Source organism: Thrips palmi, unplaced genomic scaffold, assembly GCF_012932325.1.
Source record: "Thrips palmi isolate BJ-2018 unplaced genomic scaffold, TpBJ-2018v1 HiC_scaffold_3, whole genome shotgun sequence".
Taxonomy (NCBI): domain Eukaryota; kingdom Metazoa; phylum Arthropoda; class Insecta; order Thysanoptera; family Thripidae; genus Thrips; species Thrips palmi.
The window spans coordinates 9,080,278-9,142,624 of NW_023144630.1; the positions used below are offsets into that span (position 1 = coordinate 9,080,278).

General features: G+C 45.8%; 4 protein-coding genes and 2 long non-coding RNA genes across 6 annotated transcripts; 1 reads left to right on the forward strand and 5 right to left on the reverse strand.

The window, feature by feature from the left end:
- Positions 1–7,299: 7,299 nt before the first annotated feature.
- Positions 7,300–9,065, reverse strand: LOC117648133 (deoxynucleoside kinase-like). The gene has a single exon (XM_034390383.1). The coding sequence runs from the start codon at positions 8,257–8,259 to the stop codon at positions 7,561–7,563; it is 699 nt and encodes a 232-aa protein (XP_034246274.1). The 5' UTR covers positions 8,260–9,065; the 3' UTR covers positions 7,300–7,560.
- A 9,264-nt stretch (positions 9,066–18,329) lies between these two features.
- Positions 18,330–25,394, forward strand: LOC117648083. Its single transcript, XR_004587853.1, has 12 exons — positions 18,330–18,412; positions 18,849–19,005; positions 19,718–19,922; positions 20,012–20,156; positions 20,783–20,948; positions 21,316–21,485; positions 21,585–21,820; positions 21,948–22,106; positions 22,844–23,062; positions 23,645–24,722; positions 24,817–24,959; positions 25,154–25,394. It is a non-coding gene; the product is annotated as an uncharacterized LOC117648083 (long non-coding RNA).
- Positions 25,395–31,582: 6,188 nt separating this feature from the next.
- On the reverse strand, positions 31,583–36,583 carry LOC117647825. Its single transcript, XM_034389794.1, has 5 exons — positions 36,528–36,583; positions 36,203–36,403; positions 35,721–36,094; positions 32,742–33,433; positions 31,583–32,683 (listed from the first exon to the last, which is right to left on the reverse strand). The coding sequence occupies exons 3-5, from the start codon at positions 35,893–35,895 to the stop codon at positions 31,670–31,672; spliced, it is 1,881 nt and encodes a 626-aa protein (XP_034245685.1). The 5' UTR covers positions 35,896–36,094; positions 36,203–36,403; positions 36,528–36,583; the 3' UTR covers positions 31,583–31,669.
- Positions 36,584–38,287: 1,704 nt separating this feature from the next.
- On the reverse strand, positions 38,288–39,259 carry LOC117648442. The gene is made up of 4 exons (XR_004587904.1): positions 39,182–39,259; positions 39,047–39,115; positions 38,501–38,984; positions 38,288–38,396 (listed from the first exon to the last, which is right to left on the reverse strand). It is a non-coding gene; the product is annotated as an uncharacterized LOC117648442 (long non-coding RNA).
- Positions 39,260–39,397: 138 nt separating this feature from the next.
- LOC117647826 lies at positions 39,398–40,104 on the reverse strand. The gene is made up of 4 exons (XM_034389797.1): positions 40,000–40,104; positions 39,885–39,926; positions 39,617–39,757; positions 39,398–39,544 (listed from the first exon to the last, which is right to left on the reverse strand). Exons 1-4 carry the CDS (start codon positions 40,102–40,104, stop codon positions 39,440–39,442), a joined length of 393 nt encoding a protein of 130 aa, XP_034245688.1. The 3' UTR covers positions 39,398–39,439.
- Positions 40,105–41,944: 1,840 nt separating this feature from the next.
- LOC117647827 lies at positions 41,945–51,608 on the reverse strand. The gene is made up of 3 exons (XM_034389798.1): positions 51,432–51,608; positions 45,392–45,596; positions 41,945–42,104 (listed from the first exon to the last, which is right to left on the reverse strand). The coding sequence occupies exons 1-3, from the start codon at positions 51,606–51,608 to the stop codon at positions 42,088–42,090; spliced, it is 399 nt and encodes a 132-aa protein (XP_034245689.1). The 3' UTR covers positions 41,945–42,087.
- Between the last annotated feature and the right edge of the window lie 10,739 nt (positions 51,609–62,347).

The window sequence follows — 62,347 nt, forward strand, 5'->3', positions numbered from 1 at the left end:
CGGCCACGCCCAGGACGCTGCTGCAGCCCGCCTTCGCGCCGGACGACCCCGACCGGCACGCGACGGCGGCGTGGGTCGCGGGTCACCACGTCCACCAGGTGGTCACCGCGGCGAGGACGGACGCCGCCAGCTTCGCGCGCTCCCTCGTCAAGGCCAAGTCCAAGGCCCTGGCGCGCCCCGCCTGCCCGGCGGCGCTGCAGCGCGGGCTGGCTGCCTTCGTGGTGTGAGGTGACGAGCGACAAGCAACGGGCCACAGAGAAGGACTAGACGAGTTACGTGTTCTGCCTTTTCAAGTATTGTATCTTTTATTTACCCTTTTTATTTCGATGTGTTTTAATGAAATATATTGATGTTTTCAAAAAAAAAAAGTGGGTAGAGTGCGTGACTCAGAAGGGTAACAACAGTTCACGACGGGGTTCAAATCCCCACACCCCGGCTTCAGTTGACGGATTGTCGGACCCTCTCCGCCATTCAGTCCATCTGAAGTCAGAGCTTTCTGCCAATAATGGCTGAGGTGGGTGTTGGGATTGGTTTGGTGTGGTTCACCACTGTGCCAAGGATGTTTGGTTCCATGTTGGTCCTGGTGCAAATGAAAATTGTGGGCACCATGTCCTCCGACAGCCAAATACGGCAGTTGCATCTTCACTTCTGGAACATTTCCTCTGCATCCGGTGGTTGAGGTGCTACACTGAGATTCCAAACGCTATGAGTATAGCACGTATGGTGCAATGCAGCTGAGATATCGCACCATACTGCAATGCCTCAGCCATATTCACCTTACTGCAATGCATCCCGAAAAAGCCCTATGCTAATGCATGGGAAGGGAGGCATTGCACTTCATGTGCAATGCTTTTGCATTGCACCAATTGACGCTATACTCATAGCGTTTGGATTCTCAGTGTACTTGACGGTGCTAATGAGGCCTGATGGTAAGGGAGTATGGGGCGATTTGTAACAGGGGCGATTCGTAACAAATGCGTTTATTAATTTAAGTTGAGGGAGCAGAGGAAAATCTGAGTATAGCCCCTCTTTCGCTTCAAGTAGAGGGTCCTTGAACAATCGAAGCGGATGTGATCGGTGCTCAGGTATAATTTTGAAGGGCGTCTGAAATATAGAGTAAACCAAAATTTCGGCAAACAGGCAATTTTTTTTTATTTTGAGTTCTAGGAAGTTTCTGTCTGAGGCTCCCCAGGTATGAATCACCATCGAAGTAGGGGTAGGTTGGGTAAGAAAAGTACACTCGAAGGTCGGGCAAGAAAAGTACACCCGTTATATCTCCGAACTTAAACTACACTGAACCATCACGTTAGTGGTTTTAGAAAGGTTGGTCATCCCGCTCACAAAAAATAAATTTAGCCCAGTTCTACATATATTATTTAGAATCACGTTTGAAAAACACATTAAAAATAACTATGAAAATCTTTTTTTAAAATGTTTGTACTTTGAAGTAAGGGAAGGTGGGGTACAATGGGACGCTTTTTTTGTTTTTGGCCTAGATCCGAGACCGTTGGAGCTAGAATGCCGCCCGATAGCTCAAAATGTTCTTTATTTGTCTGTAACTTTTATGTGACCAAAAAATTGATTATACGGCATTTTTGGTCTGTGGAGACATTTTGCCGAAAAGTGTCACCTGTCCCATTGTGCCCCGGGCTGGGGCACAATGGGACAGCCTTGGGGCACATTGGGACACACCCTTTTATGAGCTAAAAATAAAGCGAAGGAGCATTCAAAAAATTGTGGGCAATAGGTTTTGATCTATTTTCCAAATACGGCAGTTGCATCTTCACTTCTGGAACATTTCCTCTGCATCCGGTGGTTGAGGTGCTACTTGACGGTGCTAATGAGGCCTGATGGTAAGGGAGTATGGGGCGATTTGTAACAGGGGCGATTCGTAACAAATGCGTTTATTAATTTAAGTTGAGGGAGCAGAGGAAAATCTGAGTATAGCCCCTCTTTCGCTTCAAGTAGAGGGTCCTTGAACAATCGAAGCGGATGTGATCGGTGCTCAGGTATAATTTTGAAGGGCGTCTGAAATATAGAGTAAACCAAAATTTCGGCAAACAGGCAATTTTTTTTTATTTTGAGTTCTAGGAAGTTTCTGTCTGAGGCTCCCCAGGTATGAATCACCATCGAAGTAGGGGTAGGTTGGGTAAGAAAAGTACACTCGAAGGTCGGGCAAGAAAAGTACACCCGTTATATCTCCGAACTTAAACTACACTGAACCATCACGTGAGTGGTTTTAGAAAGGTTGGTCATCCCGCTCACAAAAAATAAATTTAGCCCAGTTCTACATATATTATTTAGAATCACGTTTGAAAAACACATTAAAAATAACTATGAAAATCTTTTTTTAAAATGTTTGTACTTTGAAGTAAGGGAAGGTGGGGTACAATGGGACGCTTTTTTTGTTTTTGGCCTAGATCCGAGACCGTTGGAGCTAGAATGCCGCCCGATAGCTCAAAATGTTCTTTATTTGTCTGTAACTTTTATGTGACCAAAAAATTGATTATACGGCATTTTTGGTCTGTGGAGACATTTTGCCGAAAAGTGTCACCTGTCCCATTGTGCCCCGGGCTGGGGCACAATGGGACAGCCTTGGGGCACATTGGGACACACCCTTTTATGAGCTAAAAATAAAGCGAAGGAGCATTCAAAAAATTGTGGGCAATAGGTTTTGATCTATTTTCGTCACAAACTATTTTGAAAAAGAACTTACGTCCCTGGTTGCCTTAAAAAAAAATTCCGGAGTATGATGAGTAACAAATGAAGAAAATGCAGTGTTAAATACAGTAAAAAGCGGAAATGAAATGTTTGATGCCAAAATTCTTGTGAATAACATAATTAACGAATGGTTTGGCTTCATTTAGACATAAACTACAACTAAAACTTGAAAGCCCTTTGATTAACACGTCCCATTGTGCCCAAAACGAGGGTGTCCCATTGTGCCCCGAACGACACGCTGGACTGGACACGCTCTAGCTCTTCAACCCCAAAAGCCAGAGCGCCCAGACAAGTCTCACTGAACCTCAAAAGACCAACGAACACACTGGTGAACTCGCTACGAACGTGCGACAAATACTTTAAATGCTAGAGGAAAAACAAAATTCTCCGATCTTGCTAGTTTTACCTCGTTTTTCTTACATTCGCACTTTGCTTCGACCTGCCGAAAGAACGCTCAGTCGAATAAAGTTCCCGCTTTGTGAAACTAACATGGCAACTGCTGGCCTATAATCGAGCGTAACCCGCAGATCCTACGAACACCGCAAGGAGGCTAATTTGACAGTGTCCCATTGTGCCCCGTGTCCCATTGTACCCCACCCTCCCTTACAGCTTCCTGCAGAATCAGCCGACAGTCCAATGTAAGGTACCACCTTATAGCTTAGACCATCATCTTTGAAAAACAGTGCCGTTCGATGCTCTTAGGCTTCAACACAATTTTTTATAAGTGTAAAAATGAAATGGGGAAGAAAAGTACAGTCGGCTGGGGAAGAAATAACACCCTCTAAGAAACTAAAAGCGGGATGAAAATTGAATTGATCACGGAAATAGATTTGATTAGACGAGACAAGCAAAAAATGTCAACACAAGTTATAAAATTAGACCCGAAATAAACAAGTTATTGGCTGAGCGATAGCGAAGCCTGTTACTCCAGTGGGGTTGAAAAGTTTTTTTCTGTCTGTCTGTCCGTCTGTCTGTGTGTGTGTCCGCACTACTCCTCCTGAACGGCTCGGCCGATCTCGGTGAGATTTAGCACACTTTTTTGGTATGTCCTTGGCTCGGCACACGCGAATTTTCACTATCCTAGCTCAACTGGTTCAGATTTAATGGTCGAAAAACACATAAAAAACGGTGAAAAAAACGAGTTTTCTGCAGATAGATCACTCCTGTCTTAAAGAAAGGGGGTTCTGGGGGCGGAGCCTCCTAGCCTCGACAAGTTACAAGGTAGGATAACGCCAGACAGCGTCTTGTCGTAACAGGCTTCGCGATGTCTCGCTGCCTGTTCCTACAATCCGCGCCTGGCGTACCTACCTTGGCCTGCGGCGCTAGCCTGCCTTCGGCAGGCAATGGCTTGTCTGTCGTCGGTTACTTCTAACTTGTTTCTTTCTGGGGGGCTGGACCCCCCTTCATTCTAGATAGACTTGCTTCATCTTCAAATAACACGATCTTGACCCTTGGAACTTTTTAACTTGTTGGGGCTGGGGGGCTCCGCCCCCCAGGCCCCCCTTTTTTTAAGACACAAGAGATCTGCCTACGGAAAACTCGATTTTTCGCCGTTTTTTATGTGTTTTTTGGCTATAAAAACTGAACTAGTAGAGCTAGGATGGTGAAATTTCGCGTGTGCCGAGCCAAGGACATACCTAGAGACCACTAAATTATGCATTAGAATCATCATTTTATGCGCCACATTTTAACCCATTTATGCGGACTTTATGCGCCTAAAAATGTAGTTTTATGCGGGGTTTATGCGGGTAAAATTGTGGTTTTATGCAAAAATATGCGAAGGAGGAAAATAGGAGCGGAATGACAAATAGTAGAATTAGCTCATGAAAAAGTATTTAATGTTATTATCACGTGCCCCCAAAACACCACCACAATATGAACAACATTTGCGTCTGTCGGCAAACTCACTCACTACTCGAAGTCCATAACCTCGTCGAACATGCTGGAACGGGCGAGAACGCGAGACGGGTGGAGGGGGCGAGGCGGGGCGGTGGACTGCGCGACGTGACGAGTATAGAGAAGGCGCAGGAATCAAAGGGCGCGTATTTTTAAATCGGTGGCGCGTCAAAAGCTGTAAATCGGCGTATTTTACGGGATTTTGGAGGCCTAATAGGTAGTTTATGCGGGAATACGTGACTTTATGCGCATAATATGCAAGTATGCGTTATGTTGCGTTTGTGCTTAGATTATGCGTCATTATGCGGTCTTGTTTCCGGTGTAGACCTACTTAAAACATGTTAAACTGTCTTTCTTTTGTCTTTTTCTCATACTTAAACAAAATATGCGATTATGCACGCGCATAATTTAGTGGTCTCTAGACATACCCAAAAAGTGTGCAAAATCTCACCGAGATCGGCCGAGCCGTTCAGGAGGAGTAGTGCGGACACACACGCACGCACGCACACACGCAGACAGGAAAAACTTTTCAACCCCACCTGAGTAACGGGCTTCGCTATCGCTCAGCCAAAAAGTTACAAGGGTCAAGATCGTGTAATCTGTAGGTAAAGCCTACTTAGAATGTAGGGGGGTCTAGGGGGCTAGCCCCCCCAGCATGCAACAAGTTAAAAAAATAACCAACAATGGACGGACAAGCCATTGCCTGCCGAATTGGTCACACAGTCACGCTGCCCTTTTCACGCCGTGACCGACAGGCGCCACCGATAGGCGTCAACGACAGTGGTCATTAACAGTCGTCGCCAACAGGTGTCACCGATAAACAAACGTAAAATAAAAAATTTATAGGAAGAAACAGCATCTGTCAGAAACTACTGTCCATACTTTGGGTTGCTTGGCAACCATTTTTGAATCGCCGACCTTACAAGAAGATCACACAGAATTTTACAAAGGTTTAAGAAAAAGACAATCCAAGTAGTAAGAATTACGTCGGCAATTTTTTGCTGTATACCCACGGTGAGACCTATCATAAAGTCGATAATTATTTTTTTCATAGTATATTCATACATAGAACTTTCACCACTTTTGGAACTTCATTTCAATGTGACCATGTTTATTTCTATTATCCAAAGAAAACAAGTTAAATGTCACAATTTTCATCCTTTTTTTTCAAGGTCTTGAACAAAATGTACTGCCCTGAGTCCCTTCAAGATATCTGCCTGAAAATACTCAAACCTGATGATCAAAAAAAGCCTTATGCAAGGAAGCCGGAATCATACCATACTATCAAGTACTCAAAGAAACATACAGACACCTTGGGATAACGGTTTCACCTGACTGGAGCACAGCAGAACTTCAAATTAAGTCCATCCCTTACCTTCTTCAATGGGAGACAAGCGTAAGCAAAGTGTACCTTGAAGAATGGTGGTGGGAGCTCGAAACGAATGAAGACACGGTAAAAAATTTAATACAAAAACTCTTATCCAAATTGCAGCCCACCCTACTTGTATATCATGGTGACAATTTACCATTCGCTTTTCAAAATTACCTTAAAATTCAACTACTTTACCAAACTATAATCATTAAAATGTAAAAAAAAGTGTACAAGATACATACAATGGCACCATACATTGATGCTTTTTCAGTTCTCCAATAACGTAGGCTGAGCAGTTTTCTACAAAGTATTCAAGGCACTATGCTGTTAACTGAAAACTACTAATCTGCTAAGAAAGACAGCTCAGAACGGATTTCATGAAATGAATTGTACATCAACCATTTCAATTATGTTTTATTAGATTTCAATGATGTAATGAAAATATTCAGTTTTCCCAACATTCCTTTGACACTTTATTATGTATATATATATATATATTTTTATTATATATATATATATATATATATATATATATTATATATATATATATATATATATATATAATATATATATATATATATATATATATATACATATGTTGGGTTTGGCAGGTGAAGGGCGAAGACAACACGTTGGCTTGGGCAGAGTATTTATTGAGGTTCGGTGCTCACAGGGCAAGGCCAGACCGCAGACTGTTGGCGGAGCTCTGGCTCGGTTGTATTTATGGGCTGGGCAACAGTGGCACTTGCCAGTGGGGTGTTCGGGGCTTGGAGTGCGACCCTGGCCAGGGAGGGTGGTCTCATAGCCATGCAGAGAAGGGGAATAAAAGAAAGAACTTGACCATCTGTTGCTTTAATCGTTCCTCAACATCACTCCCTTCTTTAAAAAGTTACACCACTCCCTTCTTTAAAAGTTACACCACTCCCTTCTTTAAAAGTTTGGCTCGTGCCCTTGTTGCCAGCCGTACATTTGTAGTTTAAAGATTATTTAAAAGGATTCACTGTTCTAATGCCAATCAGGCCTCTCAGGGTAAGGGTGTCCAGTCCTTCCCTGACCCGCCTTTCATGGTAAAATAAATAAAAATAAAAGCAAAGCAAGTTGAACTTCCGTAGAGTAGGTTGTCAGTGACTCTCATGGCACTTCCTCGAGCTAGCATTAGGGAAGCTGTCCTGAGGTCCTCTGACGCGCCTGTTCAACATTTTAAAAGCATAGCTACTATTAGGGGAGAAAGTGATTAGTTAACAGCCGAAGGTCTCGAGGCTTGGCGTGCTGCCTCGGACAGGCTGGAGTGAAGAAAAGGTGTCTTCTGTAGGTCGTTCTTGTCGTTCTAGAAGTTCTCGGCTCCGAAGTAATTCCTGAACATACACAACAGGACTGCACAGAAAAACATTCTTTCTCGCCCCTCTGACTTCAGAGTGGGGGTTTTGCCTTGGTGTTTCCTGACTAGCTAGCTAAATCCTATCTACAAACACCATCGTTTTCTAAGTAATTTAATTACTTTTGAAAGAGTTGGAATACTTAACTTTGTTTGGGGATGCTCTCTGCCGTTGTTCCGTCCACATACACCGCTGTCACAAGGCCTGCAGGAACCGCTCCACCACTCGGAAGACTTCCTGGGGCCCTTGAGACGCGTTGACCACCAATTGCAGTTTTTCTTCCTTAGTCATCCAGCCAAGAAGAATCTCTTGAAGTTGTTGAAAATACTGCAGTGACAATCCGGTTTCTTCGGAACGGGCTCTGAGCTTCATTCTCTGATGTGCTTCCTTAGCTGTAGTGTGTAGGTAGATGAACACTTCTCTTCTTTTAAATCTTCCTGACAGCATCTGGGATAGCTTCTCCAGTAATAAGTACTGCGGTAGGCTGAGGAATCCATTCTTGAATTGATTGAGGGCAAACATTTTCACCACACTGTGGACCGATCTTTCCATAATTATTATAGGTTGGTTGCCACAGGCCTCAGCTTGCTCGTGCCAGATTGAAAACAAGGCTAACGTTTGGAAAGTGAAAGCCCATTTCGGTAGGTCCTTCGAGTACAGATCCAAGAAGTTCACTCCGTTGCAGTCGGTCCAAAGTTTCACAGGTTCTTGAACCACTGGGTACCCTTTTTCTGCCAGTTTTTGCAATAAAGTGGTCTTTCCTACTCCGATGTTGCCTTCTACGTACACCATGATTTTGTTGACTCTGGTCCGTCGTCTGCTTCGCCGGCAGATGTTTCGGATGATTAGCAGGGTGGCCAACGCCAACCCTCCGAGGGCGACTAAAATTTCCATGTCTGTTCTTGTGAGAGGCTTCTGGGCTACTGGAGCCGTCCCATTCTGCTCCTAGGCCACTGGCCTCTGTGCGTGCCTTGAACGCGTTTCCTGGTGCGCTATCGGTCTCGGGTTGAATGACTATTGTTCTGGCCGGCACCTACCGTGCCACAAATGTCAACTCTGGCCGTCCGCTCCTGTGTGGTCGCACGCTTGGTTCGGCTTTTCTCGGTTGGCACCATTTCACTCGGTCGGCTTCCAGCTTCTGGACCGCCTTGCCGCCTTTTCGCCGAGCCCTTTGATTTAACGATCCGCGATAACCGTTCGATTTGGAACGTGACGTTGGTGTCAACGTACGGCTTCTCGCCTCGTAATCTTTAGAGCCTTATTATTCCGTATCGCCGAGCTCTGGCTTTCCATAAATTATTGGCGCCATTCCGGTCATTCAGTCTGGAGTCTCGCTGGTGCGAACCACTCATCATGCGTTGGTCGGTACGGCTTTGCTTTTCGCGGAACTCGATGCAGTTGAAGTGGGGGAGCGCATGCGTAGCGACCCACTCGATGCGGAGCCTGGATGGGCGTCAGTCCCGCCCCTCAAGCTCTCGCCTTCACACTTGTTCTGGTACACTCATCTTTGATGGGTGTCCTTTTTACCGGGGTGCACCGTCAATCAGGAAGGCAGTGTTTAGTTGGCCAGTACCGTAAGGTTCGATCTCCGGGTCGTCTTCCCGTTAAGGTGAGTGAGTTTTTCTCCTTTGAATGGAGGATTTTCCTTGGATTCTAAATAAGATTCTTTTACAGGGCCACTTCGAGTGTTGTGCTTGGGCCGTTGCCACTGAGCCTAGAGCGTGGAGTTTTGTGACAAACAGTACTGTGGATGTCCATCTGATAGCTGAGCTTGCTGGGCAGTACCCTACTGGCTGGTTTTGTCACTTCCGAAGAGCGTGTCCTTTCTGTCCCGCTGCTCGACTTTTCAATTTCTGGGACTGCTCTTGTGGTCGTCGAGAGGAGGCTGAGGAGTCTTCTCTTTTCCTGGTTCACGAGTACTCTGTTCCGGTGTGAGGTAAGCCTCTTTTAATCGTGAGGGAAATTTCTCTTTTCAGGGTTGGTAATTTAGCAGGTGTCGGTTGCCTGGGGAAGGCCTGTGTTGTCGCCAAGTGTTTGGTTGAGTACTTCTGTGGTACTCGACTGATCCAGTGCCTCTGCCTTTGACCCGTTGCCCTTTCTGTGTCCTTGACCCTTTTTCCTGTGTCCTTGACCCTTTGCCTTTTCCTTGATCCTTTGCCTTTTTCCTTGATCCTTTGCCTTGGCCTGAATTTTTCCTTTTTTTTTTTTAAAAAAAAAAGCGTCTTCTTTTCTGTCTTCCTTTCCCTTCTCTTTTTTTTTTTGTATCTGGTCTTGGATATGGGTGTCCGCAATCGGGCCGTCGACCAGGAGTCGGGGCGGCAGTGTCTAGTAGGGAAGATTGGGCGCGTCCTGATGGTGACGATGGATGCTATGGGCGCTCCCGATGGGGAGCCCAAGTCCTGTTCGGTGAGATTTTCTTCACTCATTTGGGTTTTGAGGCTGATTTGCTCGTGGGTTTGACTGTGTAAATTTCCAGATGTGTCTGCCATGTGTCAAGTGGCAGGTGGAAAATCAAGAGTCATTCTGGGGGGGTCAAATTTGTGTGGAAGCCCAAGTCCCTGTTGTGTTCCACCGCTACGCTGAGGTGGCGCGGGGGTACGCCCGTCATGAGACCGGCTACACTAATTGGAAATCCCCTGGAAAGTGCCCTTTCTGGGGGCGTAACCCGGGTTGCGAGGGTCAATTCCTCCGCCTGGTCTCTTGCGACTGCGATGCTCGCAGCTTCGCTGAGGGGCACAGCGACTGGTCATTGGCTAGCCCTCTCGATGGCATTCGAGGAGCTCAGTCCCAACAACTTTTTCTCCAGTCGCCTCCAGAGTGGAAAAATATTTTATTGGATTGGGATTAGGAGGTTGGTATTTTAGGTTGCCCAGGTTGGTATGGGCGCAAGTGCGGTTGCCTGGGAGGCGGCTTGTTGACTGGGACTACTTGCTGTTTGCAGCTGTGCTTCAAGTCGTCCCCTTTGCCTCTTCAAGTCGTCCCCTTTGCCTCTTCACGTCCCTCGTCGGACTACGATGCAGGGATTCCGAAGACCGTGTCCTTGGGGTCCGTCCCACCGTTTCATGACCATGAATGAGGATTCATGCAGGGAAGGGCCGTTCCAGCTCCAACCCTTCGTCCATAGCTACCACCCTCCTCGCTGCTTGAAGGGGAAAATAGTGAAGGTGGGACCAGTTGGTTCTCCGGAATTTCGTTGGGTAAGAAGATAGTCGACCGATACAGTGTGTTCGTTGTTTTTTTTTTTTTTTTTTTTTTTTTTTTTTGTTATTAAAATTGGTTGGTTTTCTGGTTGCAGTTGTGCCACTCTTGCGCCTCTCATTACATTGGGTTGAGTTTGGGCACCCATGAGGTTCTGGAGCGGAAGGGCGTTGTGGAGTTCCACGAGCCCTCCGAAGCTGCAGAGACTCTATATCGCGGCATCATCGGGGAGGAGAAATACAGCAAGATGGGGTTCCATTGTGAGCTGGCACGCTGTTTCTGGGGCGACTGCATCGCCCATCCAGTGTCCGCCCGGATCTGCAATTGCGCAAAGCGAAAATGCTTTGGGAACCCTGCTCTGGAAGCGGAGCGGCTAGCACTGGAGGCTTCGTTGAAGAGTGCCAAGGTCGACCTTGCCCGTGCTCAGGCCCGGGTCAACCTTCTTCAGGGTGAACTGGATAACTTCAACCCTGAGGACCTCCTTGTTGAGTAGCCTTTGTGCCAAGTGGCAGTGCTTCTATAGAGGTTTTCCGTAAAATTGTAGTTTATTGATAGAGTTGGACTTAGACGGTTTTGTAGTTAAATTTTGGTAGTTTCCCATCTTTCTCGTAATTTCTTTATTGCACCTTTGGCTTTAGTTTTAGTAATAAACATTTGGCTCTGTATTTGTTGTTTTCTTGGCGCTTGAACACTTATTTTCACACCTTTAATGTTGGCAACTCAAATATTAGTCGTAGTGGTTGGGGGTTGGCACCAACTAGACTGGTTGTGGAGGTGGGGGAAAGAGGGTAGGTGGAGGGGGAACCTCGGTCGCCTGGCTGCGGGTTTGTTTAGCGCGCAGTGGTGGTTCAGAGCTTGACCAGTCCGGTTTCGTTCCACCACCGCTGCTCCGCTCAACCCCGTCGGACTTCCCTTGTCTTCCCAAACCTCCGTCGGACCTCCCTTGTCTTCCCGAACCTCCGTCGGACCTCCCTTGCCTTCCCGAACCTCCGTCGGACCTCCCTTCGTCGGCTCAGAGGCTCCTTGAAATGCCTCCCCCATTGCCTCCTCCTTTGCCGACTGCCTCCACGGAGGAAGAAAAACCTAAGTGCATGGTAGGCATGGTGGTGCAGTTTGGTCCTGGTGGGGCTGCCTCTTGGACGGTAAGTCCCCAAGTGTTCGTGGTGCTCCCTCGTGTGCCTTGGGTGGTTTCTGACATGGGGTCCTCCATCAGTCGTGCTTCCACTGCGCCGACTACGTGGCACGGCGGTTGGCGACGGTGGGGCGTCTCGTGGCAGTCCACTCCGTGACGGAGTTTCACGAGCCCGTTGAAGAGGCCGAGGACGGCCTCAGGCGCCTCGCTGGGGTTCATCATGTGTGGGAGCACCAATTTCGGTGCCCCTTCGCATCGGTGTCCCCCGGGTGTCCTGGGGTCGTCCTTGTAGAGCGTGCCTGTCGGTGCGCGAAGCGCCAGGCATGGGATGCCCGCGTCCTGGCGCTCTCGCGCCGGCAGGCCGCCGCCAGAGAAGAGAGGGCTGTTGCTCGGGCCGTCGCCGCGGCATTGGCTGCCAACATTATTTTATAATTTTTTGATTGTATATTGTTTTTATAAAACTTTGATTATGTATTGCTTTTGTAAAACTTTGATTATGTATTGCTTTTGTAAAACTTTGATTATGTATTGCTTTTGTAAAATTTAGAATGCAATTGTGTGTCTTCGCTCTTCTTTTTTTTTTTTTGGTTCTTTTCTTGTTTTGGTTAAATTTTCCTTTGACTTAAATTTTACTCATTCCTTGGTTATCGGTTTAAATTATTCTGCCTCTCTTATTTTTATTTTGTTTGAATTCCTCCAAGGCTGTCAAAAAGATTTCTTGAATTTTTGAATTCCTTTTTCTGACAAATTGTCTTTCGCTGATTAGTCTAGGAAATAAACCTGTTTCGATACTGTCTTCCTTGTTTGTTTGGAGACATGGACACATATTGGGTGTAGTGTACACACTGCTTGGAGTGTAAGTTATTTCTTGACGTACACTTGTAGGTTTAATTATTGTACTTTGCACTTGTAGTCCTTTCCTGTTTTAGAGACGGTTTACTTTGTTTATTAATTACCGTTCGACTGGTGTACGGTCGAGTTTATCTGAGTGTTACAGGACGTAAGGAAAACGTTTAAATCCTTCGTTTCCTTTAAATGTCGACATTTGTCGGTTCTCTTCGGGCTGGTTTGAGTGTCATCACTCTTGGTGAGTTTATTTTAAATTTTTCCGCGCGTTGGGGTATTCGGTTGTTGTTTTGACTCGCTCCTTCCGAGCCGTCTTGACTCGCGTAGTCCTGTTTTCGTCAGGCCACTGTCATGGCGTCTCCAGAGAGAGAGTTCTCGTGTGTGTCTAAAGATTTTCTTTTCTCTCTTGGCCTTTGCGGCTTCAACTGGGTTTGTTTTAAGTGAGAAGGGCTTTCGTGTCGCGAATGCTGTCGCTCTGCGAAGCTCCTTGTTCGTGAGAACTGAGCGTGTTTTGGCGTTGTTTGTTTGCCGTTTGGACACTGTCTCGGCTTGGCCTAGGCCGGTTTCGAAGTGTTTAAATGTGTCGATTTGTATCAGTTATTTTGAATAGGTTGGGTTGGCCATTGGCCCGTGAGGAATGAGGGCCTTTCAGGGTATTCAGTGGCAAAACAATTCTTTATTTCAAACTTTTCTTTCTCGTGAGCAGCTCCGGTATTTATTTTCCTTAACCTCAAAATTTAGCTTTATTTACAGTTTTTCAAAGTGCTTTCTGGGGCCTAGTCTTTCTCACTTGGGCCAAGATAGTAATTGGACAGTGATTGTTAGGGTTATGTTTTGCTCCGCTGGAAGGCATTCTATCTTTTCTATGTTGCAGGTCTGCGGAGAACTTTTGGTGCAGTTCCGTCATCTCGTCACTGCCTGGGATTTTGCTGGTCCACGGACTGGAAGGACGGGTCTTGGAGGGCTGGTGGCTGCGGAATCAGTTGAAGGAGTTGCTGCCATTCTGACTGTACCGTCGTCCTCATGAGGTTAGTGGAAGTCGTGTTGTATGTTGAGCCTCGTCGCTTGGTGGTTTTTCGTGGCGTATTAGTGCAATAGGCCTTTGCATGTCCTCTGCTTAGGCAGTTCCAGCAACGAAAGCGCTCTCTGCGTTTGGTCTTCATCACGGGTCTGGGAATATACTCTGGGTGATTTGTGTAGTCTATGGGTTGAGGGATGTATTCCTCCAGTGGAGAGGGTTCTCCTAGCGACTGTCCCTGCAGGGGAACTTGCAGCTCTTGTGGGGTCTCTGAGATTTGTTCTAAGAAGAGTTCTTCGAGCAGCTCTTCTAGTGTGGGTGGAATCGGTATTGGTAGAGGTTCCTCGACTTCCACTGAGGTTGACAGTGCTGCTTCTTTTGGAACAGTCGGTATTTGTAGAGATTCCTCGACTTCCACTGAGGTTGGCAGTACCGCTTCTGTTAGGACAGTCTCGATTGTGTCTTTGTTTGAGTTAATCGATGCCCGTTGGAGTTCCTCTAATGTCTTGGATATCTCGTCTATCTCGTGTTGCAGGTCTTCCTGTTGCAGAAGGATGGCCTCCTCGTCGGCCTCCAGGGTGTCCATGGGCTCGTCGCCTTGCAAGAGGGCGTCCTCATCGAGCTGCTCTCGCGTCATGGTTGAAGGCGGTATGGATGCTCGTCGTCGGGCGGCCTCCTCGTCCCGCTGTCGTCGGCGTTCCTCGGTTACGGCGCTGCCGTCGGCCGGGATTTCCGGGGACTGGTGTGTGCAGGCCTGCTGATGAAAAAGTCGACTTCGGTCAACTTGACTGCCCTAGGTAACTTTCCTTTTTCACACCCTCTTTTTGCTCCCTTTTATGGTTACCTTTTTCCAGATCGTAGATTTTCCTTTTCCTGTTCCCACTCCGAGGCGTCTGGGTTTGTGTACCGCTTTTCGTCGGAGGGGTGCGTCTGGAGCAGTTGGCTCGGCCAAAGGAGAGATAGCCAAGTTATTTAGGGCTTCTATTAAATTGGGCGCTCTTCGCGGTATTTTGTATCGCTCTTTGTACTCATTCATGGTGAGTTTCCTGATTTGTTTCATTTCTGAAGCAAAGCTAGAAGTTCTAGAGGAGTTCTAGAGGGGTTGCGTTGCCGCGGTTCCCTTTGGCCCGTTCGGTAGTCATTGTTGGGGGGGGCTCTGTTTCCGGTTTTGTTCCCCTTCGCCAATTCCCCCACCCTCCCGTTGCTAAAAGGGAAGATTGTGAAGGTGGGACCAGTTGGTTCTCCAGAGTTCCGTTGGGTAAGAAGGTATTTGGGCGATACTGGGTGTTCGTGTTTTTTTTTTTTTTTTTTTGTTTTTTTTTTGCTGGTTATTAAAATTGGTTGGTTTTCTGGTTGCAGTTGTGCCACTCTTGCGCCTCACATTACATTGGGTTGAGTTTGGGCACCCATGAGGTTCTGGAGCGGAAGGGCGTCGTGGAGTTCCACGAGCCCTCCGAAGCTGCTGAGACTCTATATCGCGGCATCATTGGGGAGGAGAAATATAGCAAGATGGGGTTCCACTGTGAGCTGGCGCGGTGCTTCTGGGGCGACTGCATTGCCCAGCCGGCGAGTGCCCGGATTTGCAACTGCGCCAAGCGAAAATGCTATGGGAACCCGGCCCTGGAAGCTGAGCGGCTGGCATTGGAGGCTTCGTTGAAGAGTGCTAAGGTCGACCTTGCCCGTGCCCAAGCCCGGGTGAACCTTCTTCAGGGTGAACTGGATAACTTCAACCCTGAGGACATTCTCGTTGAGTAACCCTTGAGCCCGGGCGGCAGTACTTTTGTAGAAATTTTCTGTAACATTGTAGCTTCAGTTGTTGTAATTGTAGTTTTCTTGATAGAGTTGGACTTAGACGGTTTTGTAGTTAAATTTAGCGGTTTCCTTATGACAATCTTCTCTGTATTTTTGCCAGTTTTTTTTTTGTATCTTTCCCGTAATTCCATTTTTGCACCTTTGGTTTTAGTTTTAGTAATAAACATTTGGCTCTGTATTTGTTGTTTTCTTGGCGCTTGAACACTTATTTCCACACTTTCAATGTTGGCAACTCAAATATTAGTCGTAGTGGTTGGGGGTTGGCACCAACTAGACTGGTTGTGGAGGTGGGGGGAAACTGGGCAGGTGGAGGGGGAACCTCGGTCGCCTGGCTGCGGGTTTGTTTAGCGCGCAGAGGTGGTTCAGAGCTCAACCTGGCTGGTTGGTTCTCCGCTACTGTCCCTCCTTCGAGCGCCCGAGTCTTTTGATCTTTCCTGGCTTGATGACTCCCCCTCCGCCACCTCTGCCTCCTCCAATTCCCTCCGGATCTCCCGAGGAACGAGATGAAAAACCGAAGTGCATGGTGGGGTTGGTCGTGCGTTTTGGGCCTGGAGGAGTTGGCTCCTGGACGGTAAGTCTCCAAGTGTTCGTGGCGTTCCTTCGTGTGCCTTGGGTCATTTGTGACACGGGTCCTTCATCAGTCATGCTCCCACTGCGCCGACTTTGTCGCGCGGCAATTGGCGGCTGTTCGTCGTCCTGTGGCGGTGGAGTCAATCACGGACTTCCACGAGCCTGTTGAAGAGGCCGAGGACGGCCTCAGGCGCCTCGCGGGAGTGCACCACGTGTGGGAGCACCAATTTCGGTGCCCCTTCGCGTCGGCCTCCCCGGGGTGTCCTGGGGTCATTCTTGTAGAGCGTGCCTGTCGGTGCGCGAAACGCCAGGCGTGGGATGCCCGCGTCCTGGCCCTCTCGCGCCGACAGGCCGCCGCCAGGGAGGAGAGAGCTGCAGCACGGGCCATCGCCGCGGCACTCGCCTCCAGCGTAGAACTATAGTTTTTTGATGTGTATTGCTTTTTTTTTTTAAGAAAATTCAATTATGTGTTTTCTTCTTTCTCCTCTTGGATTATCTTCCTTTTTTTTAAAAAAAAGAAATGTTCTTGACTTGAGTCTTATTCATTTGAGTTTGATTGTCAATTACTTGGCCTTGTTTTATCTTAGTTCGTTAAAACTCTGGTAAAGTTTCTCAAATTTTATTTCTTTGATCAAAAAAAAAGTGCTGGTTAGTCTGATAAATAAAACCAGTTTCAATACTGTCTTCCTTGTTTGTTTGGAGACGTGGACACATATTGGGTGTAGCGTACACACTGCTTGGAGCGTAAGTTGTTTCTTAACGTACACTTGTAGGACTTTTTATTGCACTTTGCACTTGTAGTCCTTTCCTGTTTTAGAGACGGTTTACTTTGTTTATTAATTACCGTTCGACTGGTGTACGGTCGAGTTTATCTGAGTGTTACAGGACATAAGGAAAACGTTTAAATCCTTCGTTTCCTTTAAATGTCGACATTTGTCGGTTCTCTTCGGGCTGGTTTGAGTGTCATCACTCTTGGTGAGTTTATTTTAAATTTTTCCGCGCGTTGGGGTATTCAGTTGTTGTTTTGACTCGCCCGCTTCTGAGCCGTCTTGACTCGCGTAGTCCTGCTTTCGTCAGGCCAGTGTCATGGCGTCTCCGGAGAGTTCTCGTGTGTGTCTGAAGGTTTTCTTCTGTTTCTTGACCTTTTTATGACTTCGACTGGGTTTATTGTGTGTGAGAAAGGCTTTCGTGTCGCGAATGCTGTCGCTCTGCGATGCTCCTTGTTCCCGAGTACTGAGCGTGTTCTGGCATTGTTTATTTTCTGTCTGGGGCTCTCTTGGCTTGGCCTAGGCCGGTTTCCAAATGTTTCAGCGTATCAGTTATTTTAAAGGAGGTTAAGTTGGCCGTTGGCCTGTGGGGAATAAAGGTTTTTCAGGGTATTCAGTGGCAAAACAATTCTTTATTTCAAACAATACTTTGTAGGCAGTTTCGGCGTCTGAAAACATAACCTCTAATTTGGTTCCTATTTACAGTTCCTCAAAGTATTTTTATTTTGTTTTCTGGGCCTAGTCATCGGCTTAAATAATAGATAGTCATCAGACAATGGCTGTAAGGGTTATGTTCTAGATTATTTGGAGGTATTCAATTAATTAATTTTTGTTACAGGTTTGCGGAGAACTTGAGTGCAGTTCGTCTTTTCTTCACTGCCTGGGATTTTGCTGATCCGTGGACTGGAAGGACGTGCCTTGGAGAGCCGGCGGCTGTGGAATCAGCTGGAGGAGTTGCTGCCATTCCAACTGTGCCGTTGTCAAAGGTAATCTTGCGTTGTATGCCAGGCCTAGTTGCTTAGTGATTTTCTGCGGCATTTTTGTGCAGTAGGCTTTTGAGTGTCCTCTGCTCAGACAATTCCAGCAACGGAAGCGGTTTCTGGGTTTGCGCTTCATCAAGGGTCGAGGAACATACTCTGGGAATTTTATACAGTCCATAGGTTGGGGGACGTATGCTTCCAGAGAAGGAGGTTCACTTTGTGACTGTTCGAGTAAGGGAACCTGCGCCTCTTGTGGAGTTTCCAGGGTTTGCTCTAAGAAGAGTTCTTCTAGTAGTTCTTCTAGTGAGGGTGGGGTCGGTATTCGTGGGGGCTCTTCGACTCCCACTGGGGTTATCGGAAGGGTTTCTGAGGATTTCTTCTGAGGTTGTTTCTGAGGGCGTTCAGTTTTCTCAAGGTTCTCCGTTGGAGGTTTCCTTCTGAGGCTCGTTGAAGTCTCATCTATTTCTTGTTGCAGATCTTCCTGTTGCAGCAGGATGGCCTCCTCGTCGGCCTCCAGGGTGTCCATGGGTTCGTCGCCTTGCAGCAGGATGTCCTCATCGAGCTGTTCTGGCGGCAAGGTGGACGCCCGCCGTCGCGCTGCCTCCTCGTCCCGCTGTAGTCGTCGTTCCTCAGTCACCGCGCTGCCATCGGCCAGGATTTCCGAGGACTGGTGTGTGCGGGCCTGCTGATGAAAAAGTCGACTTGGTCAATTCGACCGTCCTAGGTAACTTTCCTTGACCCCCTTTTCCACACCCTCTCTTTGCTCTCTCCTTTGTGGTTACCTGTTTCCAAATCGTAGATTTTCCTTTTCCTGTTCCCACTCCGAGGCGTCTGGGTTTATGTACCGCTTTTCGTCGGAGGGGTGTGTCTGGAGCAGCCGGCTCGGCCAGAGGAGAGATAGCCAAGTTGTTTAGGGCTTCTATTAAATTGGGCGCTCTTCGCGGTATTTTGTATCGCTCTTTGTACTCATTCATGCTGAGTTTCCTGATTTGTTTCATTTCTGAGGCAAAGCTGGAAGTTCTAGAGGAGTTCTAGAGGGGTTGCGTTGCCGCGGTTCCCTTTGGCCCGTTCGGTAGTCATTGTTGGGGGGGGGGCTCTGTTTCCGGTTTTGTTGTTATTTCCGGTTTTCATCGCCGTTTTTCTTCTCGTCTGTTCTCTAGGTCGGGGTCTGACTCTTCTGGGCCTGTGAAGTTGGCCCATGCGCCTATGGACTCTCCTCCGCCTATGGGGCACGGAGCCAGCCGGTCCATGTGGACTATTTGGACGTCGTTCGGCTGCCGGTCATTCCGTATCCTGGCATCAGAGTCATTTAGCACAGTGAGTATCGTGTAAGGTCCTAGCCATGGTACGTGTAGAGCTTGTGCGGCCTCTCCGGGCTTCAGTGCTTTGTTGTAAAGTAGCACTTTGTGCCCTACTTCGAAGGGTGCAAGTCCCGCAGTCCGGTCGTAGTACTCCTTCATCCTGGTTGCTGCCTCGTCGCGAATTTTGCGCACTTGTTCATGGATGTGGAACAAGGCGTTCCGCACGGCCCAGGGGTATCTCTCCATGCAGACTGGTATTTCTGGAGGAGGTCCTTGTGAGAGATGTAGGGGTGTTCTCATCGGTGCCCCGAACATTATTTCATAAGGCGAGAACTTGTGCTTGGCGTGGGGTAGGCTTCTGTATGCTTGTGCGATGAAGGGTAAATATTCTACCCATCGCCTGTGTGCCCCGTCGCAAAGCAATTTAAGGCTTTGTTTTAGGGTTCGTACCCATCGTTCTGCCTTTCCATTCGCGGATGGATGGTAGGCTGTGGTGCGGGTCTTCTTGATGTGGTATAGCCCCATGATTTCGTGAAACAACTGGGACTCAAAGACTGGGGCTTTGTCTGTTAGTATGGACAGAGGGGCCCCGTAGACCGAGAACACGTGTGTTATTAGTGCTTGGGCCAGCTCTTTGGCTGTCTGGGCTCGGAGTGGCACCAAGACTGGCCATCCAGATAGGGCCTCTATTGCCACCATGACGTACTTATAGCCTTCTTCTGTTACAGGCAGGGGGCCTGCGGTGTCAACGTGCCACCGCCCGTGCAGGACGCCATCATGGAAGATCCTCAACGGCACTCGTGTGGGGTGCAACGGCCCCTTGACTCGGATGCACAGCACGCAGTTGGCGATGACCTCGGCCGTGTCATTGGCCATGCCCGGCCACCAGAAGAAACGCTTCAATGCGTCCAGTGTCTTGTGGATGCCGAAGTGGTTAGTCTGCCCCAGCTGGCTGTGGTACAGTGTGACTGTGGTCTTGACATGTTTTCGAGGCAGTACTAACAGCATCTTTGTCCTTTCAGGGTCTCCCGTTGCATGCTCCTCTTTGCGGTACAACAAGTCGCCTTGGATCGCCAGCGAGTTAAAGTTGTGCCAGAGTGTTCGGGTCACCGGCCCGTACTTGGAGACTTCCTGGAAGTGTGGTTTCTGCCCGTCTAGAACTGCCAGGTAAATGGGCATGATATCTCCGTCTAGGCGCTGGTCTTTGATCATGGTTGTGGGTGAGACTCCTTCTGGCGCTATGGTGGTCCAGTTTAGCACCATGTCCTCTGGGTCTGCCCGTACAGTTTCTCGGTCCTCTACCTCGCAGAGATGGCAATGTTCGTTGCAAGCCTTCCAGTGCACACCCGTGCTTGGCTCGTAATGGTACATGTGGATGTGGAGGTCCAGGTCGCCAAAAACTTTATTCAAAATCTCGATGAGGGTTTGCAGTTTTAGCCTGTCCAACCCGCATGAGAACTCTGGCATACTAATTTCGCGGATATTGTACTTCACTATCCACGTTTTAAGCGTGAGTAGCGCCTGCTCGACATCCGTTGGACTAGGCTTTTCGTGGTGGTTTACTTTGGTTATGACGTTTGCGATTACTCTGTCTCTAGTATGAGAAATCGTGAGGCCTGGACATCCGCGATCTTTTTGTCGCAGGAAGTCCTTCTGCACACCATAGCGCTTTTCTATTTCTAGCGCTAGGCCTCGTCCGAACTTGCCGTCATGGCTGACTGCGTGACATAATGGGATTTCTATTGGGCTGGAGAATATCGACCCTTGTATGTGAATTATCTTGAACTTTTCAGGTGAGGCTGCTCTCGCCTCGTCGACCCGTGTCCAGTTCACCAGGGCGTCACGCTGTTCCAGTTTGAGGCACTTCTGGCATCCAGGCATGCAAGGACGGGCGGGTCTCCGGCTTAGTGCGTCGGCGTGCCCGATGTTGACCCCTCGTTCGTGTACTACTTCGAACTTGTAAGGAGCTAGTCTCTCCAGCCATCTGGCCAGTTTTCCAGTAGGGTTTTTGAAGTTTTTCAACCACTGGAGTGCCGCATGGTCGGAACGCACCGTGAATGGCGCGCCGGCCAGGTAATGGTTAAAGGCCTTAAGCGCCTCCACCAGGGCTAGGAGTTCCCTGTGAGTTGCGCAGTAGTTTCGTTGTGCTTGGTTCAAGATTTTTGACCAATACGCTATAGTGACCTCTTTTCCGTCTTGCTCTTGGGTTAAGACTGCCCCTAGTCCCGTTAGGCTTGCGTCGCAAGTGAGGGTGAACTTCCCTTTGTCCACCTTGGGTGTTCCAAGGATTGGTGGAGAGACTAATTTGTCTTTTATCTGTTTAAAGGCTCCTTCGCACTCTTCCGTCCAGTTAAAGACTGTCCCAAGTCTTGTGAGAGCGAACATTGGTGTGGCCATCGTGGCGAGGTGTGGCACGTACTTGGCGTAGTACTGGACTAGGCCGAGCCATGACCGCACCTCTTTCACGTCCTTTGGAGTTGGCCAGTGTGTGATAAGGTGAATTTTCTTTCTGTCCACCATGATTCCTCGGTGGGAAAGTACATGTCCCAAGAAGGAAACTTCAGTTTGGAATAACTCACATTTCTTTGCTTTCAGGAGGAACCCTGACGCTCAGACTCGATTAAAGAAGGCTTGGAGCCGTTGTAACATCTGTTCGACATCTTCTCCGGCTATGCAGACGTCGTCTATGTAGACTGCCACGGTCTCTCCGATGTCATTGTCTGGAGTCTTTTCTGCCGGTGGAGTCACCAACCGGTCTGTCACATACTGGAATGCTCCTGGAGCTGCTGACAGGCCAAAGCCCAGCCTTGTGTACTCGTACTGTCTGCAAGGTAACGCCAGGTCTTCTGGAAGGATAATAGCTGTTTTGGGTTGGTCGTCTGGGTGCACCACTAGGTTGTGATACCCGTTGGCTAAGTCGAACGAGTGATAAAATGGTTTTCCTCCCAAATGTTGCAGGAGTTCCTGCGTTCGAGGTATTGGTGCTGCTGGGACTCTGGTGATGGCGTTCAGCGCTCTGTAGTCTACGCAAACTCTCACCTCTCCGGACTTCTTTGGGATGCACAAGATTGGAGACGCCCAAGCTGATTGGCTGGGTTTGATCGCCCCCATTTTCAGGTATTTTAGAAAGGTGTCTCGTACTTCTTTCCTATAGTGTAGGGGGACTGGTCTTGCATTTTGTTTAATAGGTGGGTGGTCTCCAGTGTCTATTCGAAATTGGAGCCAAGGACATTTTCCAAAAGGGTTTTCGCTTGTGGCAAAAACATCGTGATTCTTTTTCAAAATATTTTCCAGTTTTCTCTTTTGGGTTTCTGTGAGATTCTTGCTGCTCCGTTCCCATAATTCTTTTAAATCGTCTGGTAGGGTTTCTAATGGTGGTTGTTTTGGTTGCGTGATTATTTCTGCTCCAAAATGTGGTTGTATTTCGTGTTCTGTGATGGTTGCTCCACACTCACAGACCACTGCTACTTCTTCTTTTTCGTCTTCATCTTCTTCCCCTTCTTCTTTTTCTTCGGGATCTGGCGACATTTCGCCCATTATGCAGTGGGTCTTTTCCCACTGTTCTTCCGTTTTACTATATTTTTCGGGGTGTACCAAATACACTTCCCCTATGACTGTGTATTTAGGGATCTGCACACATTTATCTCCTAGGTTTTGAATTTTGACCGTTAAGGGTGCTGTTACACAGGGCACCATACCAGACTGTACCAGTACTGTTGCTGGTAGTTTTGAAACTTTATTTTCTGTGAACTTGTTGGCAGCAAATAGTCCCGCTCTTACAGTGGTTTGCTTAAGATTTATCACATCTTTGGGCTTTACTCGCTGTTTCTTACTTTTCCTCTTTTCTTTTCCAGAACTGGGGCCTTGATTCTCCTTATCCTCCTCCTGAGGTGTGAGGGGTGACTTGGACGTGGTCCCGAGATTCGATTTCGGTGTGGACAGCACCTCCATCTCCTCCAGGGGCTCGTCCTCGCCCGCCGCCTCACACTCCAGCCACTCGTTAACATCTCCCAGCTCCTCCACTGTGGTGTCTGCATCCAGCACCGTGGAGAGACTCTTCTCAACAAAAGGCCGTAAGAGCATTTTTGTGTTAGCTCTCACCACATAGTACAACTGCCCATCGTTAAACCGTCCTTTATTCATGGTTTTCTGTATCCTGAACGGGACCATTTCACTGTCTCCAAATAATACATGGCGCCTCTTGCACCGTACCGTTGCATCGTGGTACTCCAGGAAGTCATATCCTAGTAGATTATCTGTGATATCAGCCTCGTAGACTTGGAAAGGATAGGTCTTTCCTTGAATTTCTACGTCTGTCCAAGTTGGTCCGAAAAGTGGTGCTCTGTGTGCTGTAGCACTTTTCATTCTCAACTTTGCTCTGGGTAAATCTCTCTTGGTTCTCTTAAGAACAGTGATTTGAGCTCCAGTATCGACTAGGGCTTCAGTGTCCTCTCCCAGTAGTTTACATTTTATGTATGGAGCGTTTCTCAGTTTTGGCTCGTCTGGGCATGCCTGACAAATTTCACAGGTTTCACATTGCCCATGATTATGGTGATTAGCTTCTTTTGCCGTTCTGTCTGTTAAGACCTCTATCTGTCTTTTGGCCTTTTTCGTAGCCCGTTTGCTAATCATATTTTCTTTATTTTCTTTTTTAGGGGTCGGAGTTTGGACTTCACTGGTTCCTTGTGCTGCGACCTGGTTTAGAGACATCCTGCTCCCCTCCGACTGGGCGGACGTCTCGACTAGTTTTCCGGCTGAGGAGGGACGTAAGGGAATTGGGCAGGTTGCTGCCTTTGTGGCGGTTGCTGCTGCTGTTGTTGCTGTTGTTGCCCCGCAGCTTGTTGGAATTGGTAAAACGCCATTGCCATGCGTAGGGCTTCTGGGGGAAAATCTGGTTGCCTGTTTCCCCTGCCATTGCCCCGCTGCCCTCCTCTAGGGCCTCCGCCATTCTGTTCGTCCCTCTGGCGGTCCCAGCAATCGCGAATCACGTGGCCTCGTCTTCGGCAGTAGTGGCATTCCACTCCGGATTGGTTGTTGTTGCCGTTGCCGTTGTTATTGTGATTGCCGTTGTTGTTTCCGCCGTTATTATTTCTTCGCGGTTGGGGGCAGTTTGCCACGAAATGTCCAGGCTGCTGGCAGTTGTGGCAGACTGCTTCGCCGTTTACGTAGCCTGCGCCTCCTCTGCCTCCGCCGCCTCTGCCTCGGCCGCCACGGCTTCCTCGGCCTCCACGGCTTCCGCGGCCTCCACGGCTCCCTGGACCTCCGCCCCTACCCCTCCAGGTGGTTTGGGTGGGTGTCTCGGTGGAAGTCCCGGCAGCGGCAGGCTGTTGGTCGAACTGCCTGACCGGTGCTTCCTTGTCGACTTCCATGTCGGTGTCGTCCTCGTCGATCTTGGCGAGTCGCAACCGTTTGGCAGGTTGCTCGCCTGACAGTAGTAGTGCGCGGTTAAGGTTTTTGACCGCGTCGGCAAGGGTGTCGCTTGAGGAGTAAGCCAGTTGTACTGCCACTTTCCTGTCGTAAAGCCCTTTGACAAAGGCTGAGACCAGGGCCTCCTGAATATCCCGCTCGTTCTGGGTCACCATATATTGGCGCCCTACGTGTTCGAGCTCCAGAGCAAAATCTTGAATGCTTTGGTTTTCTTTCTGTTGCATGGTTTCGAAATCCCTCTTTCGTTGCCAATACGATGTCGCCTTGCTGTAAGTCCTGGCGAGAATGCTGTCCACCTCTTCAAAGGTGACTTGTTTCTGCTGTTGCTGTAGCATAGCAAGAACACTCACTGGTTTTCCTCGCAGGGCTCCTACTAACTTCCTCTTTTTTTCTTCCTCAGAGCATCCTGCGGTGACGACTTCGAATTGCTGTCGCCACATGGCGTAGCACTGCTCGCCATCGTACTCGGGGATTCGTGACGTCGACGCCGTCGGTTCCTGGGTTCCGGCGCGGAGATTTTGTGGTGGCTGAAGCTGATTTTGGGTAAGGAGGAGACGCTCTATCCATCTTTCCTCCTGTTGAGCCAATCGTTGATCCATTCGGATCTCCTGTTGAGCTATTCTCTGCTCTTGTAGCTCCAACAACCGTATGAATGGTTGGGCTACATCAGGCATTTCCTCCATGGGTTCTGGAATCTCCATGTTTTCATCAGCCTCCTCTCCTTGTTCCGGTTCCAGGAACCCTACGGGTCGTGCCCTCCTGGCTGGCTGGACGCGTGGACGGCCTACACCTCGTCCCCGCCCTCGCCCTCGTCCTCTGCCACGGCCTCGGCCTCGGCCACGGGGAACCACGGGTGGTTGTGGTTCTGGCTCCCCCAAGGCTCCAGGGCCTTGAATTATTCGAAGGACGTCGTCTGGGGCCAGTCCTTCAAGATCAAGTGCCATATTTTCTTCGTGATCGAGGGCTTGTGGCCAATCGTTTTCCCGTCGATTTCCCATATTAAATTTTTGTGTTTTACTTGTGTATTTCTTTATTATAGTTTTTACTGGAACCTAACAAAATCTATTCTGGTACTGGCTCTGAGGCTTTCAGCGACCAATTCTTTCACTCCGAGTTCGTAGCCGCACAGCTTTGTCGGCCTGTGGACTTGCCGTTATCAGACTGGCGTCCTGGGTTCCAGTAGCACAGTCTCGTTGGCTAAGTCCTCAGCTCGGCTTGGCCGGTTCCGCTCGACTCTCTCTTTTGCTCGTGGTAGGGCTGCTCGGCTTCGCGACTCCGCCTAACGGTCAGTCTGTGCCCCTGCACCGCCTCGAGGGCTGCTCGGTGGCACGACTCCGGCTAGTGGACAGTCTGAACCGCCTGCACCGCCTCAGACCACTTTCTCTTTCACTCACTCATTCGCTCTGGGGTTGGGCTGCTCGGATTCGCGGCTCCGCCTGGACAGCCTGTACACCTGCACTTGCCTCAAGGGCTGCTCGGTTGTACGACTCCGTCCAGTGGTCAGCCTGAACTTCCTGCACTTGCCTCAACCCCCTACTGAGCTGCTGGTCAACTCGTTTACTCACTCATTCGCAAACTCTCGGCAATCCGGATCTGATTTGCGCTCCCACTTCCCCTCGCAAAAACCCAGTCTCGGCCAAGTGTTGCCGCCACTTGCACCGCTGTCACCAGTTGTTGGGTTTGGCAGGTGAAGGGCGAAGACAACACGTTGGCTTGGGTAGAGTATTTATTGAGGTTCGGTGCTCACAGGGCAAGGCCAGACCGCAGACTGTTGGCGGAGCTCTGGCTCGGTTGTATTTATGGGCTGGGCAACAGTGGCACTTGCCAGTGGGGTGTTCGGGGCTTGGAGTGCGACCCTGGCCAGGGAGGGTGGTCTCATAGCCATGCAGAGAAGGGGAATAAAAGAAAGAACTTGACCATCTGTTGCTTTAATCGTTCCTCAACACATATATGGAAGTGTATATATTCTTATGCTTCTTTATTATTAAAAGTGTGGACCATGTACTAGATTTGTATTGTATGAAAGTGCTTTCTTTGTTAAAAGACTATTCATACGATTCAGATATGGTTCCTTTTAATGTTCATATGGCAGGAAGTAAACATACTCAATAAATGTTATACTGTAGAATTTTATAGTCAGAACACAAAGTTTATGCGAAGATTCAAAGATACATTCTTTTCTTAAAAAAGTTCCCAGCTGCATCCAACATCCTAGACAAGAATAAATAATACTAATTAATTTTCAAAGTTGTATAGACATTCATTATAAATAATCACCAATATAACTATTGAAACACTCAAACAATCACATGAATTTAAATAAAGAAAAAATAGCATAAACAAATTACATAATTTGTTATATTACTTTACCTGAAATTAAGTTACTTAACAAAGATATGATGTCAGTGCTGATTGAAAAGTTACTTCACAAACAGAATACGGAGTTATTTTGTGCCATTATAAGATGCTACACACCAAATTTGAAGACTCTACAACCAAGAGTGGCAGAGAAATTAATTATAAGCGGCTAGAATGCGATTCCAGCCCACTGTGTAGGGGGGTCTGGGGGGCGGAGCCCCCTAACATGCATCAAGTTAGAAGTAACCGACGATGGAGAAGCCATTGCCTGAGGAAGGCAGGCTAGCGCCGCAGGCCAAGGTAGGTACGCCAGGCGCGGATAGGAGGAACAGGAGGCAGCGAGACATCGCGAAGCCAGTTACGACAAGACGCGGTCTGGCGTAAACCTACCTTGTAGAAATAGGTGTTGCCAAAACGCCAGAACACGTTTTTGAGATCAAGGAAGGATCGAAACAACCTTCTGAAGTGTAAGCAGATTCATTTCTCGTACAGTATCGGAGTGAGTGCCAAAATCCAAAAAGTGTCACTAGGTGCCCCACCCTCTGTAAGGTGTATACGCCAGGCGTGGATTGTCGAAATTGGCGCAGCATCGCGAAGCCTGTTACGTCAAGACACGGTCTAGCTTACTCCTACCTTGTACATCTGTAGGAGTGTACTTGGCAAGTACACATCTATAAGAGTACACTTGGGCAAGTAAACATCAATAGGGTATTTTAACGAATCCCTGCACTGTTGGAAAAAATCACAGTAAATCCTGTAGTGATTAGTACAGCTGTCACTGTAGTTCAGAGTACAGGATTTACTGTACCTTTTTTACAGGATCCACTGTACATTGTACGGGATTTACTGTACCACAGGAGTGGAGTACGGAATATCCTGTACAAGGTACAGTAAATACTGAAGCCAGGCACAGTAAATCCTGTGTTCTGAACTACAGTAAATCCCGGCAAAAAAATTAACGGGATTCACTGTGTTTTTTTCGCACAGTGTGGCCCGGAAGTCAAAGAACAAAAGTAAGAACAGAAACCGCTTCTGCGCATGCGCAGACGCTGCCTCAGAGTGGAGGGGGGACGTCTGCGCATGCGTATTAGCGGTTTTAGTTCTGACTTTTGTTCTTTGCCTTCCGGGCCAGGGATTCGTGAAAATGCCCTATAGGAGAATACATGTGCAAGCGGATAGGCGGCCCAAGTGCACTCCTAATGGTGTATACTAAGTATACAGTAGATTTTGTAGTGCCGCAGGAGGATTTCGGCCGTAAATAGACGATAGTACTGATTGTAGGGGTACTTATGGAATCGAGGCGACCTGAAAAATTTAATGGATCCGGTTCCGACAGTATCAGCCGCTACTACGAGATGCTCACATCAGGATCTTGGAAAAAGGGGGTCGACCGACTGAAAATTTTATGAGTCTCGTCAAGACTTTTTCTTCGGGGGGTCGAAGGGGGTCCAGGTGCCCGACTTCAGCAGTTGTTCAGTTCAACATCTTAGGAAAAGGGAGTGACCCTCTGAAAAATTTTGTTACAGTATTCGACTCAGCTATATTATATTGGAAACCTACACCAAACAGTACTCTCAACAGTGCTTCAACTTAAATTTCTTCAGAGCTTGCTGAAGGCCAGCATAAAGCGCCGCAGGCTAAGGAAGGTGTAAATGCCATGCGTGGATTGCGGTAACTAGCACAGCATCGCGAACCCTGTAACAAGACACGGTCTGGCGTACACTCACACTCTATAATGATTTTGAGTGACATTTAATAGGGTACTTCGGAGAAAACCTAGACCGGAAGACAGCGATAGATCGGGAGAATCAAAAGACCATCGCGCGGCTGTGCTGAGCGGTGGAGGGGGCCGATGTGGGTGTAGTGGGGGTGAAGGCGGCGCGCGCAAGCTGTCCCCACTCTGCCCATCCACGCCCCCACCACCGCTCAGCACGGCCTCGCGACGCTCGTTTGTTTCTCCCGTTCTGTCGCTGACTTCCGGTCTGGATTTCCTCCGAAGTACCCTATTCTCTTTCTCGATGAGTTAAAAAGGAATAGGGTACTTCGGGGGAAACCCAAACCGGAAGACAGCGACAGAACGAGAGAAACAAAAGAGCGTCGGCAGGCCGTGCTGCGCGGTGGTGGGGGTGAAGGCGGCGCGCGCATGCTGCCCCCACCCCGCCGATTTCGATCCCTACCACCCCTCAGCACGGCCTGCCGACGCTCTTTTGTTTCTCCCGTTCTATCGCTGACTTCCTGTCTCGGTTTCCTACGAAGTACCCTATTCACATCGTAGAAAACACAGACCGGAATTCAGCGACAGAAAACGGGAGAAACAAAAGAGCGTCTTCAGGCCGTGCTCATTAGCTTTAGGCCTGCTCTTTACTTGTCATGGGTTGTAAAGGAGTTATCATGGACTGTGTTCCCTTCTTCTTTGAAAGTAATGGTATACATGTATAGTGGTGAGGTTGAAACCCGCTGAATGTCAGTCCTCGCGATGGTAAGGTTATTCTTCATCTGGCATAAGAATAGTGACGAGATCCCCTCCGTGGCTTCAAAGGATCGGGAGAGCGTCACAGCACTGCTGTCCAAATGTATATTTCTAAACGTTATTAATCCGCTTATTTGATTTGATGCGCAGGCGGCGTCCAAAAAGAGGGAAGCCCTTATATGAAGGGGGGAAGAAAGAACCATGATGCAACAGCTGATGGGAATCTTGATTCCTTTTGAAACGGCCATCAAAGAACTTGAGGCCTCAATGCACCAACGATACAACGGTCAAACGACTGCAAAAAATTGATTGCTGTCTTCTATAGGTCTCGCCACGACCTTTTCAACAAGGGGTCGGAAAGCGGGTCTTGGAGCCCGACTTCGTGTTAACGCACTTGGGGGTCTGGGTAAACGCGGACTGGCCGACTCAGAACTTCATTGTCGATGGCGATAGGCCTCGGCAAGACCATCTGAACCAAATTAATATCGGAAATTTGTGACAATCGGTGCCAGGCCCTGGGTTGAAGAGAGTTGCAAGTAGGGGTATTTACTACCATCCTTCATCACAGAGTGCTCTACGCACTCCTTCATCTCAAATATGGTACTTAAGGGAAAACCCAGACCGGAAGTCAGCGACAGAACGGGAGAAACAAAAGAACGTCGTCAGGCCGTGCTGAGCGGTGGTGGGGGTCGAAATCGGCGGGGTGGGGGCAGCATGCGCGCGCCGCTTTCACCCCCACTTCGCCGATAGGGTACTTTCGTAGATCCCTGAACCGGAAGCACACAGACGCCATGTTGGCGGAAGTAGATCCAAACTTGACATTGGAAAGAGACATCCGTCAAAGGTATCAGCCACACTTAAACATAAACAGTCGTTTGATACTTGTTTGCAGTGCATATGTGTTTCGCGAGCAATATTTGTACAGCTCGGCTATAGTTTTGGATCCGAAGAGAGGTTAGTTTCCGGCCAATTTGGCGTCTGCTGGTCTGCTTGCTTCCGGTTCAGGATTCTACGAAAGTACACTATTTCGACCCCCACCACCGCTCAGCACGGCCTCCCAACGCTCTTTTGCTTCTCCTGTTCTGTCGCTGACTTCCGGTCTGGGTTTTCTCCCAAGTACCCTGTTACAGTGAGGGCTTCCCGATAGCAAGCAGGAAGTGTCGCAGGCCAAGGTACATGTTGACGCCATGCGTGGATTGTCGCAACTGGTGCCGCATGGTTTAGAATGTTGAAATAATGGGGTTGAAAGATACTATGATCATTTGGGTCTCAGCAAGACGTGTTACGAGTACCAAGGGAGACTTGTAACACTTCTCTAAAATTGTTAAATTTACTAAAATTGAAAAATCGTCATAGAACTGACCAGCTTGGTCCTAACCCGCCATGCAAACGCTTAATCGTCTTTCCAAACAAGTAGGAAAAAAAGTGCTGGGGCGTTTTGACCTCCGACTGTGCCGAGCCAGGTGGCAGCTCCGAAAAGGTGGAAAAGCGGAAGTGTCTCAAGTTACCCTTGCTGTCTCAAGTTACCCCGGTTTACGGTATCTAGGGGAATATTTTACGCAAGGTCATTAAATACTTTTTTCGCGATTTATTTGCGGACGGACGGTGTACTGGACGTCCTGATAATGGCATCTTTTTATACTATAACCTCAGATTAAAATCACAACTTTTTCATCTGAAGCAGTTCTGGCGAGTTAGTCGAATTTCTCTTTACCACTGCAACAGATACACAGGATGGTTCTACCAATTGAGCCACCAACTCCAAAGGTATTTAATTTTGATTTTCAGATGTTGTGTTGTCATTGTAACATAGGTTAAAACAACCATTTTTTGTTGTATCCAGCGTCCAGGGAAGAAGAAAAAATAAAGTAATATCTACCAGTAAAAAGTGGACATCAGAACCCTTAAACTTCAATGGGAACGAGGTAAGAACAATAATAAAATTGGCTCGTTGCTCCATTTGTCTGAAAGCATTTGCACAATTAATATGTTTTAGCAGGACTTTACATCTACTGAGGATATACAATGGAGCAGTCATTCATTATTCATAAAAGACGAGGGACGGATTCATTTGCCACAGTACGTATTCTTAGGCTAACATAGAAATTAATAATACTTGTTCATGTCACATAAGGTGTTCTTAAGCATAACATAACAATTTATAATACCTGAACAATTATGATAATAATTTATAATACTTGAACAATTACGATAATAATTTATAAAAAGACTTCTCTTTCTACAATACAAACAGCCATTCAGTTTATAATTAATTTAACTTCAACAAGCTTTGGTTTTATTTTTTTAGGAACAGGAATTGGGAGTCCATCCAGAGGCAGAAGGAGAAACACCAAAGCATGCTGTAAAGAAGAGGAAGAGAAAAATAACTAGGAAAATAACTAGGAGGAAGGTATGTTACAAGTTTTCAGAAGTAAGCGTTACCCTCTTCATCAAAAGTCACACTATAAGCTACACTGTTTAGGCTACCTACACTATTATCACTATTATCACTTTCAGCATTACCCTCATCCACACTGTAAGCAACACAGTCTTCACTGCCTTCACTATTATCACTGGCAGCCTTTTCAGCACAACCATCACCATCATAAGTCTCACTTAAAGCATCACAGTCTTGACCAAGTACAGTTTTGTCAGGGGCAGCACTGCCACTTCTAAAAACTGTCTTATGATTTTCAGATTTAGCATTCACATAACTTTCACAGTCTGCAAAGAACCACTTGTCAGGATTCGAATCTTCATCATCAGATTCATCATATTTCAGAGATTCTGTATCGTTGAAAAAGTCTTTCTTCTTACTTGAAAATGTTTCTTCTGAGGCAGAGTGAATCAATTGGTCACTCTCAACCAATTCTTTCAGTGAATCCAAATCCTCCCTTTCAATACACTCAGTCAACAAATGGAGATCTTCACTTTCAATCAATTCTTTAAATGTATCCAACCCTTCAGTCTTGATTAATATCTTCAAAAGATTGAAGTCCCCACAGCCAACCAACTCTTTTAATAATTTGTTAGGGATTTTCTTGTCAACATTGACCTTAGTAAATGGTAATAAATTTCTTGGGGTTCTCATCAAAAAATATTCTGGTGCTATTAACTTGTGGTGGATTTTTTTCAGTTTGTCTGCTTTCTCATTCCACCAATTCGGGTCAAATTGTATAGGAATTACTAAAATCCCTTTAAGTGTATAAATGACAAAGTCGGCATCCTCTAATCCCAGAATGCCAAGAGAAAACTGCACTTGGTAGTAATATGAATGTTCCTCTTTTAAAACAATGTCTCCATTCAAGTTTTTTCTAAGGCAAAATGAACTTTTCTGTTTTGCTGTGAGAACGTCTTCATAATTTTCTGGGACAACAATTTTAGGCTGAAAGGGCACTTGATTTCCAGAAGGCGAGGAGCATTGTAATCTGAGTATACTATGCCATCAGGACTGCAGCCAAACTCAGGATAATCTTCACGCATGATCAGTCCCACACAGTCATCAACAGAAACAGTGCTGTCAAATATTTGCCTATACTGCAAGTACTCTGAACCCCTTTCTTTTCATAGGCCTTGCCATGGGCAATTGCTGGTGGTGTCCCTGTGTCAGATTTCTCTCCTGTTTCTTCTTTGTCATTCTTCAGGCCCCATAGATGTTGTCTTAAAAATGATCTCTTGGCCTTTTCTTGTTCGAAATGTAGCACTTTGTAGGTGATCGATGCTGTCAGTCTCAACCCTCTCGCAGCCAGCCACTTTGAGTTATCACCCTGCCCAACTGTGTCCATAAATTCAAAAACTCTCATGCCGTGACTAGTTCCTGAGAACACTTCTCTCATTACCTCGGGATTGGGGTCCACTGTTGCTAAGCTCTTGATTAATGTCTTTGATAATATCCGTAGCACCAGTCTCTCCTTCATTGTCACATCTTTCCAAGAGTAGTCCTCATAAGTAAGCGGAATGTGCATCTGCCACAGTGTTTTGTACGGATTTCCAGTAAGATATGCAACAAAACTTCTTAAATCTGCTTGACTAGCAAGTGTACTTTGGTCTCGTGTCGGTCTGGTATCAAATTTGGCTCTCCGTTCAACATCTAATTTTACTGAATCATATCTGTTATCTTTGATTCGGCCAGGATTTGTCTTCAACGATCCAGCATTCCAGTAACTGGGGAGTGAAGTGCATGAAACAGCTGAAAGTAAAAGATCACATGGGCTATTACATCACACTTAAATGTTACATTTTTTAATCTATCCCTAATCCCTACCATAATTTTTACTTTCAGTTTATTAAGAATAATTTCACTCTCAACATTCTTTTCTTTTTTAAATCACTAAATTATATAAATATTAGACATTTCAATGTGAGTTTCCCTTGCTTATGTCGATTTCTCATGCTCATGTCTTGCTTGTACTTTGTTTCAGGATGAAACTGCTGTCGCCGTGAAGAATGGAGTGAAAACTATCTACATCAGGTGCATTGTATCATATGAACTATGGCATGAAAATATGAGTGACAAAGATTTCAGTTTTTTCTGTGGCCTTTCAAAACTGAACTTTGAGGCACTGTTCATTTTGCTTGATGGAGAAGAGGGTATCATGCACCTGAAGTATGACTACAAAATGAGGACACCAAATCGAAGAACTGCTTTACCATCAAAAATATCTGCAAGGAGCAGGTTGCTGCTCATGCTGGTGAGGCTGCGGAGAGGAACTCCTTTGAGAGATCTAGCTTATCAGTTTGGGATCAGCACAGCGTACTGTGGCTTTATATTCTTTGGTGTCCTCCGAAAAGTGGCCAATAATTTCAAGGGTATGCAAGAGGCTATGTTTTTGACAAGACAGCAGCAGCAAAGTAACAGGCCTGCACCTTTCAAGGCGTTTCCTGATGTTAGAATTATTATTGATGGTGCTGAGTTTAGGACGCAGATACCCTCCAATGCTGATCAACAAAATAACACGTACTCTCAATACAAACATTACAATACATTTAAGTACTTGATTGGCATCTCATGTTATGGAGGTATTATGTATGTCAGTGAAGGATTTGAAGGTAGCAAATCTGACAAGGAAATAATGAAGAGTTGTGGTCTGATGAATTTACTTGAAAGGGGTGATGATGTCATGTGTGATCGTGGATTTAATGTTGTTGGTGAGCTGCTTGAAATTGGGGTTAAAACAAATCAAGCCGCCAGATTTTATTGAAGGTAAGCCCTTGACAGCAGCTGCGGAACTGTACAATTCAGCTGTTTCTCAAGCGAGAATTTACATTGAACATGCCATAGGAAAGATAAAGGATTTCAGGCTTGTGAGATACACAATTCCCTTAACTATGAGAGGAGTGATGGATGATTTAATATATGTCTGTGCTTACTTGACCAACTTCTGTAATCGTGCTATCAAATCAAAGTCTAGAAAGAAGAAATCTAAGAAAACTTCTGCAGATTGATTGTTTTAACAATGTGTAATTAATTTATTGTGTCATTGTCAGAAGGTTGCCACTGAAAATTATGCAAATAAAATATTTCTTTTATTTCTTTTATTTATTTAAACCCAAAAGCAGTACAATTAAGCAACTACTGAACAAACACAGTTCATGCTTTCTTGAACATTGTCAGAGATACTTACGAACATGCACTGTATCTGACATTAAAACTGGGACACCTGGAAATCCATCTGTGGAGAGGAGCAGCTTGGCTTACCTTAAATCCGCCGCAAACAATGCCACCGTGAAGTGAAGGCTAAAAAAAATAACTGATTAATAAAAGTATCCCATTACATTTTTTTAAAGAAAATACAAGGTGCGACACAAAAGGCAGCATCAAGCCTCGCTATAAGCCATGCACACACATAACACATAAATAGTTGTTAGTACAAGGCCACATAGTACACTGTTAGTCACAATCAACATTGCTGTTAGCTTCCCAAAATATGATAATTAATTAATTTATGTAGGTCAATGCTATTAATTTATGTGTTGTGAACAAACCAGATGGCATGAGTCACTGCCTCCCTCCCGTGAAGCTTCCATGGCATCCAAAATGGGATTGTTTGATGAACAAAATGGGATTGTTTGATGAAAAATGATGAAAATGACACAGTTATTGTGAAAAGTAAGTCGGTTATAACCTTTTCAGTGGAATGTAATTATTGAATTTTGTGTAATTAAATGTAAGGTTTAGAAATGGGATAAGAAAGTACAAATTTGTCATGGTTTTCTAAATTTCAAAATGACTAATGAAATGATCCAGAAAATCACCTCACATAAAAATGTATGGTTGAGAAATGCCCCATTGGTTGCAGAATATATCAAATTACTGAGGGAGCCATGACTGGTACAGTAAATAAATTTTGTTAAAAATGTGTGACTTCCTCAAGCAGTAAGGTGACTCTAGGATAGTGCATTCAAAGGAGGATTTGTTAGAATATGTACCTTAATGTTCTTGATCATGGTTCTTTCATTAATGAGAATATGCTTACCTTCAAAACCGTTGATTCTTACATGACACCACACATGAAGCAAGAGACCACTTATATGGCAGCACCTGCGAAGTGCTTGCGCACCACATTCGCATTGGCAGAATTTTATATTGCCAGAGGGGATGGATATGGCAACTTTGACTTTGTAGAATTTTTTCTCCATGGATGCCTTCATGTCACACTTCACAAAGTATAAGTTACCATTCACCGTATCTAGAATCCTACGAGCATGCCTGCTTTTTAAAAATTTAAATCCCTGCCTCAGCTTCTTTACATCATTGATGAATCCTCTTTCTGTATCAAAAGGGTCTTTAAAACCATTTGCTTCAGGTTGGAGGTCAAATTCAGTCACTGATTTCCATGATTGGGTACACCTTCAAAACAAAAGAGTGCAAACACATAAATTAATAATTATAAACACATTACCAATAAAATCTATCTGCAAGTAAGGAAAGGAAAGGAAGCCATTGACAGTCACTTACAATTTGGGCCAACAGAAAGTTCCAGTTCATCTTCTGAGTCCATTTCCTGAACAGTGTCATGTAGAAATTCTGGAGCATATTGGGGGGCACTTTCTACTAAATAATCATATATTCTACCAAAATGAAAGGTATTTGGAATGTTTTGGCTAGGAAATGGACCCCACCCACTGCTTGGAAATTCACAGACACCTGACTACACAGCTGTCAAAGAAAAGTAGTACTTAATATTGCATGCATTGTACACTTCAACAATGTGAGCAGAGCGCAAGACATAAGCCAATAATTAGCACAATTGAATTTTGTAGTATAATGATAAAGTACAAACCTCAGGCGGTGAGTTGTTTCCGCATTCATGTCAGGAATAATTGTATGCATTTCTTCGTCACCATGCAATGCAATGTACCTTCAACCCTGATAGAAGAGAATTATTTTTATTATTAAATGCAACATTCATACCAGGGCCATATAAAACAAATGCAAGGATGCTGAATGAACCTTGAGACAAGTTCTGCCTTTCGAGGTGCTGTGTGTGGGATATCCCTACATTTCAGAAACTCTTGAAGCTGTGCAACAGTATTCTGCTCAACAACTTTGAATGGTAACTGAACAAGCTTAGAAATTGTGGGCAGCTTGTTGTTGTTGGTCGACAGGTGCCTGGAACAGAAGGATTTGAAAATGGTAATGTGCATTGTGTGAGGGACTTTACGGATAAAAATATTTACTCGCCATTTTTAAAATTGAACTTACGTGTGTCTGCAACTTCTGGAACCTTTGGTTACCCATCTCACTTCCTCCGTCAAAGACTAGCACGGGTGTAACGGAGACTTTGTTGGAGAAGTGAAGAGCTGCCTTTTGTGTGACTCATTTACCATTTGGGTTGAATGCACCTGAAACAGCGGATATAATGAAGCATATTCCATTAGTTAAAAGAGAGATCACGCCTCTTCTTATTATAACAGAATCAGGACAGACAGAAATTGATTTTAACTTACTGCAGGCTTGAAATCAGGGGTAAGTTCAACGTTTGAGTGAGAAGCATCAACCTGAAAATGTACAGTATTACAGTGTGCAGTGCTCTTTAATTCACCCTTTGGAATAGTTAAATAAAATGCAATGCTCACATTGGGCCGAATAGCGCTATTTGCCTCCACCACCTTCTTAATATTCCTTTGGATCTCATAATCATGAGATGATTGAGAGGAATGAGTCTGAGAAAAACAAAAAAAAAGTGAAGTATATAAAAAAAATAAGACAACAGAGGAACTAAGCCAGTGATAACTTCCATAGCTGTAATAAGGTGATACCTTCGGCTCATCTCTCCTAGATCTCTTGATAAGCAACGGGGAAAGTACAGGCTGGTGGGTTGTATTCAGTATAGCATAGTCATTAGAAGACTGACTGGAATGTGTCTGAAATATAGCATAGAAAAATGTTCCCAGATTTCAGTCTCATGGTACCTGCAAAATATTTTTCTACAGTATTGGCATACCTTCGGATGTTCTTTCTTGACCTTTTGATGTGCAGGGGGTGAAATAGTAGGGCGGTGAGTGAGCTCAGGATGGCATAATCATTGGACGATTGACTTGAATGTGTCTGAGAGGAAGAAGCACAAATAATTTTAATTAATATGACTGATAAAAAACTCAAAAGACTGTCTTGAGACAATTACATAAGTTTAAGAAGTGCAGACTACCTTCGGCTCTTTCCTCCTTTTCTTTGAAATGGTCATGGAAATGGGTGCGACAGATGCTGCATTACTATTGGTCTGGGAGTTCCCAATAATAATATGGTCCTTTGAAGACACAGGGAGGGGTACCTGAAAAAAAAAGAAATTTAAACTAGAAGTATCTGTGAACGTGTCAAGTAATGAATGTAACAAAGATGTATTTTTACCTTTGGTTTCAGCAAACTATTGCCTTTTGGTTGCTAGTATTTACCGAAAAATAAAGAAATTAGTTGAAGCATGATTACACAATACGGTGAATATTAATAGAGGACAGATTATTAATTAGATATTTGACAAAGGAAAAATTAGAATAATAATAGCAGTACGGATGATTTACCTTGCACTTCCTTGAGGTTTGATGGCAGAACAGTTTTAATTAACTAACTTAGGAACTTCGGGGCATCTAGTGTAGAAGAGCAAGTAACATCCTTGTAAGGCCTCTGGGTCACTGAAGGAAGCAGGCGACACCTGTTAAGGAAAACACACGATTAGGAGAGCTGACCAAAGAATATGGCACGGTCATGTAAAAACATTCATATGAGTACAACTGTGGAACACGAAACAGCACTCACATTGTCATCATCAAAGAGATGAACTCTTCTATTAGGGCATTTAGCCAGCGCAACGTAATGCCCATTGGTCATGGTAGGACCTTTGTGACAACAACAGAATTAAGATCATATGTTTCCTTTACACCAGGTACAGTCAATGATGAGTAAAAATAACAAGACTTGGATTCTTAACACACAACAGCAGGAAACCTGTAAAAAAAAGATGTCAACTGAGATGCATTGGAAAACTTTCCAAATTCCTAAATGGATCGTCACTCACCTTTTACCTGAACAACGAGGACCAGAGGGCTCTTGTGAACAGAATACACCTTAGCAGCAGTCTTGTGGTTACATGTGCACTTCAACGAGATACGATCGGTGTTGAAATAATCTGAGATCATAACTTGCAAAGACTGTGCTCCTGCCCGAAATTTTTGGGGAGCTACCTCCAAATGACAGAAAGGAGAGTAAGTTTCCGACTGAGCACCACAATTTGTACATGTATCTGTAAAAATGCAAGCCATTGGTAAGGAGGACATACAATGATAAGAAACAATGAACACTTACTTTTGGTCTTCATCCAGCCCATGAAGATTCTGTTTGTTGGAGTGGTTGAGCTTAGTGAGATACTCCAGACTGCAAATACATTAAATGATGTTAATAGTTAAGAGATTAAATTTAAACAAAGGGGGGCAACATTACCTGTCACTTTTAAGTTTGGACCGTAGAAAAAACTCTCCCTCCAAAATACCCAATAGTTGGCTTAGGAACTCTTCAGCATCCTCTTGAGTTTGTTCTGCTTTAACTAGATTTGGCGCGTGAACTGTAACGTGTACATTTCATAGAATAATACATTGATTCGCAAAAGTTTCTTCTGGACGCATATAAGACAAATCAAATGAGATTCCTTACCTCTCAGTGAGCAACCAGGGTTGCTGGTCTGTAGTTTTTACTTTTTAGTCATTTAACCATTAAATTTTTTAAACCACAGGTAATACAAAACATAGAGCTGCATTTTTCATGACTATGTAACCATTTCACAAATGGTGGAACATGGAAGATAGCCTGTGATATGACAAGAACCCAAATTAGTATTATAACAAAGAGTAAAGAATCACAATTTTTATTTATCATTACCTGAATAACTGAACTAATGAAGCACGTATTGTGCAAATTTGTAAGACCGCTATGTGCATGAGGCAACCCTTTCCAGTCATTGAAAACTATGGGTGGATGTAACGGTTTCACTGGTTCCTCAGGAGGCACATGATTTAACCACTAAAAGATCACCCATAAAGAAACAATCAAATCACGAAAAAAAAAGAAAGGATCAAAATATTTTATGTCTTGACTATCAGAGTACGAATCATCTAGCTGTATCACATTACAAAGAAGGGATACTCACATTGTTCAGTAATGGAGGTGATTTCGGAGGCGTGACATCAACCTAAACAAATGGATGCAAAGTTAGAAACTTGTTTGAAAACAAACTACATTACTTACAGTGAATGGTGGCTTACTTTATCAACCTTCCACTTCTTGTCCGTTGATAACACTTTCTCATCAGTTGACGCCACTTTCTGTACATCCTTGGGGCGCTTAGTTGGAGTGACAAGGAAATCCATTCTGCATAAAAACGGAATAAAATAATGATGGGCAGAATCTTCATGGAAGTATCATCAAAGCATATTACAAAAGGATAAAACTGCAACAGGTGACGTTGGGTGGATACTGGGAACTTATATGTTAAATTAAGAGAAAAATTGAAAAAAAAAACAACGTAAGATCAGGTTTAACGGTTTAAATATCTGACTTTAATATTTGAAGGATTGACAGTTCGTAAAAGTCAAAGACTGAGTATAAAAAAGAAACCGGCCGGCGGGTGAGGTTAGGTATCTTGTTTATGGCCGAAATGGCCTTGTAACGATGATATTCCACTCACACGGTCACTGAGGCACTTTTCATACTCTAAAATAACATTCGCTTACATACCTATTTAATCCTTTAACACATTTAATTAAACTTTGTTTTAGCGTCCTAAACGTTTCTTCCTCCTCCCGCCTCTCCTATCAGACAGCGCGCGCGCGCATGCGCAGACCCGACTCGCCCCCCACCCTTTCCACCCGATTTCCGGTTTTGTTCTTCTTCATGTTCTTCGATCGGCGACCACTAGAATGCTCTATTTCTTCCCCCAACAAACGACGCAGAGCCGCAGCGTCACTCCGGCACCGCTCTGACGTTGTTTTATCGGTATATTTTGTATCGACAGACTGTGGCACGCTAAACAACTGTTCCAAACAGTGAAAATATGACACTGCGTCAAGGGAAGTGCCTCCTACTGGACCGGAAGTGACCTCAGTGACGGTCTACAGGGATGATGGTAGGGGTATCGCGCATAGCCCCCGTCCTAGCAGTATCGTTGCCGCCCCCTGCTGGAACCCCCTTTCATGTACGGGGCGATGTGATTGGTTCGCTGGTCAAGTTGCGTGACAGTTGTGGTTTGACTCCCCTAAACTTCTGGCTAACTTTTATCGTATTAGGTCTCGAACCTGAGTCGGATGCCGAAATAGGGTACTTCGGAGGAAATCCAGACCGGAAGTCAGCGACAGAACGGGAGAAACAAACGAGCGTCGCGAGGCCGTGCTGAGCGGTGGTGGGGGCGTGGATGGGCAGAGTGGGGACAGCTGCGCGCGCCGCTTCACCCCACTACACCCATTTCGGCCCCCTCCACCGCTCAGCACAGCCGCGCGATGGTCTTTTGTTTCTCCCGATCTATCGCTGACTTCCGGTCTAGGTTTTCTCCGAAGTACCCTAATGTTTGTATTTTCATTTTCAGCGCCCTCTTAAACAAATGAAATGATGTAAAACCTAGCATGAGGACAAATGTCAGTTGCCCGAATTTTGGTGTGTGGCGTGCCAAGGACATGCTTACTGACGGTGCAAAATCTCAGCCGAATGGGTTGAGCGGTTCAGGTGGAGTAGTGTACACAGATAGACATGCAAAACTCATCAACCCCACTGGCGTAACAGGCTGCAGTATCACTCAGGAAACAGTACGCTGTCTGGCGTACACTTTCCTTCTCATGAAAAGGAGAGTGTTTTTAGGGGGCAGTAGCACGTCGTGCACGCTTTTTCAATTTTTTTCGAATTTTCTGTCTGCACCTGAATTGAAAAGATATCCATGAATGCTAGAGACAAACGGCAGTAACCATGCGAAAGATCAATCTTTTTGCAACAATTTCAAAAAAAAAATATTGTGTTTTAGCATAAGGGGAGGCACTTATATGAGGGACGTAAAAAAGGTCTGCAAAATCATTCATGGTGCCACTGCGCGCACGATTTCAGCCTTGATTAGTGTCCAGTTATCTTAATTGATTTTCCCTGTGCGAATTCTTCCTCTCCTTGGTCAGGTATCGTGGAGGGGAAGCGCGCATGATAAGCTGACCTTGGTTCGCAAGGAGAGTATTTCTGCGTACAATGATTATTTATTCTTTACTTCTATAATTTTCCATTTTTACTTTCTTCCATTGTCTTCACCCGCCGTGTCAGGGTCGATGTTTGAGTTTCTCCTGGGCAGCCACCCGCTCTTGAAAACGCAGCACTAAAGTTCAGGCAACTGTAGCATCTGGTCCATAAATATAACTCGTTAGGAATTTGATCCAGCAGGGGAGTACGATGCACGCACTAGACGTTCACTGCGAGAAAAAACTACTGAGAATCCTGTTGATTTTTTCACAGCGTCGCTCTGTACCCAAAACTACAGTGATCTCCGTCTTTAAAGACGGAGGTCACTGTTATTTTTGGTGTTCATCTCTCTGTTGTCGGAGCGGCCAAGGCCACGTCGGGACAGCGTGGTCAAAGCTTATAGGTCTTCGTTGGGTGCCCGAGGACGTCGGCGGGCACCTCACAGGGTCCCATGACGATGCGAGCATTTTAGACCTAGTTCCGACTATTCCTTGAAAAGGTCTCATCAAGATCTATTCGAATCAAGAATAAAAAAAATTTCTTGGTCAACCCCCGTTATTTCAAGATCCAGTCGACCAATCAGGATCTTAAAAAAAGGGGGTTGACCAAGAATTTTTTGAAATTCTTGATTCGAGTAGATCTTGACGAGTCCTTTTCAACGAATGGTCGGAACCTAGGTCTAAAATGCTCGCATCGTCATCGGGGACCCTGTGAGGTGCCCGTTGACGTCCTCGGGGACCAAACGGTGACCTATGAGGCTTTGACCATGCCGTCCCGATGTGGCATTGGCCGCTCGGACAACAGAGAGATGAACACCAAAAACAACAGTGAGCTCCGTCTTTTAAAAGACGGAGATCACTGTAGTTTTTGGTACAGAGCGACGCTGCGAAAAAATTACCAGGATTCTCTGTAGTTTTTTCGCAGTGTTGTACAATCCCAATTTCCTTCTAAGAAATGCTGTGCTGTCATAATGCCAAACTGATTCTTAGTACTTTACAATTCAAATAGGATGTTGGGAGTTTAGTGTCCGAAACAGATTTCGAAGTGGAACACTCATTCCAGGAACGTGACATCACGTTGAAACGAATGTGAAAAGATGTCACGTTCCTGTATGCATTCTGTCACATTCGTTTGAACGTGAAAAGCTAATTTATGGCTGATTCACATTGTAACAATGCTCACTCTACGAAGAGCGTCCATTGTATATACAATATGCTCTAACTGGAGCATGCCTGCCAAGCATGCACTTTCTAGTGCATACATGCCATGTACACGCTAACTGATGCAGGCAACTCCCTATCCCTTTTGCACTGGACGCATGCTTCATATAGCGTGTACATGGCATGTATTAGGGTGGCCCACTTTTTTTTAAAGTTTCAAAAATTGAGGAGCGCCGTCCAGATTCTGAAAGTAGGTGTAAAATCTTAAATTTTGATACAAATATGATTAGAGTTGGACCATTTTTAGGGGTCCATCAACGCACCTGAACTTTAAAGAAAAATTGAAAATAGACTGGTTTACTAAAATCGATGCTGTTTCCGCAGTCTTTGGCCGATTTTCGATTGCAAAACGGCGATCTTTTCGGAAAAGTGCGTTTTACTCGATGACGTACAAAACATGACGATCCAACGCATTGCCTATTTTCCAGGGGCGTACAATCTCGTTTTTAGCCCCTTAATCCAACATGTTCCTGCGTTTCGAACGTGTTTGAGTCGTCCGATCGGATTGCTTGGGGCACCATTCGACGCGCCTGATCAAAACCTTTCAAAAATTGTCTCGAGCGTCGAAATCGGTTTGGTTGCCTACTGTACAGGAGCAAAAAACCACTGAAATTTGACGGAAAAGTCACTGTAAAAATTAATATCCGGAATAAACGACGGGTCCTTCGGCAAAAAAATTGCCAACGGTTCCTTTGTTAATTTACGAAGCTCTTCGTATATTTACAAAAACCTTCGTTAATTTTTTGAAAGATCTCTGCTGATTTTCCAATCACGATGGAAATTTTACAAAGCACCTTCGTAAATCTACAAAGATCCTTCGTAAATTACAGGGAACCTTCGTTTATAAACAAAGAAACTTCGTTTATATACAGAGATTCTTCGTAATTATACGTCTGGAATTAACGACGGATCCTTCGGCAAAAAAATTGCCAACACTTCCTTCGTTTATTTACGAAGGTTCGCCGTAGATTCACGAAGACCCGTCGTAGATTAACGAAGCCCGTCGTAAATTTACGAAGCCCTTCGTAAATTTACAACGGATTTTGTAAATTTACGATTTTTCTTCGTAAATTTACAAAGAACCTTCGTAAATTAACGACGAACCTACGTTGATTTACAAAAGTTCCTGTAGGAAAGAAACATTTACAGTGCACTTTTGGACATTCCCAAAAACCCTTCGGAAAATATTCCGTCGTAAATTCACAACATATTTTTTACAGTGGTGCACTTTTGTGATACAAAATATCTGGTTTGGCATCTGGTCGGATTTTTTGTGGTGCCATTTCTCGCGTCTGGTCAAAAACTTTCGATAGCCGTCGCAGACGTCCAAATCCGGTGGGTTGCCGACCCTACAAGCAAAAAATGTCGAATGTCGAAAAATTCGTCTGGAGGATAGGCAACCCACCGGATTTGGACGTCTGAGACGGCTATCGAAAGATTTTGACCAGGCGCGTCAAATGGCAACACAAAAAATCCGACCAGATGCCAAACCAGATATTTTGTATCACAAAAATGCACTTTTCCGTCAAATTTCAGTGGTTTTTTGCTCCTGTACAGTAGGCAACCAAACCGATTTCGACGCTCGAGACAATTTTTGAAAGGTTTTGATCAGGCGCGTCGAATGGTGCCCCAAGCAATCCGATCGGACAACTCAAACACCTTCGAAACGCAGGAACATGTTGGATTTAGAGGCTAAAAACGAGATTGTATGCCCCTGGAAAATGGGCAATGCGTTGGATCGTCATGTTATGTACATCATCGAGTAAAACGCACTTTTCCGAAACGATCGCCGTTTTGCAATCAAAAATCGATCAAAGACTCCCGAAATGGCATCGATTTTAGTAAACCAGTCCATTTTCAATTTTTCTTTAAAGTTCAGGTGCGTTGATGGACCCCTAAAAATAGTCCAAATCTAATCATATTTATATCAAAATTCATGATTTTACACCTTCTTTCAGAATCTGGACGGCGCTCCTCTATTTTTGAAACTTTTAAAAAAAGTGGGCCACCCTAGCATGTATGCACTCGTAAGTGCATGCTTGGCAGGCATGCTCCAGTTAGAGCATACAATGTACGCTCTTCGATTTGTGGAGCGAATGAACGTGACATTTTGTCACATCCGTTTGAACGTGATGTTACGTTCCTGGAATGAAAGTGAATTCCCTTAGGTTAAGAGGAATGTTGACGCGAGGGCAATTTTTCGTCCAGAGTGTCTTGTATTACTAACCACTGAACTGCACCGGCATGTCGAGCTCCCAAGTGTGCGGCCTGATGCGCAGGGTGCTGGGCAGGCTGGCGCTCTCGGTTGGGTCCACGGCGGCGGTCACCACATCGGCCGGGTGGTCTTTCCGCCACACTGCCAGCTCGTTGGCCCGGTGCTGCACCACCAGCTCGATCTCGCCGTGCCCGAAGCCAGTCGTCACGGAAGCCGACTGCAGGAGGGAGACTTTTATGGAGTAACTCCCACACTCTCACTCCAGAACGTGACATCACGTTCAAACGAATGTGACAAAATGTCACGATCGTTTGAGCATTGTGTCACATTCGTTGGAATGTGAATATGCTAATTTATGGCTGATAATAATGTGACACAATGCTCAAATGAACCTGACACTTTGTCACATTCGTTTGAACGTGATGTCACGTTCCTGGAATAACAGTGCAGGGATGCTTTTCGTTTCACTTTTAAGTTTTACTTCCGAACTCATCGCACTGAGAATGAACAAGTCATTACCTAAAAAGAAATGTATATTAAATAAAAAAAAGTGGGGGAGTACCGTAAACCGGGGTAACTTGAGACAATATTTCACGTCTTTTGGACCGTGTGTCCACAAAACTTCTCTCACCAACCCGAATCCCAACTATGTTTAATTTCACATGGTAACATTCGGTTTGGGCCGCATGAAGTTTTTGGGGGTCACCTAAAATGAGAGTAATGGGCCTCTAAAGTTGTCTCAAGTTACCCCGTCATTTGGGGTAACTTGAGACACTCCTAGTTTTCACTTTGCTTTTTCACGGAAGTGGGGTTTTTGCCAGTCAATACTGATTTTCTGAGATTTAACTTATTTTCAATGAAAAGTACTACTTGTGGAATATATTAGAAGATTTTTGATCCTTATATTAAGATTTTTTTCATCAAAGTTACATTCGGTAATTTGAGGGATAACGGCACTTCAGAAGCGCAACGATTCTCCCATTTCACATCCAACCCTGTCAACTAAGTACAGCGATTCTCTCATTTCGCATTCAACCCTGACACCTGTTAAGTCATTTTTCGTCATTTCAACGTACACAAGTCCATTCCTGCAAAAGGTATACAGTCTTAGTCAATTTTTAAAATTTACTCAAAATCCCTTAACTATTTTTACAGTTGTTTTTCTTCAAAAAATCGACGGTTCTTGGGCTATAAGTTGTCCGATTTCAATGACATTTAGCTCGTTGGAAAGGTAATTAAATTCCCCATCTTTTGAGACTTCAAGATTTATTATGTCTCATCTGGTCCGTGAGTAGTTGAGAAAACACTCCAACTTTAAGCTGCGTATCCACTTGGGACCCTCTACACTGTCTAAAAAAGTGATTCCCGATCAAATGGGGCTTAGTTTTGATCTCAGAACGGGGAGGTCCGTTGCTTTAAACCACCCTGTAGTACATGGAGGTGCCAAGGTCAAGTTACACCACTCAACTTTCGTCAAATTCAATGAAATTTGGTGTCTCAAGTTACCCCGCACAGTTACCATTTTCTATAAAAGTCAGTATTACCCGATGAATGATGGCTTTCCCTCAAAACCAATGCTGCATTTAGAATGTTGAAATAATGGGGTTGAAAGATACTATGATCATTTGGGTCTCAGCAAGACGTGTTACGAGTACCAAGGGAGACTTGTAACACTTCTCTAAAATTGTTAAATTTACTAAAATTGAAAAATCGTCATAGAACTGACCAGCTTGGTCCTAACCCGCCATGCAAACGCTTAATCGTCTTTCCAAACAAGTAGGAAAAAAAGTGCTGGGGCAGTTTTGCCCTCCGAATGTGCCGAGCCAGGTGGCAGCTCCGAAAAGGTGGAAAAGCAGAAGTGTCTCAAGTTACCCTTGCTGTCTCAAGTTACCCCGGTTTACGGTACACCGGGGCGTGGGTGCCAGGAAGAGTACGATAGGTCCCCGGTTCTTCAGGAAAACCCGCCCTGAGCCCGGGATCACGCTCCGTGGCATGATGGACAGGGCGCTGATTCGGGCCCATGGGTTACTGGCTCACGATGATCCTTGTCAAGAAACCGCGCCCCTTCAAGAACCTGGGGGGCAGCCCCTAAGGCCTAAGCAACTTCGCTGCGAAAATTGGCCAATTCCCCCGACGCGTTTCCCCGTTTGAAGCGAGCACGCGAACCGCCGCCGCCAACAGAGGGGAGGGGGATGGCTCCGCTTGCGCGGCTCGCAACGGCCAGGCGACGGCGGCGGCGACCCATGGCCTTGCCACAATTTCGACTTTTGAGCAGGACTGCAAGCTCAATTTTGTGAAGGTTATTTTCTGTCCTGAGGGTTGTCCGTGGCAATGCACCGTTGCCACGGACATCACCGATGAGCGGCTAACCGAGCAAGAGCACGAGCGGGTGGCTCAAAAATTCTTCCTCTGCTAGACTTCCGGGCAGGTCAGAGGTTGCGGAGCCGTTCGGCGACAGGTGCCTTCTGTGTTGTCATCATGTCGCTTCCAAAACAAGAAGAGTTTTTCCGGGACGTTTTCGGCTACCGCCTGGCCGAGTTTGGTTTCGACGACAACGCTTTGCCAACAAATCTTAGTGTGATGAGGGTGTTCTTCTTTCACATGAATGAGCTCCAAATGACCGAAGTTAACTGCGCGGAAGACTGCCCGTGGCAGGGTGGACGGCCAACATGTCAACAGTACACGAAAACTATGTTGTGCCGAAAGTGAAGGTGTTGTACTGGAGCTGCAGTAAAATTTAATTGCTTCCAAAATGAATTCTATGTCACGCTCTTTCTGTTAACCAAGAATTCGATTGCAGCCTTTGAACCTGGCATGGATCCATTAGTCCAAGACGACCCGCCCTTGTTTCTGAACATCCTCCTCCAGAGAATGGCGAAGGAATACACTGGAAGGAATGAGGCGTTTGGAAGGTAAGACCAAAATTGATAATGAGTGGATGGATGCTTTCCTGCGAAACTCTGGGCGACTACAAAGCGTTCCGACACAATCACCCACCACACCGCAAGAAAAAGGCGTAAAAGTACGCTTGAGTTCTACCAGTGTAAACGTGTGCATGGTGGTAAGCAATTTTAGTTGTTGGCTGAGCGATAGCTCCAGTAAGGTTGCAAAATTTTTCATGTCTATTTGTCTGTGTCCGCTCTGCTCCCTAAACGGCTCGGCCGATTCTGCTAAGATTTTGCAGGGTGATAAGGCATATTTTTGGCTCGCGACACACCAAAATTCAGCTTTCCATCTCAAACCATGTGGTCAGCTGTAAAGCGCTTAAACGGCAGAAAATAGACTATTTACTGACGTATGTTCATGTCAAATTTTTCATCATATCGTCTGATTTGGAGGGTGCTGAAAACGAAACTGGAATCTATTTCGACCTCCGATCCAGGTTAGAGTGTCAAACCAATATCATGCAGCTTGACCAGTGAATCAACCTCGTCGTCCAGTACATAGAAGGGTGGTCCCGGCTCAAAAGTTGAAACCGAATGCTGCATTGATGTCCAATCAGGACTTTTGGAGTGGTGATGTGTGACGAGAGAGTCTGCCGACTCGCTCCGCTTCCCAATCCATTCTGTTCAGACTTCACGAAAGCCTGCTAAGATTTCTGTGCAGCGTTGCAGATTCAGTTAGACCGTCTTGATGAGTTAGTAAATTCTCTGAAAAGTCTGGTTGACGTTTGGTCTCGTTCACTGTCACATTTGCACGCTGTACAATCAGCGGCCAAAGGTGCTTTAAGTCTTGTGCGTGGTATTGAGTCAATCCACAAAAATGTTGCTAAATGCGCGGCTACCGTTACTGTGGAAGGAAAGAAGTCAATCGTTAACGAGTATTTTGAAAATCATATTAATACTGCATCTAGCCTGACGGGTGTCCTCTCCTTCTGTGGTGTTGTTACTCAATCTTTGAATTCCTTTCAAGAAGCTGCTAAATTGATTGCTTTCACCCCCACTCCGCCGATTTCAACCCCCACCACCACTCAGCACGACCTCCCGACGCTCTTTTGTTTCTCCCGTTCTGGCGCTGACTTCCGGTCTCTGGGTATTCTACGAAGTACCCTATTGTCGGAGCTGGCGCAGCATCGCGAAGCCTGTTACAAGCCGCTGTCTGGCGTACACCAACCTTGTTGGCTGAGCGATAGCGAAGCCCGTTACTCCAGTGGGGTTAGAAAACTTCGTCTGTGTGTGTGTGTGTCTGTGCGCACTACTCCTCCTGAGCGGCTCGGCCGATCTGGCCGAGATTTTGCAAGGTCTTAAAGCTCGCCCAGGGGGCTGCAAATCCAATGGCTGGTGTGGCGGCGATCCGCGAGACCACGCAAAACACGGAAATCGAGGGGCACTAATGCTCAGTGACGGTCGCTTTTCTTCAATCTCCCGTCACGCGGTCTTAGAAAATGTTGTGAAAATGTTGTTTGGCTCTCTGTTCGTCTCTGGAATTCATTGTTCTACACAGAAATAAAAAGGGCAATGTCATCATCTTTTCACGCTGTCATAACCTCAAATTGTTACACTTGGAAATTTTTTTCAACTGTCTCACCTGCTGCTCAGAGAGTTTGATGAAAAGAAAGTCTTAAACCGTCTTGGGGCCCGCGATTTGAAGATTGTGTACGATGATATTACCTGCCTCCTTGTAAACAACACGAAACGACAGAAGCAGAGAATAGTAGTGGAGGCAGCTTCCAGTTTGACAGACTCGGAGTGACTCCAGTCGCCACCAGGGAGCGCTCAGATCGCAACCTGTCGCCAATCCCGGCAGAGCGTTTCGGCGCGCGGCTTAAAATCGCCATAAAAAGTCCTCCGGTGCACTCGGACACTCTGACCGAGTGTTCCGGAGGCCCCATTTCGATTGTTAATGGCAGACTCTCGCGCAAAATTTAAGAGTTGTAGCCAAATGGCTACATTGGCTGTTTCAGGGTTAAAGGAGTAACTTATTTGTATAGTGCAAACGAGGTCGAAAGTCGTGTTTTTTTCTTTTCGGACGTTGGCAATGGCCGCACACCAACAACATGGCGACACCATAAGGCCTCTATCCAACCCTAACCTGCAAATAGGTTCACGTTCTGAGCGACATCAACAGCATCGTCGTCAGCATCATGTCACATGCGGTGGTGGATTACGCATTAGACGAATTGAGGTGCCCCCAGTGCAAAGAGTTTTTCAATGTGCGTGAGAGGAAACCATGGAGGATGCCGTGCGGAGAACACATCTGCGCGCATTGCCTCTCCAAAGTGACAAGACCGTTCAGGTGCCCCTATTGCGGCAAGGTGAGAGCAGCAGTCTCTGACATCCCCCCTGCACGGTTCGCATAGCAGAAGGTCGTTGCTTTGTTTTTATTATCCTATTTTCTATCTCGTCGCAGCGCTGGGAAGACATGAAGGAGTTAACACGGGAGCCAGCGTTAGACGATGACGTCCGAAGACGCGTCAAGGAAGAGTACGAAGAGTACCGGGCGCAGATCGGCGGCGGCGGCGGTCATCCTCCTCCACCCGCTCCGGCCAACCCGCAATAAGACATAAGGACCGTTCTTTGTATTTTCGTTCTATTTCTTTCCTTTTCGATAATACTTCGTGCTTAAATACACATGTGAAATCAGACTTTGGTGGCATTTTTTTTTGTATTTTGTACTCCTACAATCCGCCTCAATCACACAAAGTGGGGAAAGTGAGGACCAAGTTAATGAAATCTGATTATTTTTCCCAGTCACAGCTGTTAGTCATTCCTTTAGAGTGTGCGATTATGAATCAAAATAGCCTTGGGACACACACCTCTGGCATTAGTGGAACCATACAAATAGTATCCCAACTTACAGTGCACATCACCTGATTTGCACTCATTTCATATTTTTTTAAAATTATTTTTTTTTCCCCAGAGCTTTGATTGACAAAACTGACTTGAGATCCCACCGAATGGCACCAAAGGCAGTCACATCAAATGAAAACTAGTCACTGAAAAGACCGAACCAATTTCACACCGAGACCTCACCCAGCTTCGGAAACTCAAATGCTGAGGAAACCACAGCTGCAGAATCTGAACCGGATAAGATAGAGACATGGGGTTTCCACCAGAATATTTAGCATTAAAAGGAGCATCTTTTGATCCATGAATGAACCATAAGGATCCATGGGATCCCAGTCCAGGTCCCAGGATGTGTTATCATAGTCCTTTTGCTCAGAGAGTTTCGCTGAGTTACGGAAAGTGGTACCACCAAGTTTCTGATTTTCATCATCAGCCGCAGCCATGCGAAATATGTTAAGAGTGAGTGCATGTTAATGTAGAGAATGTGAATCATGTTAATGTACAAATTGTGAATAATGTAACTGAACCTACATTAGTATGATACCAAAATCCACTGGTGCCTCAGAGTAGTTGCCATATATTTCTATTCGCAGGTCACTTTTCATAGTAGTGGGACGTTTTCCTGTTAGTTTGGAGTCTGAAGCACTGAAAGCACTAAACTTCTGGCAGAAGAAGAGAACATTAGATCATTTTTGTTGGTATGAGTAATCCCATTTAAGAAAAGACACTTAGTGGTGCGACCCCCTCCGATCGTCCTGATGTTTTGTGGGCATGTTATCAACCTAAAAAGACGACAAAAGCCAAAATATTATGTCCGGCAAAAATTTATTGCCTGAGTTATAGCCCAGCAAAGTTACACAAACATGAATTTGGGTATTTTACCTCATGCAATCAATTTATGCACCGAGTGGCTGAGACAGGTACCACGTTACGTAAAATTGTCCAAGGAACAAGATTTTGCCCACAGATCGGACCTGCGGCCAATATTTCTTGACAATATGGACTAAAAACCACTAAAAATTGACAAAAATAGCACATTTGTCTTGGGATTTTCGGAATATAGTAGTTTTGTTGGCCCTTGAGTGTCTTCAATCGATGATAAAAATGGTCCTGAATCCAATGAGCGCTCGCCCACATTTGTATCTCCAGCCGTTTAGAAGTTATGACGCTCCAAAGCTTGATTTTTGGGAAAATTCGCATTTTTGCTATGCATTAGCGCTTAGACAACGCGAAATTTTCCAAAAATCGTGCTTTGGAGCACCATAACTTCTAAACGGCTGGAGATACAAATGTGGGTGGGTGCTCATTGGATTCATAACGATTTTTTCTATCGATTCAAGACACTAAAGGGCCAACAAAACTACTATATCCCGGAAATCCCAAGACAAATGTGCTATTTTAGTCAATTTTCAGTGGTTTTTAGGCCATATTGTCAAGAAATATTGGCCGCAGGTCCGATCTGTGGGCAAAATCTTGTTCCTTGGACAATTTTACGTAACGGGGTACCTTTCTCAGCCACTTGGTGCATAAATTGATTGCATGAGGCAAAATACCCAAATTCATATTTGTGTAACTTTGCTGGGCTATAACTCAGCCAATAAATTTTTGCCGGACATAATATTTTGGCTTTTGTCGTCTTTTTAGGTTGATAACATGCCCACAAAACATCAGGACGATCGGAGGGGGTCGTACCACTAAGTGTCTTTTCTTAAATGGGATTACTCTATATGAGTTCAAAACCGACACCACTGGTGACTCAATGTAGTTGCTTCATATCTCCATTCCTAGGTCACCTTTCATAGTGGACAGACGTTTTTCTGTTAGATCAGAGTATCAAGAACTAAAAGCACACTAGACTTCTGGAAGAAGAAAGAAGGGGGCGTCAGAACTGCCTTGGCGGCTTATGCGGGTACTCAAGTTTCTCTCATTCCATGAGCTCCATTGTTGATACTTTTGGTTGTGTATTTCGACGCAGACAAATCAATTCGTACTCATCCTTTCGGAACAATGGGCAGGAGAAAGGCTTACAAGACGTGTTTCACTCGTCCACCAAAGGGGGTTAAACCCTTTCAAGTTTATGTAGGTTTAATAAGTCTGACGTGGGGCTCGTCCCACCTAACCTTTCACATAACCTCATTATAATTTCTGTTCTGAACTCTTTTCTAAGGCAATAAAAGCTGCCAAACGACAAGTTGGGAAACACAGCAATGGCAGTCTCAGTGACACAGAAAGTGCAGCTCATGATTCCAGAGGTTAGTATTATGGACACTTCAAGACAAGGGTTACGACTTAACCTTCGAGTGTTCGAAGCCAATTGGGAATTTTCTTTAATTTCTTATTGGCAGTTCTTGACGACATTCGCAGTGAGGGGTTTAGGGGTTTTGATGAACCGCCGCCCAGTGTTACTCCACTCCCACCTTTAACTCATGTAAGTTTATATTTTGCGTTTGGCAGTATGATGAAAAGGCTTCATTTTGAGCTCATTTCAGTTGCAGCACTCTTCTGGCTCGCAGAGACGGGAATTGATTGTCCTTTCCGTCTTCGACGGTATAGGTACAGCTTTACTTGTTTTGAGAGACCTACATCTTAAAGTTGATAAATATTACTCGAGTGAAATCGATGAAGATTGCCTTCGAATACAGGAACACAATTTCAAAGATGCTATCATAAAGGTGGGATGTGTGAAGGGCATCACCACTGAGATGTTGGACAAGATGGGTTCCATTGGCCTTCTTGTGGGAGGAAGCCCTTGCTCAGAGCTCTCTAAGGTCAACTGGAGAAGAAAAGGACTTAATGGTACGGTTTTTCTTTGTAGAATCCTTATGAATTACATTTATTAAAAAAAAAACCTGTAACACATTTCTCGTCTGTTACAGATGAATCAGGAAGTGGTCACTTATTTTATGAGTTCAAGCGTATCCTGAATTACTTGCAAACAAAAAGCAGTGACCGAAAACCACTTTTCTGGCTATTTGAGAACACAGCTGCAATGGATAGGAAGACAGAAGAGGAAATTTCGAGGTATTAAGAAGAAGACTACCCATTTGTTCACAACCTTACGTTTTATGGTGTTTCTAGTCATTCTTAAAAATTGGTCTGCGTTGCTGCTTTGCAGGAATCTTGCCTGCAGCCCCACGAAGCACTGCAGCTCCAATTTTAAGCCTATGTACAGGAGGCGTAATTTTTGGGGTAACATTCCAGACATGCAAGTACCTAGAGAGAGAGTTAGTGAATGGAAGCCACTGCAGTCCTATCTGCAACCTCCCAGAATTGCACTGGTTGACATCGTACCAACCATTACAGGCAACAGAGCATCACAGTGCTGCGGTTCGTGCCCTCTTTTTTTTTAAAAAAGGAAGAAATTTTTTTTTTAATTCAATTAGAGATATCATATTCTCAACATTGGGTTTTCTGAAGGTAATTTTTATCATTATTTGATCACACACAGGCCCAGATAAGCTACCTCCAGTACTCTACAATGAAAAGCACGAGTACCTAGGTCCCAATGAATGCGAAACATTGTTCGGATTCCCAGAACATTTCACTGATTGTGGATTATCAATTTCCGCAAGGAGTCGCTGCATAGGCAAATCATGGAGCGTTGATACTGTAAAATCAATTTTAATGCCCCTGAAATCAATGTTCTAATAATGGATCAATTGCAATTCTCAAGACACTTTTTTTTTACTGAACATATTATCATGAAATGCAGTTGAGCAGAGGAAGAGAGAGAAAGCCCTTCTTCGATTGTACAAAGTCTTAGTATTGTCAGACACCGTACTCTTATATTGAACAGTGCTCCTTCTTGCAATCAGGCACATCTCTTCGATTGACTACATCAGGCTGAGAAGGGGCAAATTAAATATTGAAGAAGCTGATTGAGATAATTAATGAAAGCAATGCAACTTACAGGATTAAGTGTTAAGAGAAGGTCCAACTCATTGGACCATTGTATCATTCAAACTGAGTTACTTACAGAACGCAAGCAGCTGCCGTGACAACATGCGTGGTGGACAGCAGGGCACCGCCGCAAAGACGGAGGCTGGTGGAACCGGATATTGCACCTTTGACTTGAACCTAAGAAATCAAATTATATCCAGCTGTCGGACTTGCAATCGTCGTAGGCCAGTCTGGAAATGGAGCGTATTCGGTATGTAAAATGTGGAGAAATGATTTTTTTTTTTCAAATCTCCAACTTGAAACTATCACGTGACAGACCATAACGGTTTTGCCGATTAGGGTACGTATTTTACGGCGCAGAACGTTTTGTTTTGGCCGACACCGTTTAAAGATTTATGCTTTTAATTTCTTACAAAATAATCAAGTTAAGCACTACGTACTAGTATGGAATCGTACAGAAGTCAAATCCTTATAGAGCAGAGATCTTTTGGCAGGCGTTCGCACTCCACTCAGACGATTTTCTTCTGGTGTTCTCTGGCTTTTCTCTCTGCATTGTCTTTTTATGGCCGGTGCTTCTTCAGGAGTCCTCATTGCTATCGGCGTGAGGTCGAATGCCCCGTCATTGAAAAGATGACTCCTTCAACTGAAGGTCACTCCTGCACGAATACACATGGCGTTCACAAGGTGGGTGTACGCCAGACCGTGCCTTGTTGTGGCAGGCTTCGCGATGCTGCGCCAGTTACGACAACCCACGCGTGGCGTTAACACCTGCCTTAGCCTGCGGCGCTTTCTGTTCGCCTTCGGTAAGCTGTCACAGAAGTTGAGACATGCAGGTCTAACACCAATCCTGGCCGAAGTCCTCCTCCCGCTCATATTAATCTTGCATTGCTCTGCGATTTTTAGGTGTTTTCTGCTTAATTTAAATGAAGAAATTGAGATAGATGCCTGATTTTTAGTGTGTGGCGAGCGAAAGACATATCTAATGACTCTGCAAAATTTCAGCCAGAACAGCCGAGCCGTTCAGGAGAAGTGCACACACGCACTCAAGCAGACAGAAAGTCTATTAACCCCGTCCGAGTAGCGGTCTTCGCTATCTCAGGCAATGAGTGGCCTCAGTATGGCGCAGCAATTTTGTGATGATTCCCCCATCACTTTCATTTAGGTTCAACAGCAAGGCCATTGTTCCCACATGAGTCCTCAAGTTTCTGGATCGAATGGCCTGGAGACACTTCATCTATAGTAGAGAGCTGGTAGTCTTCCTGCAAATTGTTGATGCCTGTATGTGGCCTAACCTGCTCTTGTTAGCGTAAACGTGTTATTTATTTAAGTTGGCTAAGTCTTTTCTTGTCTATCTCAAGGTTTTTAATGCCTTCTGATGTTTTGCATTAAAATTAGACACAATTGAGTCCTTTCCTTTTCTTCTGTTCTTCCATTCTCTCTTCAGTCATTCTTCTCTCCCCTTTCTTCCATCCTCATTCACTCATCCACCTCCATTGTCTCCTCCGCTCCGCCCTCCGCTCCGCACCTACACACAATCCTTCCCTTCTTTCACTTTTCTTGTACTCTTCAGTCTTCTGTCCCCTTTCATTCATCACCATTCATTCATCCACATCCATAGCTTCATCTCCTTCATCCGGTGCCTCCACATCCATTCTCAGCTCCTCGGCCTCCCAGTCCATCTCTTCTTGTTCGCTTGGAGTGCGGTGCTCAAGAACTGCAACAAGAAATACACTTCATTACCCAAATGTCATGAAGGGAAGGGTGCTGTTATAATATTACCCTTCTTAAAATGGGTCCGGAGAAAACTTGTTAGAAATAGAAAGTCGTACTTAGTGAAGATAAAAACAACGATTGAAGGCTCAGGTCAACCTAGTCCATGAGCCACAAATACCTCATTATGTCCACTGAAAATTGAATAGCAAGACTGATGGCCAAAATTTGGTGAGACAAAAAGTTCTCGCCATTTTTTGGCGAGAAACAAAAGTCTCGCCATTGTTTTGGCGAGAAACTAAAGTCTCGCCATTTTTTGGCGAGAATCAAATGTCTCGCCTAAATATGGCAATAATTGCAACCCCACTCTATTTGATACTGGGAAATATATCCCAATCAAGATCACTCCGGTAAACACATCACTAACTACAGTCTTTCAATTATTCAAGTTGAAAATAATACAGGAAGCCACCACTTTCAGATATGAAAATATTAATGTTAGTTATATGATGTGAATTTGGTTTGCGTTTGCAAAGCGTTGCCCAACTATTTACTTTTTTTTGTCATCGTTTAAAAAGACATTGGTCCAGTGAGAGGTCTATTTCAGTGTCCATGTAGTTATAGATAAAGTCTTTAATAAGAGGCCTAAACAAAGCGACATCCCTGATGACGCAAGTTCTTATTCACTCATTTGACTTATTCCAATCTCCAGCTTAACCTTGCTGCACTTGGGCATTGTTGGAAGTTCCATGGACAGAACTCTGTTAATAAACTCGAGGTAAGAACGTTCCGTTCCGGGCACTATCTAGCACTCTCCGTTTCGCCGTCTCCACTGGACAAAATGCCAAAGGACAACAGCAGCACTTTAAATCGCCAACACAGATATAATAAAGAAAACATTTTAGTGCACAGACAAGCAACACAGCAACAGGACTGCTATGTTGTGTCGTCTGCTACAGTAGCATTTGTTTTGCGGTAGTGCAAACCTATACATTTTTTTTCTTTACTTGTAAAATTACTTTTGGAAGGCAGTGCAGGTACACCAGACTGGGCGGACAGTCCGCACTCCGAAGCACGATGCCTGCGACATCCCGGCCGGTCAGGTTATAGCTCCGGAGCAGTGTACTAGCTGCAGCAGATGTGATGGCACCCAGCAGTATCAATACGAGGTCCCAATTTGGGAACGACCTCATTAAGTCTGAGGCCAATTCGATGGCATGAGGATCCTTGCGTACCATCCTACACAGCAGTTGACAGATGGAAACATCGCCTGGCTCCGGCACAGATTTGCCACTGCCTCCATCGTTGAGAGCATGGGAACCGCCCTCATCAACACTGGTCTGTGGTCCTGGCCATAATTCTGTATGCCGTAAGCTGCCTGGGGGTGCCTCTCCCATGCCTCAGGGCCATGAAGACGCTCATCATCCTCTTCCATCACGATGACATCATCGATGGCGTGTAGCGGGTTCTGGGGCATGTAGGGTACATTGGCTGCAGCCAGTGGGGCGTCCACCGTTAAGCTCCAGGATGCTGATGCGATGGATGCCGCCTCATGTGCTGCTGCGTAAAAATCGTCCATCGCTGCGTGCCTTTGGGCGAAACGCAGCAGGAAGTCTAGCTTCTGGGCAGGTGTTGGCAGAACATTCCCAAGGTTGGGGGCAACTGCAGTGGACATCACGAACAGATAGGATGGTCACTGCAAAAAATTCCGTGGTTTGGCACGGAAAATGTACGGAGAGATGGGGTACAGACGGGCACGGAAAAGGTACGGACCTTCTGTACTGGTTCTCTGTGGTCCCCATAAGGACCTCATGTAAACGGGTACAGAAAACATGTACAGAACCTCCGTCGTTGGCAAGGTACGGACAGTCCGGGTAAAAAATTGACCAGACATGTTCCGTGTAATTTCTGTACTTTTTTCTATCAGTGGTATTGGGGGCCAGACGATGAAGTCCACTACACTTATGGGACTAGCAGCTGGTGGTTCTAACACTTGGCCTCCTGCTGCCAACATTGAGGCGCAGAGGCAGTCCGTGTCGTTCACCACATCCTCGGCACATAGGTAGAAGACTGAGCCGGACTGGGCTTGGTTGATCATGTGTGCGACACCTTTGGCATCCAACGGAGTCTGGATTAGGGTTAAGTTCCCAGCCTGCACGCCAACAATATTTAGCACAACCCCCGTCCGGAGAGCGTGGGACAGTTGATGTATAAGCAGGTGCCCCTTCAGGAACAGCCCTTTAAGCGATCTTCTTTCAGTACGGAAATTCAACAAGTGAGGATAGTTCATCAATTTGACTCCTTGAGCGCAAACTATCTTGCCGCCCAATTTGCCTTCAAGTTTCTTTCCCGACACTTCGTCACCATCCAGGAGTGGCGCCAACGCAGCCTTGTCGCAGATCTTGGATAAAGGGGCCGCTCCCCACTGCACATCCGTGCCCTGGTGGGCCAACTTTATATCGATTTTGTTGCCCAGGTCCATATCAGGTTGGAGGTTGGCCGCCGGGCTCATATTGACAGGCGCCAGTATAAGCTGGGAAGAAACCTGGTATGTCAATTCTTCAGGGTTCCAGGCGACGTGCGGATACACAGGTGTCGCTATCTGTGCTGATATTTTAGACAGCAACTGCCTGGCAGGCTCGGGGCCATCGTCGTGGAGCTGGCACGCAGGAGTGGGGATGATGCCTGATGCATTGATACTCCTCTTTCCAGTCCGGAGTGAGGAGGCCAGTTTGGTCTTGGGCAGTATTGGTCGGGCGGCTGGCAGCACGTTTAGCCCGCGCATTGGAGATGGTGGTGCTGCCCCGAAAGCCTGCGCGGCTTCAGGTGGTGTTCTGTGCGCCAATAGAGCCTGAGCTACCATTGCATCATCCACCAAAGCTTCTCGCATCATGTTTCGGTGTGGGATGAATGGCTGCTTTCTAAGCTTAAAGTTCCGCCACGGCAGGGCAAGAGGCGAGTCGCTAGGAGGGCTAACTTGACGAATGTCACTCGGCCTCTTGTGTTTTATCGAATAGTCCACACATTCCGCTCGTAGTGAGGCAATTTCTGTACGGTAGGCTGTGTTGGGCTTGCTGATCAAGCTATGCAGGATTGCAGCATGTTTGTACACTAGGGGGATTTTGTAAAACATGGGGCTAGGCACCCATACATCCGGCTTCCGCTTGATCAGTGCCAGGGCCACGCCCATAGGAGTCAGCCCAGATGCCCTTGGCTGTGACAGAGGGTTCCGCGCTGCCGGCAACAGAACCCACATGTCCCCATCCATGAATGAACGGAACGGCACCTTCGATCCAAGCACCATCTGCCACATCCAGGTCTCTGTTGTGAAGCCGTAGGCCTCTTGGATTTGTGTTGGGGTGATGTAGGCATCGATGTTTACGATCGCACTCCATTCTCCAGCAGCGGATTCACCCTCCTGCGGCGAGTAGTCAGGGGAGTGGGTTGTAATCCGGCGATGGTTGAGCAGGCATATCAACATCCATGGTTTCAGACACTTCAGCACACACCTTTGCTATATTTGCAGCCTGCTCTGCCAAATCAATTAGAGGATCAAGGTGGCGGTCATCCAGTGAAAAAGGCTTCTTGGGCTTCTCAGGCTGTTGCTGTGCTCCAGCTGCTGGACCAGCAGGCTTCGCCCTTAGGTATAACAGGCTCTTCCGGTAGTGGCTGGCTGGTGTCTGGACGGGAGGACCCGCTTCACCCACTTACCCAGCCGAAAATGCATTTTCGATTCGGGGTCGATTCGACGTCGATGCATACGATGATTGCTCGAAGTCGTTTTTCACGTCGAATTTTCCCAAAAATCGAAAAGTTGTTATTGGCCGTTTTTGACATTGGGCAGACTTGAAAGCCATAGCTATACTATAAACAGGGTGAGAAAATGTTTCTTTGTTCATCTGATATGTCAAATTGACATGTTAAAATTTCGGTATCAGATCGATATCGATTCGACCAACGGTATCGATGGCAGGTACCTAATTTGGTAGAATGTTTCTGATATCTCAAAATTCTAATTTGTGTCACACTTTCACTCCAAACGAGGAGTGCCATTGGCTTATTTCACCTGGCTGAAGACGTTTCCCCCTTCATTTGAGAAAAATCACTGTCAACAATTTGTAAGAGACTCTTGCTAAGAAGTAACATCTAGTCTCAAGCTGAAATCTTTTTTTCAATTCCGCGTTTTGACTTACGAAACGCCACCTCGACCTCGATCCGCTCCGCAGGGCTTCACTTACTTTCAAATTTGGCTGGTCTGGCTGCAGTAACATTGAGCTGCGGACGATCAGCACTAAGGAGCTGTGGTAGCGCAGTGGTTAGAGTGCGCGGCTAGTAATCGGAAGGTAGCGGGTTCGGATCCCCCACAAGTAATATCGGCAAATAGCATTCTTGGCACTGCATTGTGACTACAGCGCATTGCTTTTTCGAACAGGATAGGACCTCGATTTTAGATCGAAATCGACTTTAAATCGGCTCCGAGTCGACATCGTTTTAAAGTACATATCGATATCGATTCGAGGAATTTTTTCGACCTTTCCAGATCGACGTCGATTCGACCCCAAATCGAAAATGCATTTTCGGCTGGGTAAGGCGGACCAGGGATAGGGGTTATCCCTTTCATCCGCAAGAGGTTAGGTTTTTGAGGCGCCCCACGCCCGGCGGACTTCCTAACAGGCTTAGGCTCTTCCAACTGATGTGGAGAGGCAGGCGCGCCGGCTAACCGTTTAGACGAACGGGTGGCCTTCACAGGTCTCACCGCCACCTCATTCGCGTCCATGGCCTGTCGGTCCCAAAAAAAAACACAAAAAAAAACAAAAAACAAGAAGGCCCATGAAGTACACGCGGCGCGGAAGAGAAGGGGCAAGCCCGACCGGGGACAAGGCAGTTGAATGTGGAGTAGAAGCCCCAGTAACGGAAAAAGAATAGAAGGAACGGGCAAGGTAGTTAACGAGAAGTGCTGAAGAAAAAAAAGGAACGGAATATGGTGGAAGGAAGGACACAAACTACGGGGAACAAACTACTGTTAATGAGAAGCGAAAAATGGTGCACAGGAGTGATTATTGAGCCGGAGGAAAAAAAGGACGAACTAGGTACAAGGTAGAGGGACTGGAATTATGAAAAGAAACCGCGACCAAAAGAGCGAAAGAATAAAAAGAGAATACATGCTGAAAAAAAAGTATAAAAGAAACGGGGGGGGGGGGGGGGCAAACTGGGAAAAAAAAACAACGTAGAGGGACAGGTGATTGAAAAAGAAGTTAACGCGACCAAAAAATAACGGAAAAGAGTAAAAAAGGATGAGCAAGGGGGGATACGGTTAAAGGGGGGAGGAAAATTTGAAAGAAACGCGAACCGGCGGTGCACAAAAGAAACAAGAAAACAACACATACAAATGAAAAGGGCGCAACGCCAAGAGAGAAAATTAAAAAAAAAAAAAACAAACGGTTCCTCGCAGGAAACTCATGCGCAAGAAAAAGGAAAGTTAAGAGAGAAAAAAAAGGCAGTGATCAGCGCCACTGACACGCGATGGAACAACACAAACACAAAGTTTACAGAGCAAGTCTCTGTCTCACGG

Excerpts from the sequence above, each read along its gene's own strand:
- LOC117647826 (XM_034389797.1), bottom strand. The coding sequence starts at position 40,104 with ATGGATTTCCTTGTCACTCCAACTAAGCGCCCCAAGGATGTACAGAAA. Across the intron at positions 39,927-39,999 it reads AGAAGTGGAAGGTTGATAAA|GTTGATGTCACGCCTCCGAA; the intron begins GTAAGCCACCAT and ends CCATTTGTTTAG. Across the intron at positions 39,545-39,616 it reads TCATTAGTTCAGTTATTCAG|GCTATCTTCCATGTTCCACC; the intron begins GTAATGATAAAT and ends GTCATATCACAG.
- LOC117648133 (XM_034390383.1), bottom strand. The coding sequence starts at position 8,259 with ATGGAAATTTTAGTCGCCCTCGGAGGGTTGGCGTTGGCCACCCTGCTA.
- LOC117647825 (XM_034389794.1), bottom strand. The coding sequence starts at position 35,895 with ATGAAGGCATCCATGGAGAAAAAATTCTACAAAGTCAAAGTTGCCATA. Across the intron at positions 33,434-35,720 it reads AAGAATCAACGGTTTTGAAG|CTGTTTCATGCACTTCACTC; the intron begins GTAAGCATATTC and ends TTTTACTTTCAG. Across the intron at positions 32,684-32,741 it reads CACTGTTTCTGTTGATGACT|AGTATACTCAGATTACAATG; the intron begins GTGTGGGACTGA and ends TCCTGATGGCAT.
- LOC117647827 (XM_034389798.1), bottom strand. The coding sequence starts at position 51,608 with ATGGCTGCGGCTGATGATGAAAATCAGAAACTTGGTGGTACCACTTTC. Across the intron at positions 45,597-51,431 it reads TTTTAATGCTAAATATTCTG|TCGGCTTCCGTGACGACTGG; the intron begins GTGGAAACCCCA and ends TCCCTCCTGCAG.